At 35.2% G+C, this 65,178-nt stretch overlaps 2 protein-coding genes across 2 annotated transcripts; one reads left to right on the top strand and one right to left on the bottom strand.

Moving 5' to 3' along the window:
* The first annotated feature begins 1,767 nt into the window (after positions 1–1,767).
* On the top strand, positions 1,768–6,142 carry LOC149796964 (monocarboxylate transporter 2-like). The gene is made up of 4 exons (XM_089960672.1): positions 1,768–1,966; positions 3,136–3,279; positions 4,716–5,002; positions 6,086–6,142. The coding sequence occupies exons 1-4, from the start codon at positions 1,768–1,770 to the stop codon at positions 6,140–6,142; spliced, it is 687 nt and encodes a 228-aa protein (XP_089816798.1).
* An 8,990-nt stretch (positions 6,143–15,132) lies between these two features.
* LOC149796963 (large neutral amino acids transporter small subunit 1-like) lies at positions 15,133–48,486 on the bottom strand. The gene is made up of 10 exons (XM_089960313.1): positions 48,024–48,486; positions 30,825–30,950; positions 28,702–28,804; positions 27,605–27,649; positions 26,837–26,960; positions 24,811–24,914; positions 23,800–23,896; positions 22,208–22,357; positions 19,680–19,857; positions 15,133–15,327 (listed from the first exon to the last, which is right to left on the bottom strand). Exons 1-10 carry the CDS (start codon positions 48,472–48,474, stop codon positions 15,257–15,259), a joined length of 1,449 nt encoding a protein of 482 aa, XP_089816439.1. The 5' UTR covers positions 48,475–48,486; the 3' UTR covers positions 15,133–15,256.
* Between the last annotated feature and the right edge of the window lie 16,692 nt (positions 48,487–65,178).

The following is a 65,178-nucleotide window of genomic DNA, read 5'->3' as shown; positions in this document are numbered from 1 at the left end:
TTTGCCACTACTATCAAATTTATTTTTAATTTTGCTCTTCCTTATAAATATAATGCATGAATTCAATTCAGATGGCATGTGTCTTGTAAGCTCTTTAAGGACTCGAGCTGGAACAAAGAATGTTAATGACGAAATCAGAGACTAAGATTATCAAAATTGATATCAAACGATGCATGGAACTACACAATTTCTACTCCGTTTACGATGGACTGTGTTTTGTTTTTCCGTCAAGTTGTGAACCACGTTAGAAAGTAGGCCGTTAGTGTACAATGTGTCATCATCGTGGCCTCTCTGTGTGTGTGTGTGTGTGTGTGTGTGTGTGTGTGTGGTTCCTATATTAGGGTCTTCCATCTAGGTTATAGCTTTGATATTGTTAAGACTTCAACCTTATAATCAGGTATACATTTATCTTTCATGAGATCAGTTCACACGTACATCCAACACAGTTATTGGGTCATATCGCGGTGATAGGTAAAATTTGTCCCGGGGTCAAAACTTCGACACTATTCAGATGCATACCAATTAAGCATAGATTGGTCTGAAGGGCACAATGTAGACCCGGCCCTAGGATGTAAGGAGCCCAAGGCAGCACCCGGGGTTCAAGGCAGCAAAAGCGATGAACAGGGCCCCAAGCAAAACAAAACTGCATTGCGGAGTTGATTTCCTGAAAACGTGGGGCCCAAGGGGGTTGCCTAGTTTGCCTTGCCCTAGGGCCGGGCCTGGCACGATGAGACGAAACCAGACATATCAGTTACAAACCCTGGGTCATCCCCTAGCGTAGGGATCATTACCCTTTATTATAATTTGGATATTTGTCCGCTATCTATCAATTAACCATTTAACCATTGTTTCACAAGGTTATTATATATGTATCAAACACAGGTTCTGGTCAAGCTCCTAGTGTAATTACCTGGGAACAATGTTAACCTGACCGTACTGATTCTACGTTAACATCTTCATTTTCCAAACAGTCAAGCACTTATTGAACGCACATGTATTGGCTTCGTGTTTTTTATTAATTTTTACTGTTGCTGCCATTTGGTTTGGTCTTTTATGCTTCATTTGTTTCGTTTTGTTTTATTGTTGGGGTTTTTCTATGTATAGTCTTCAATATTAAAGTAGTTTGCTTGAAATTTTTTCCATTTGAAAGTAAATGTATATTTTCAAAAAATATGTAATAAGTTTGTGCCACGCACTAATGACTGTTGTTTAATGCAATCATTCATTTGCACATATATCTGAGAAGTTATTCTGGTGATTTGTTCACTTATTTTGTAAATGTAATGTATGATACATATGGTCAACACATTTTACATGATAGGAATTTATGTAAGGCCAATATGATGAAATCTCATTCGTGAATTGGTTACCATGTCAGGTTTTCCGAAACATACATACATACATACATACATACATACATACATACATACATACATACATACATACATACATACATACATACATACATGATTTTTTCCAAAGTAAAGAAGTTGTATTTACGGATTTGAACTTTATTTTTCTTAATAATTTAAATGTTTTGTTTTGTTCTCACAGTTGGGAGCCGAATCACATTTGCCTACGAACACGTATTTAATATATATAGATTGACATACCTAAGACAGTTACAAACCAAGGAGATAACAAGCACATATTAGACAAACAACTTCTAACTTATCCTCAAATAGTTATGTTGTGAGTAAAGCGAAACGCTATCAGGTTTTGCATTTTAAAATCTGATCGTGCAAAACCAGTACACCATAACGCAAAATGATCGCACAGGAGCACTTCTCGAGATCGTGCCACCGCTGGATAGTATTCGGAAGCAGCTATATTTCAGTTTTAGTGGTTCTTGGACTTCTTTTTGGGTTTCCGCGGTTGTTTTCCATACTTTTAGATGTGTTCAGAGAGAGTCGAGCCAGTACAGGGGCTGTACATTCAATTATGATTGGAGTCTTCTATTGCACTGGTAAAGTTTTTCTGCATGTCTGCATGTTTATGTACATTATTGGCTATATATGTAAATGAAAATTTATATATTAAGAGTTAAATAGCGTTAAATATCTCATACAATTGATGTATAAGGTAACAAAATAGTTTTCAAGAATGCATCTATGTAACAACCTTTGTAACTGCATACACAGTGTACTAAGGTACTAGGACAATTTAAAAGCACCGTTGCAAAATGGGTTTGGATGTCACTTTTAACACGCTATCATTTGTATGATACTTAAGAATTAAAAGCTAAGTGCCTATCCCAAAGAAACACCGAAGCAACCAACTGTGGTTGGTCTGGATGTGTATCGAACCCGCAACCCTTTGATTACGAATCCGCTGCTCTACGAAGAGAGCCAAATAGGTTCCCCAATCTAACAATAAAACTTAAGTTAATAAAAACGTGAAAAAAATATAGTTAATAACAGATTTCAAGTTCTGCTACGAATTTCATCAGGTATTAGTATGAAGTATTTATTAGCTCGTGCCCTTCAGGAAAATTATAAAGTGAAAATAAGTTAAATTAAAGTGCTTTGTATAGGTGGCTGTCATGGGTAAAGACATTTAACTTACAACTGTTCGTCGTGTGTCAAACGAAATAATTATTGAGTGCATGGGATTTTCTGAAATGACTTCATTAGCATAATATTTCACAATAAAGGCTATGACAGTATGAAGCAAGCTATTCTGTCAGAGACATCCTGGTAATCGTGAATAGCAAATATTCGTCCAATGCAATCCATAGACTTACTTTAACATGTGCACTTTTAACAAATATATTGCGAATGGTCATGTATGTATGTCAGTCAATTCATCTATATGCCTTCGAATTATAATCTTAGTCCACAGCACTGGATCGAATTTTAGTATAGTAGGTATTTTATATCAAAAGGATGAGTAAAACACAACAAAGATTTCAATTCCAGCCCCGGGACAAAGATTTTGAGTCGGAGATCACATTTTCATAGTAATATGGGCTTTTCCTCGTAATTTCAAATTCATCTACACCAAATTAGAACGGCTGATAACATTTGATTTGATATTCTTTTAGATCACAGAGAAGCCATGGGGGTAGAGGAGTGAAAGATTTGTCGAAAAAGTACGAATATATCAGATGGCGTTCTTCACTGTATTCTTTTGTAGGTATTATAAATGGCCCCGTGACGACAAAAATCGGTCCACACAAGGCAGGATGTCTAGGAGGAGCTTTGGCGGGTCTGGGATGGATCATTTCTTTCTTCTCTACATCAATCCTATATTTGGATTTCTCCATTGGCGTATTTACAGGTGGGATTCATTCGGTATTTCAGAAAATATCAATACACACATAGCTCCAATATTAAAATAAGTTTAGTTCCAACAAAATTTTGTGTAAATATATTTTAATAATATCTGTATCAACTTTAGAGACGGCCTTAAAACATGTTATCAGTTTTAAAAATATATTCAACACTATAGCAAGAATAATGGAAGCGGTTTAGTATGGTCCTAAACACGTTTTGCTCTATTTTGTTCCAAATGAGGTAAACTGCAATTTGTCTGTCACAATATTAGCCAAAGGTTAAAACCAGAACTCCACTATGCTGCTAATATTTAAAATCCTTTAAGTTCCAACAAAGTTTAATGTAAATATATTTTTAACAGTATCTGTATCAACTATGGAGACAGCCTTTGAACCTACTACCGACTGAAAGATATATTAGGAAGAATGGAAGAGAGTTTTATGGTCCTTAACGCTTTTCGCTGTATTTTTATCAAATGAGGTCAACTGCATTTCTCTATCACCTTATTAGCCGAAGGTTACAAACAGAATTCCATTGGGCTGCTTCTTATGTCACTATCTGGAATTGGCGATTTTGTGCACGTGATAGTATTTACAGTGTGTGTCTGGTCCTTCGTGGATACGCCGAGGTGGTTAAGGTATGTTGTGTGGTCTTTCGTGGGCACGTGATAAGATTTACGATGAGGGTATAGTCCTTCGTGAACACGTGGTAGGATTCCCCACAATGTGCGTATCGTCCTTTGTGGGAAAATGATAGGTGCAACATGTTCCAAGTAAACCATTTCATTTTTTCCCAAATTAATCGTCTTTGTTTTATAAAATATATTTTGGTCCAAAACCACAGAAAACAAATAAGCGTGCTTAGCACATCTATACCTGTTGAAGACAAAGACCACGTGTTTCATTTGCACGAGATTTTCAACCACGTTTGTGCATACAGTAACTCACACATCGTTTTCCTCAACAACTGACAAGGAACGCAATGTTTCTGTCACAGGATTGCAATGTCTTACTGGGCCAACAGTAGGTAATTAAATGTATATTTCTTTGCAAGTTTTCGAAAACATTTTATCAAGGTGTTTTTGTCACAATAACCACAAACCTAATTCGTAGAAATATAAAAAGTATACTACAAATACATTTCCTTGAGGAGAGGCAAATGTAAGTAAATGCATAATGTGTTTTGTGGCAATAGTTTAAATTATTTCGGATAAGACAAGATACGAAAGGAAAAAATGTCGATATTCAAAATCACCCAACATAAGACGAAATGTTATAGCTGTTATTAGTATTATTAGTATGGTTGCTCTCCGTATTTGAGTCGTGTACGTAAAGTTAAGACGTACGTACAATCAATATCATTTATTGTTCATGATACACTAAGTAAGAAACGTTTGACGTTTATGTCTTATCAATAAACATTTGTTTTCTTTACTGACAGGTTTGGGTTTATCCTTTGTCTACATCAGTAGCGTATTGGTGGTGAATCATCATTTTCAGAACAAATCTGGACTTGTCGTCCTCTCTATTCTAGCCACATCCAATGGAATCGGGGCTCTTATTTACCCGTACATCTTTACCTACTGTGTTGACCAATTTGGAATACGGGGAACATTTCTACTGATAGGGGGAGTTCTCCTCAACAGTATTCCGATGTCGTTTCTCTGGCAAATACCAAAGAATCGAGAGAAAAAGGACTCATCTAGTTACGATGTTGGAAAAACAGACGTACGGAAAGGAAGGAAACATATTTTTGCTCAAATATCTATATTGTGGACAAATAAGATATTTCTAATGTACACTTTAGGATTCGTGTGCCTCGTAGCGCCCAGCTTCGGTTTTATTGGTGTATTTTCTGACATAATTATAAGCAAAGGATTCTCAAACGACCAAGTCAACACAGCCTTTTTAATATTCAATATTTCCAATATTTTTGGAAGACTTTTGCCAGGTATCCTAAAGCTGTTTCCTTTTATAAGTGCCTTGTCAATTATGTGCTTCGTCGCCTTGGTTGCATCCACTGCCTTTACTGTTCTAAGTTTGGTAGATGGTTTTGTTATCTATATGACCTTATGTTCGTTAATAGGATTAACGGTTGGAGCTACGGTGGCGTCCGTGTCTGTAATCACGCTTAGAATTGTGGGATCAGAAAATTTAACATCTGGAATAGGAATTCAGTTGACAATTAGTGGAGTGGGACTCTTCTTGACAGGGCCAGTGAATGGTATGTCCATCAAAAGTGTTCAAATAGTTATTCAATTATCTTCATTTCTTATAAAAAAAAGAAACTTAAAGGTATAGTTCTAGACTTTCCTATTAATTTAAATTTTAAGTTTGCAATGTTAGTTATTGTACATTTTGAACCTTTAATGAAAAGAAAAATAGTAGCTAAGATAGTTGGCTACAGTGTACAGTCATCTTGCTTGTTAGTGTGGCAGTTAGTGAGTTATAGAGTAATTTCCCTTTGCCAAGCGCCACATCAAATAGGCACTTGCGACATCGAAACCGTCACCGAAACGACAGTGTTTAATATTTTATGTTCAGATTCAGATTTAAATATTCAATGTATTCAATGAAGCTAACGGCCATGTGTATCAGGCGACATTTACAGAATGAAAACAAAACATAAAAGATTTTGAAACGTAAATCATCAGGTGATGGTAATGTACAATGAGATATGGAAGTTCTCCATCCATACATTGTAGATCGATTATCCGAACAACTCTGAAAAATATTATTAGATCGTGGAACCCGAATAAAGTGTATTTGCTTTCCATGATAAAGTTTTGAAAATTTTGCTTTTCTCTGAAGCATTCTAAAGATGTAATTAGCACTAACGTTGTCAAGTTGCAGGTTGCCGCAGATTAAATAAGCACTCACAACGTTATTACTTTTAATTCCGTAAGGAAAAATTACTACTATAGTATAGTCTACAATGATACATAGTTTCTCTCTATGTATGATATATACATGCCATGGACATATGATAGTTCTTTAGCTCTATTTTATTTTCCCTTGCTTTATGTACCACAGCCAACCATTGTTCTGTGAGAACATAGGTGTTGCGATGGCGTTACACTTTATATACAGAATGTGATATGTTCCAGTGTCATCTAGTTTTGTATCGTTAAGCAAACAGACCGCCTCTGAAATAAAAATCAATTCTATTTTATATCATGGTAAACTCTTTCAATTTAACAATGGATTAATAAACCCAGACATTCCCCTTCAAGTACATGAACTATTAAGTCAGAACTTTTGCTTGCTACTAAATGTATCTCAACGTTTATCAGCAGGTTCCATTCCATTCACTAGTCTTTCTACTCTGTTAATAATAATTAGTCGACGATATTAATGCTCCCATTATTAAACTGGTTGTCGCTCATTGTCATTGTTTTGTTTCTTACCAGGTTTTATCAAGGACATGACGGGGTCGTACAGATTTGCGATTTGGTGTTCGGCTGGCAGTCTTGCTGCCTCCACTCTGTTGTTTTTGTTTGCACTGGTCTGGAAATGGAGGTCAGGACATGAAAAGAGAGAGGATCGAAAATATACAACAGAAAATACTGATGCTGAAACTTTGGAATTCATACAAAAACGATGAAAGTCAGCTCCTATTTTCCATGTAAGAACTCTGTGTGTGTGTGTGTGCGTGCGTGCGTGCGTGCGTGCCTGACTGCCTGCGTGTGTGTGTGTGTGTGTGTGTGATGTCTGCAGTGACAGTTAATAGTGACATCATTCCGCAGAGACGTAGAATTATGTCCCACCCAGTTGCATTATTCTTACACCAGGTCGGCCAGTCCTAGCACTAACCTCTTAATGCTGACCGCCAAGCGAGGCAGCAACTAGTACCATTTTTATAAGTCTGTGGTATGATTCGTCCGGGGTTCTAACCCACGACCTCGCCGCATCAGAGGTGGATTCTCTAACAACTAGGCCACCGAAGCGGCCCAAAGAACTGCTTAAAAGAAGATATCAGAACAAAAATAAATTAGTAAGCATATCTGTATTCAAAGTTTTCTTGTGTGCATATTAAGCTTTTGAAATGTCATCATTTTTTAAATGTTGATTAAATTTGTTGCTTCTGCTAAATGGGCATGTCACAGTTACAACACCTAGATCTTCTATAATATTTAAATCCATTCGTCTCTTAAAGTTGCCCTTGTTCATGCTCTACAATCAGGAAAGAAACGACAAAACCAAAAGTGTGTCCAGTTGTCAGGAATACCCTTTCGTGCATATCAGAAATTAAATTCATCAAAATATATTAACAAAGCCGTGGACAAGTGAGAATAAAAAACGGTCTTAGTGTCATATTGCGTTACTTACTTAAGGAGACGCAACTGCTGATGAAATTTCATAATTAGCAAAAGCGGTAATTGAGGTATACGAACCTACTTGACTGAAAATTCAATCCTTATTTTAAAAGTAGCCACTAGGCAGCTACACGCGGTCGAAAAATGTTTTTCATGCCCAAATGGTAGAAGTTAGCTGTTAATAGGGAAATAAAAATGAGGTGTATTTTTTCAAATCATGCTCACGGGACAACTCTCTCTCTCTCTCTCTCTCTCTCTCTCTCTCTCTCTCTCTCTGGTTCTAGAAGCACACAAACATTTGTTCTGCTCTAACCGTCTTTATTCATGTCCTTAAACATGTATCTGCGATTTTTTTGAAACACCTCACTAGCCAAATTTAAGAGAAAAGGCAAATCAGTGAGTTCTAGGAAAAGAAGACTGAAGCAAATTAATACAATTTTACGACCCAAACAAAATTTTAAATAATGTTTATCCAATTCATTCTTTTAAAAGGTTTACTTAGTTTTCTTCTAAGACTACTATGCGTTTATGCTTTCTATTAGTAACTTTAAATTTTCCCTATTTTGTACCGTTGAAGCGATACTTTTCCATGACCTGTTAATTCAGTTTACCGTAAACTTCACAGAATATCATTTGTAATATGATAATCAATTTTAATTCCTCTCTGTGCATACTTCTTTTCTCATTACAACTTTTTTATCATAGACCAATTAGTGGATAAATAAAAGAATGAATGAATATTTGAAAGAATGGGTAAATAAATGATCCACTTAAAAATGAAGAACGAATGAATTAATTAAATGTATTGATGGGTTCGTCCTTAAATTAATGAATGCATAACTAATAGGAAACAAGATGTTAACCAAATGAACAAATCAATTCAGCCGATTTTTTCGGTCATTAAATGAATGGAAGGAAACGGAAAAAACTAATCAACAAATCATGACGGTATCACAATACTACATATTTTGTAATATGAAAAATATACAAAATTTTAGCCAGAATCTCCAGATAATCCCCAAAAGTATAATATGGTATTACTGATCTTTTAATCAATGTTTCTGGACAAAGTGTAACATGGTATTACTGATCCTTTAATCAATGTTTCTAGACAAAGTGTAACATGGTATTAGTGATCTTTTAATCAATGTTTCTGGACAAAGTGTAACATGGTATTACTGATCTTTTAATCAATGTTTCTGGACAAAGTGTAACATGGTATTACTGATCCTTTAATCAATATTTCTAGACAAAATGTAACATGGTATTACTGATCTTTTAATCAATGTTTCTGGACAAAGTGTAACATGGTATTACTGATATTTTAATCATTGTTTCTGGACAAAGTGTCCATGTATTTTGTCTGAACCTAAAGGGAAGTATGAAATGTTTTGAGGCCCATTAACCATTTCCTATATACAAAACTGCTGATAACTGTTCTCCCATAACAATAGTATACATAATTTGAAAGCAAACAGAATAGAATTTCCTTATTTATATGTAGATGTAACTAGCTGCATGTGCATCGCAATCGACGAAGATCTAAATGTATTGCTTAAGTCACTGTAATGCTTGCACAATGCAGCGCGCATAGGGCGCAAATCTGTTATTCGCTTAGAGGGAATGTTGATTACATGCCACATTTTTTTCATGTGATCAGATAAATAACATTTGATGTTGCCCATTTAGTATCTGCTACGCATATTTGATTTAATTTAATTGTTTTTTAAGTTTAAAATCTTTTTATTTTTAATTTCATTACATGTCAAAATAATGTAGTTTTGTTTACTAGGAACTAGATATTTTTCAGAAAATAGTTTGACCTTGACTCTTCAGTTGTAAACACCTAAAGCTGAACTAGTTCCCGACCTTGATTTAGAAATCAGTGAGGGAAGTAAACAACTTTTTATTTCTTTATTCTCGAAGTAAAATGATTAGTTTTTATCAAGGTCATAATGGGGCTACCTGATTTTTGATACGTAAACAGCCTCCATTTTGCAATTCTGGGCTTTCCGAAATTACGCATTAGTTATTTTTAATACTGAGGCTTAAAGAAAGATCTCTCACTTGGGCTTCTAAACAATGGGAAGTAAAGTTGTTTCTTTTGTTGTGTCATTTTGGAGTTATAGTTTAATTTTTATTCAAATTATTTGGATTCAAAAGGATTAATTTATTTTCCTGGAAATGTTTTGAGTGCTTATACAGAATTCGTGGGAAAAGACATTTATTTAAATTGAATTCGGAAATTCAAACACCGGAATATTATTTTGTGTGGTTCACAAAGACCTGTAAACAGCAGCACTATACTGATTAGAGTATACGTCATCGTTTTCCATTTTGGATTTTTCGACGGGACTAAAACTTGAATTCATAAGAACATTTCATTACTAGGATTTCTAAAATTTAATTCGTGGATTATTCTTGGATTATTTTTGGATTTGATTCTTAAAACCGTAAGTTCTTAATTTTTCATACTTACATTGTTTTTTTTTCCAGGGAAATAAATTACTTGTTAACTTTTTCAAAGCATCTTGTTTTCACTCTTTCTTTTGTTGCTGTTTATTCGAACCTAAACAAGTGACCTAAAAGTATCAGAATGCATATTAAAAGTTTATTTCGTATTATTACTGTTGAAAGAAGTATTTTCATTAATAAAAGGACAGTGCGAACATCTATGTCTATTACATTTAGTTGATGATTCCCTTTTATATGATGATTTTCTAGTTTAAAATTAATTTGGAAATCTTTACGATTTTTTAGTCCTTTTATAAGCAAGTGTGGGTTTGCTTTCGTGTAGCGATTTAACACTTACTTTACATGATAATTTTAATAAATCCCAATATTTCTCAATAAATAATAAAGTCAAGATTTCACTTGTTCCTTAAAAGGTGCCAAACGTAATTAAAAGTTATTAAAGAATTAATATGTTTTATTGTTCTTCAAACAAAACTATTTATGATCAATTACTGTCAACAAAAGTTATAATACGGGGGAAGGTTTTGTTTATTTTAATATGGTTGATATTTCATAGTATAACAAAAATATTCATTCATCTAAATTTTCAGTTGTACGTTACAATGAATATGCTCTCTTTCAAGTTTAGGCACCATTGATTTAATGCGATTGAACATTATACAAAAATATCCTAAATCTAACCATCTCATAGAATATGTTGATCAATAAAAAATTAATATTTTTATAAGATTCCATTACAGATTAAGAAATATCGGCAAGGATAATCTTATTTCAATTTATGGTAATATTTCTGTAGCTTACTTCTAAATCCAATATGTGTTTCAACACAAATCTCACCACAAGAAAGTTGCTGGTCTTTTAACATACCACGTTTTCTTTATGACGAGATTTCAATTTCGGCTTTGACTTTACATGTACAGTAGAACAAAATCACTTTATTGAGGAATATGAGACATTTAAATTACAATTAAATGGTTATAGATTTCCAGTTCAGTGATCTCGACTTCCTACAGAAATTTAGGATTATTTCTGGTTCGGAAATTAAAAAGTTGACTAGTTTCCGAGTAATAATATCCTACTAGCTAATGCTAGTGACAGAGAGCGTGATAGTTAATTAATAAATTAAATATTCTCATCATAAATACAAACGTTTAAGCTAAACATTTTTTACATCACACGATCAAGACTTCCAACTATGAGATATTTCTAACAATGTTTCGTTCTTTATAAATGTTAACTATATAACAAAGAACTGTGTAAGCCATTGACTTTCTTTCTTGTCATCTTCTCCTTGTGGATTCCGATCTGAAACATGTAAGCACTGAAGGTTTCAGTCGTTAGAAGTTAGTAAACAATTGATGGATATTACATCATTGCTATTTTCATCAATACCTAACAGCCTGTTAAAATAATGATGTTATTTCATCTACATGAATAATAACATTATACGATTTTAGACCTCTGTTTAAGTGAAAATAGCGTTTTATGAACCAGTAAATGTTGTATCGACTGAACCGAAAGCAATGACTGTGACCACAGTCCGACTGTCGCGATAATATTTTCTTTTATTCTACCTAAGACTAAATTATATAAACGAAAATACACTATAAGAAGCAATGTGACTGAATTTATGCTGTATTCCAAACTAAATACACAAGTGCACATTCATCAGTACACAACAGCAACATTATTAATGAGCACATAACTCCACCCAGATAAATTTGAACTTACTCGCTAGACATCACTTTGGAAAGAAAATGGCGTTTTGGTCTTCTTAAAAATTGAAATTTAGAATCATATTGTGAATGAATGAGCATTGCAACAACTTTTCCATTATGTCTAGAATGAATAAAGTTTCATATAGATCATTGCAACAACTTTTCCATTTAGTCTAGAATGGATAGATTTTGGTATTTTTGTCGATTCTGGTAAATTTTGAATTAATCTCTGGATTGATCTGTGTCAGATTTCGTGATTAAGGACTGAACTCATACGTGCAGATTATACATGAAATGCATCGCTTTTAAGTAGCCAAGGAGAAGCGTGTTGATATCTGCAAGTGTGTTTCTGTTCTGTCATTGAATATTTGAAATCATAATGTGGGGGAAAATATGAAGTCTTTCAATTGCAAATATCAAAAGGACGCTGTGGAATATAATGTTAATTTCATTTTGAGTGCAGTCCGGTGGATGTGATTGCACTTGGAATATAGTCCAAATTACAGTACAATTTCGAAATGTGTAATCAAGCTTTAGAACCCATGACATGGCTCATGTAATTCGGATTTGCAGAACTAAGAAAGAACATTATGATGAGATTCAGCATGTAAAACTGTAGGTATATTTTTTCATTCTTATTACCAACTAAAGAAGACACGTTTATGCCTTGTCACTTGCATGTTATTTGTAGGGACCCAACAATTTTATGACCTGTCTTGCCTCTATCGCTAGCCTAAATCCGGAATATTGTATCAAAAACATTAACGCGGAATATTGCAAAGCAGCTGGTATATGGCAGTCCATGAAACATCTGCTTTAGTTCATTCAGAAACAAATTTAATCAACCAAACCGTAAAGCGTCTACAACATGAGTGTACATGATTTGTTTACAAAGTAGTTCCAAATACACTATTGGGTACACGTGTCGTGCACGTAAGTGCAATATGAAGATGTGCAGTATCGTAAAATATTGCACGATTCTGATAATGTAAAGTTAAAATAAACAAATATGAGCATATAATAATATATAGAAAAGCAGTCCAGTCAATAATGTGAAGAAAAAACTAAAGGATAGAAAGTGAAAACAATATGTAAACGTGAACGTGTCTATAATATGGGTGGAGAACCATTCGGGCTTTATTGTGTTTATATGTGTCTTCTTTTGGAGGCACCGAAACCCTGATTGCTGTATCTTAAAGTTTGAAAATCTCTTTAATGTTGGCTTGTCCCAAAAATAATGCTTCATCGTCTCTATCTTTCAGGCACTTGAGTGACTCTACTTTCGGTCATTGAGCTGCGTGGAGATGCAAATAATTATCTTCTGATATATTAAGCATCTATTTTACACATATATCACAAATAAAAATTCCATTTCATGAACAGAGTAGAACCTTAAAATTATAAGTATATTTTAAACAGTAACTGTTTAAGATTTTGCTACATGTCTTTAATCATATTGCCTCTATAATAAAAAGTATACGATTGTAAGGTTAAATAGGTACGTTATTTACACAGGTTCTTTTATGTCCTACATCGTGTGCCATGTATTGCAGTTTTGTTTAAAATAGTAGAGTAAGGATGCGTTGGGGAGAGATGATTTTACTGTGTGGTCAATCTTTAACTGGGTTGTGGTCCCTCCAGACGGAGATAGCGATGTTATTCGGGAATTGACAATTTACATTCTTCATTAGGCACCCCTGTAATAATACGACCCTTACAATGTATTTTTATATCCATGTATTTATCAAGCAAAACAAAATACGGCATTCCTTCGAGTGCAGACAAACTCACATTTCCGGCAAAATACATCAAATACAAGTTACACATGGAACGTATGGTGTCATACGGTATTTCAGTTACAGAGCAGACATAATGTCACACTACTAAAACATACGTTTTAAAATGGCGACCTACTGCTAAACTCCCCTTTTGGCCTGTAAATCTTTGATCCAATTTAACAAACGATTCCCGGATAGAAGTGTTTCTTGACGTATTTAAAGAGATTCTATTAACCTGTATAGTAATTGCCATGTTCCTATTTGTAACAACTTATTATCAGTTAAAGACATCGGCATACATCAAGTATGCTATAGTTTGAATATACCTCCCCATTTGTTTGTAAACCCACCCCCTACCGATTTCAATCACATAAATCTTTAATGTGATAAAATGTGCACAGAACTTCATTCAGTTCTATCATTCATTGATATTTCTAACCTGACTGTGACTAGATGGCCCTAATAATATCATCCTCTGTGCTTTTCATGATTAACTGACTTTCGATACGAACACGGTGCCAAATGGTACACTATGTGCAATTCACCGCTTGTTTAATCCACGGGAAAGGCAAATTTGTAGTGATCATTCTTTTCCTTTGTTTGATTCGACATTGTAAATATCGGAAGCAGACGACATAGTATTTTCCTTTAATAAGGATGCATGTTTAGTCGTGCAGTTACCGCTTTGCAGAAAATGGACTTGCCCAGGAACTGAAAATGACTTGCGAGAATAGTCGTTTTTTTTAACACTTGCAAACTTCCGTTTAGAGTGAAACGCCCAGACGCTAACAGTGTTAGCCCCCAAACCCCACCCAACCACCCCCTAGACATAATCAGGTTTGAAATTATAGATCAATAAATGAACTGATTAAGTTATGTGCGTCTTTTATCTCATTTTTGCTTTTGTCTTTTAAATCGGAAGGGGGTACAAACAAACGGGGAAGTATATTCAGACTAAAGTGTCTTTATCACATGCTCACGGAATTTGTATTCATTGATGACTAAAATATGAAGAGACCAAATAATCTGCATGACGTTGAACACGGCTCATATAAGAAAATTGGACACTTTTTGTTTAAAAACTGTTGCTTAGTCGTTTTGTTGAATTAGATTATGTTTTTAATTTCTCCATCTAGATTGTATTTTCTCTTACCCAGAGCAAGAATTGTCATAAATATTTCTCTGAATTTTTTAATGTTGCATGTAAATATTATAATGTATGTTAGAGAATTTTAATACGTACTTAAAGGAGATTCGAACTCAGATCCGGTGTTAATGACACCCATTTTACTAGTCCTCCGTACTCGCGAATACTCCAAAGCTTTGCAGAAAAACATTATTAAAATTTAGGTGGAGGTGATGGTGTAATTTGTAAATTGATTGAACGAAGACAAGGCTCAAGAGGGGATTAAATCATTTTATTCGTCTATTTCATTCCTGTATTGTGGGGGATGAACGTATCCTAGAGATCAGAATAACATGTTGTTCCCATCACGTTATCTCATAACAGTCTTTTAATAATAGTCTTCATATTTGATTGAAAAATGATTTGACACAGCTTGGTCCTTCATCCGACTCAAAATCTGGCACGATGAAGTTGAACAAAGTATGTCTTCGAATGGAGAGTCCGCAGAAGTATTATAGCAGTATAAACACTATTTGACGTTGCTAATGCAACTGTATCAGACCAGACACTCATATCCACGCTTTCCCATCTTCTTGCGGGCATGCATATAGAATTTTCTGGACAAGTCTTGTAAATCTACCTGCAAATAAAACAGTGATTGAATTCAAATATTTGCAGCAACTGTTTATAAAATACGTAAATAAAGAATATACATCTCTTTTCGTCAAATGTGAAATTTATGAAACAATATAAAACATATAACATCCTATGTAATATCCTATAGTATATTGATAACTTAATTAATTTCATAATTCTAATATCTAATATACCCGAGATTTAATGTCAGCGTATGCGCTTACGGTTTACCACAGCTGCTGTATGTGAAATATTTATAATACACCATGTTACTTCACTAATTTGTAAGACCTTAGTGACCTATAATGCATAAATCGCGTACATGGAACTCAAATTTATACGGACGGGCCATGGCTAAATAATGATATAAAGTTGTAGATACGTGTATTATTTGTTTCTAAATATTCCTCAGATTAGCTTCATATTAAAATTAGGTATATTGGAAAACATAAAAATATGTACCTAGTCGCAATGTTTAAAGAAAGCTTACTAACTTTTAACTTTTAATGATAAAATAAAGAATAAATACTATATCATCATATGCTTTGCTTAATATTTATTTATATTTTTACATCAACTATAATATAAGTAATGCAAACCTTTAATATAACGTAGTTCTTATATAAAAATAATATATACTCACAAAAACTATCGAACTCTGCTAGCTGAAATAACTTGTGTTTTGAGTCTAGAATTTCATATTCAAATTATCTGGATTACTTCGGTCAAATAATCTATTCCAAACATTTTTTTAAAAAGAGGCAGACGAACTTCCTTCACACTGAAGGCACTTTCAGCCTTTATAGTTATGACCATGCAATGTACGTCAGTTTTGTTAATTTACCAGTTTGTACAGAATGTTATTTCCAGTCTATAGTTGACTATATACAACTATTTAACTTCGCGAAAGTGCTGCCATTTTTAAATTATTTTTTCTCCTAAACAATCTACAATGAAAACGTCATGTTTACATTCCGTAAACGAATGCTTGGAGATGCCATGTTAATGTCTTACACTCTGCGCTGAAATGTGTTAGTCCATATTTAAGTCTGAACATGACTCTCCAACAAAAAAAGCATTAGAAGTTTTCGTCTTTATACGTCAATCATATGGAGAATAAAGTATTTTCATGTGCGCTGGATCCAGCAATTATCACATGCATCCGGTATTGATTCAGCAGATCAACCTCAGTGTGCCTAAGATTCCACGATGGCCCAGTGTTTCTGGATGATTTGACCTACTTATGGTTTGTCTCGATGGTAGGTCAGCATAAATGTTCCTGGATGAACCTTATACTTTTATTTATAATTTTAGGATGTCAATGTGGTTTTTGTGTGTTAGGCCATCTGAGCTGATTCCGTTATCAGCATTTTGTCGTAGACACAGATTATCAAATGTTCAGACAACTCTTTAGACATTATTGGAACGTTTTATCGTCGACGCAAATTCAGTGTATCCTTAGTACCTGGCTATACGGGATGTTCCGAACCCAATGTTTTGGGTGATTACTGGATAAGAGAATATACTGGTAGTTTTTAGCTGTTTTGTGTAGCTCTCCATGTGGAGTTTGTTTTCTACCAAATGGATTGTTGTTCTATAAAAATTGGTCTGAGGTGGAAACTTCTGCAGGGAATTTGTTATTATTTCTTGTTTTCTTTTCTATTTGTTGTTTATTATTGACATAAGATAGGTAATACGTATTGGTATAATAGTTATAGTTTTCGTCACTGTAAGATGAAAGAAAACACAGACAACACGGAGACAGAATTTTCAGATCAAATCAGTTGATCAAACATGAAGTGACATTACAAGCACATTATACATTACAATGTACAGCATACTATAAAACGAGCATTTGAATTATGGCACAAATTTTTCTTAGTTACCAGTGGAATAATGGCTTCCTCTGCTCCCAAATCAATATTAATGTTTCTTTCTTTTCGTTTTTTATTGCCATATATTTTTCAAAATTATACTTGCTTTTAAGAAAAACGTTCAACCTCTTTAATCCAGGCATATCCGTTTTCAATTTACATACATAGATGTAATATTTGGATAGAAGAAAACACCAATACAATGGTTGCTCATATGTTCCATCTGCATTTGTATCTTACAATAGAATAGTATTGCACTTAGCACCATATCTATGTTCACTTATCCCGAATCCATTATAATACATCAATCCACAGCTTATTTATCACAGTGTATTGCCAAAACAAATGTAGAATTCTTTCCGGTAAATATTGACCAAAAGTACATTTCGGTACCATACAAAAAAAAATTTATTGGTAAAATTCTTGAGTAACACGAATTTTAAACTATTGTAATTTTGAACTTGTGTAATTGTAAAAAGTTTGGCGCATGTATATATGTTAAGCACTCGTCAATATTCAAATCGCAAGTTTCATTCCATTTCCTTTCCCTTGTTGGTTTGATAACAGTTTTCAAAGGGAAATTTTACTGAAGGAAGGAAAATGTTTGCTTTGAGTATAAAGTCATACAGAGTTTCTCTTCTATGTTGCTATTTCACACCTCTGTCGTCGATAGTGCATACCCACTGGTATAATGCAAGTCTAAACGATGCTAAAGGTTAATACATCAGGCTTCACATACAAATATTAGCATATATAGTTTTACTCATTGGGGTTCTATTGGGTTTTACGACTAGTTCCAGAAGTTAACGCAGGAAATGAGTCGGCGGATCTTCTGCAGTTTTTTGCTTCCCATGCTATGTTATACATCTGAATATTTTCACTATGAGGGCGTGTTTATATACATGCATGAGACGTCTAAGGAAACGAGCGTTGCATCTGGAGATGAAGGTTCACTTGCTTTACTTTTTGTGAGCTAATCTGTCGTGTTTTGAATACAAGATGATAATTTGTGGACATGTCTTGAAAATGTTCCACGTATTCTTGTATCATTTCTGTGAAATGCCAAGTACATGAAAAATAATAGGTTTACTCGTGTTTTCTTCTTTGTGTATTTTTGGCTCAAGCTAATAACTTCCCGCTCTGATCTTTATAGTCTTTAGTTTGGTAGTATAGGTGTCGCAACCTTCATTATTAATATATGTAGCAATTTATGTATAGTCCAAAGTTGGATCTTGATCTAGTTCATAATCGAACCTAGCGTCGTTTCATTGTCTATTGCCTTCGTTCATGTAGTCTTATCTATTCATAACAGATACAATGAAGAACATATCTGCTTGCTTGAGTATGATGTCGGTTCTATTTCACGAGTATAGGGACTCATTCTCTTCTTTGCTCACTTTAGAATATTTTCTAGCAATAATGACATCGTCTGAAGTTTTGTTTTCAAATGAGGCGAAGAATGTCTATAGATTTGCAATTGAGCTTTTTGATGTGGTCCAAATACGTTTCTCTAAGAAGGTTAATCCTCCGAACAAAGAAGCAATAGCCTACCGCAGATACAAAATCCTCAGTAATTGAATGAAGCTAACGCCAATCCCAGTCCAAAACCATACTGTCATAAACTGGTCAATATTGGCTAGCACAGTGACTGGTAAAAAATTTAATATATTGGTCCCAACAAATTGAGTAAAACGGAGAATGAAATTTGTAGGATCTGTATGTCGGATGAATAGAAAAGCTACACAAAAGGATAAATCTTAACAGGTCTGGTTAATGTTAAAGAGGCTGGATAGAAATCTAGTTGCTGAACACCTCTTCTATTGATTATACTTGCAGTCTTAATGCTAACTGTAGTTGACCACAACTTTAACAATAGTTCCGAAGCCAGGATAGAAAAGGAATTTCACTGAATGCAACGTGTGCATCACTGAAACCAATTTACATCAACCAAGAAGAATCCTAAAGGTCGTCTAGACACAAAACAATCATTTCTCTGGAGCCTTTATATTTTTTATTTTTTATTTTTTTTTTTGTTTCTTTTTTTTTTTTTGTTCATTATTTCGTCACCTATATTTGCTTCTGGTTTTCTGTTGGTTTCTCTTGGGTCGTTCTTGCTTATTGTCCGAGATATAATTTATTGATACATCAATTTACATAAGGCAAAAAGATGGCGACATTGTTTTACCATCTGTAGGTCAATGACAACTAGGTTGCGGTTTTATCATTAAGAGTTCCAACTAAGTAGACACGACATCTAAACTTTTAAAACGATACTTTCATTACAGATAAACTTTTGTAAATTCAGCGCTTTCTTTTGTGGTTATTGCTTATTTTATTTGTCTCAGTTTTGTAATTTCTTTCGGGGGAAATCCAGGAAAGTCAAAAGCGCCTTGACTAGTTCAACAAATTGTGTTACAATATTATGTAAAGATCTAATCTACCTAATACATCCAAACGCGGACAAAACATGTCACCTCCTTACCGAGATATTTTCTGAATACGGCAGGTTTCCTCTCCCAGTAGACGCCTAACACGTAAAGCGGGGCGCCGGAGGCCATCATCAGGAGTCCTAGTCCACTCTCCTTGGGTTTCTGGTATACAGTAAGAGCCAAGATGGCAAGACTTACTATTAACAGCACAATGGGAAGTACAAAAGGTAACTGAGGAAAGAAAGAAACACGCATTTTACGGTTTATTACGCGTTCCGCTTCTGAACCACTTTAATCGACTTTCAGTCGTTACAGAATATGATGTCAGACTTTCATCTGGCATGCGTCAGAAAATAATGCAGCACATTATATTTTCGGACAAATACTTGATTTTGTATGGAACTTTACAGCTAGAAGGTGCATGATTTATCTTGTAGCAGGAACATTACACATGCAGTGGTTAAAAAGCGGTAACGTCTACAAATCATTATAAATATAGAGCACATTATGGCAACAAAAGGATAAAACTGTTATCAATATGATAGCTAAACCCTGACATAAACAGACTGCTCCGATGTCCTAATGGTTAGAGCGTCCAATCTGGATGTGGGAAGTCGGGGTTCGAACCTCTGCCCAGTCATACCAAAGACTTATTAAAATGGTACTAACAGCTGCCTCGCTAGGCACTCAGCATTAACAGGTTAGTGTTAGGACTGGTCGGCCTGGTGTCATGTATAATGTGACTTGGTGGGACATCATGCTACATGTCTACGGCACGATGCTCCAATGCTAGATATCACTATAAACTGCCGCACTGCATACATTGTAGCGATATGAATGACAAATTGTTAAAACTACAATAAAAATCCAAATTACACACATATAGACACACACACACACACACACACACACTGATAAACAATAAAAATATAATGCTTACAAACTTATATAACGTCTGGTACAGCATTAATGTTGAAATAGAGAGACAAGCAGTTTACATATGGTAACTGTTGTTATCAAAAGGAATATATTTTGGACTTTTATTCTCTTTGATTTTGGTTTGATGTCTTTTTGGAGGGGTGAAAGAGTGGTTGTGGTTGTTTTTGTTTTAAACGATTGCGAAAATTCTGATTTAATTCAGACGTATATATATATATATATATAAGGAAGAGTGGGAGGGAGAGTAAAGTGGCGTATCCTAAATGAGAGAAAGATATCTTTATACGATTACAAACCTAGTCGATATGAATTGTTTCCTTTTTATGAGCTGAACTGATATGAATTCTTTTGTCCTATTACGAGGCGAGGCGATAGACATGTCTTAGTCCAATTACGAGGTGATTCGATAGAAATATATTTGTCCTGCAACGAACTGAGTATATGATTGTCATTGTTCTATTACGAGGTGATTGTCTTTTTGTCCTATTACGAGGTGATTTAATATAAATGTCTTTGTAAAATTTCGAGCCGAGTCCATATCACTGTTTTGTCCTATAATCGACATGAATGTCTTTGTTCTATTACGAAGTGAGTCGATATAAATGGCTTTATCCTATTAAAGATGCGAGTAGGTATGTATGTCTTTTTCATATCACAAGCTGAATCGGTACGAATGCTTTTGACAGAAATATGGTTTGGGAAAATAAACAACAAAAGACAAATATGGTTGGGGCCAATAAACAGGTAACAAAAGACAGAAATATGGTTTGGGTCAAGAAACAGGTAACAAAAGACAGAAATATGGTTTGGGCCAATAAACAACTAACAAAAGACAGAAATATGGTTGGAGCCAATAAATAGATAACAAAAGACAGAAATATGGTTTGGGCCAATAAACAGGTAACAAAAGACAGAAATATGGTTTGGGCAAATAAATAGGCAATGAAAGACAAAACCGTGTAACTATGCCGAACCTAAACAAGAAGGAGGACAAGAAGTTACATGCAAGCTGTCAGAAAGTGTCCTAATGCAGGGGATAATTATTTGCGTTGGTTGTTACCCGTATATGCTAGTGCTTACTGACTTGGAAACTGTGTAAAGGAGGACAAAGGAAACCCAGTACTGTATTATATTGATCGAATATTAATTCACTCGAGCAAGAGGAAGAGAAAAAATGTAACAATAGTTCTCATGGTAACAGAATCTGCAGTGACAGGGATTTTATAAAATTAAACAAAACGTGAAGAACATATGCCGATATATTTCTTGCGACCCCGTGTAGCGAAGTAGAAAATGTTAGGCAAAAGAAGTTTCTACACAAAAATAAAAAAGAACATAAAGGTGTATTGCTTTTTTAAGATAAAGCTTAGACTGAATAGAAAGAAAATTCATGTCATTATCGTAACAATATGAACTCGATACGTATGCAGATCGGTAGATGTTTACTTGGTCTCCACTCCTTTTATGTAAGATAGACAACTCGAGCGAGCACCACACTATTATATGAATTGCCCTTTCTTTATTCTTGACTTGAACATAATAATAATAATAACAATAATTATAATAATAATAATGAAATAGTGTTGCAACTTTGATCATTGTTTAAAATTTAAATTTGTCACAATTATATGAGTGTATTTGCCTTGATTGGTCTTGGTAGATCTGGTTCTCTGTATCTCAGGTAAACCTGTCCAGCTAGTACACAGGTAAGAACTGTGGCAAATCCAAATCCCATTAGCTCTATGAGGTAAAATATTTCCTCAAAACTCTGCATGATCAGGCATATAATCAACTGGAAAAAAATACAAATAAATTCTACCAGAATGTCGAGCAAATAAGTCATATTTCCTTCGTAATATTTCATTCTTTATTGTCTGTATTCCTAAAGTGAAACTTGAACCAAGAGCCACTCTTACAATAATCAGTACTCTTTGACTTTCTGTTTTTAAGTCGACCAAGATTCACTCTTATAAATGGCCTAACCTGTGTTATTTTATTATTTTTCATTATTCTCGTGTTCTTTTTTCTTTCGGCACTTTTGTTGGTCTTGTTTGTCGGGGGGGAGGGGTTGTTTTGTTTCTCTTGGCGTGGAGGGTTTTTAAAAGAAAAAGAAAATCACATGCTTAGAACTTAACATAAAGTGCATCTTCGTTGAATATCCATATCCAGCTTTTTTTTTCGTAATATTTAGAGTCTTTCAAATTACGCCTCTTGATAAATGTCAGTATAACATCGCCACAGAAAAATAAAACGAATACACCAGATCACATAATTCTGAAAGAGTTCCAAGAGTAAGCGTTGAAGTGATTTGATGCAGAATTGTTGAGTGGTTATTTTTCTGTAGTCTGTCTATACTATGGTAGTTTAATAAGAGTTGCAAATTATGTGCACTCCATATCCTTTACAATTCCTTTTGCTTTTGTATAGTCATGTGATGCTCAAACCAAGACTCACTGAAGCAAAATATTGCATCGATGTTTGCATACAAAATAATATCAGTGAGAAATAATATAAGGACGTTTTCTGTTAATATTACCATAATAAGGCCACATCAATATGTTATATTCGAATTACTTGCTGTTGCTCAAAAGCACGTTTTTATTACACAAGTTATTAATCTTACGGCAATAAACTGAAACATCGTCTTTTTTCTAAATACGCACGCCGCCCCCCCCCCCCCCTTCACTAGTGGCGCGATTGGGGATTGGGGGACGTGGGTACCGTCATTGTTTTGTTTTGTTTTCGTTTGTTCGCTTTTCTTTTGTTTTGTTCTTTTATTGCAGCTTAACTTTTCATATTATTTCACATTCGAAATAGTGAAAAGGGGACAGGTCTTCACAGATCTTCACAAAACCTATATTTAAAACGGGAGTTGGTGAGGTTTGTGGTATTAGAGAGATTGGTAGCCGACATATAATATATACTCTGTAGCAAGGGGGGTGGGGGCTAAAAATCACTACATCCAGACTGAGGTATATCACAAGCTTAATGGATATATGAACATATAACAAGAAAACTGGGCTTTCTTACTGGTATAATGCCACAAACTGTTTCTCATCACGTTAGAATTGAAATCAAGTGAAATAACGTAATAATAAACAGAAAGAATAAATAGAAGAAAAAAATTATAGTATGCTTGTTTATACCCGCGTTATATCAGGAATCCGAGTTATACTGGTGGTCTTTGTGCTAAGGAACCAATGTAGTTCAAACCACGTCAAAATGTGTACTTACTATCGTAATAAGAGATGGTGCCGGTGTTAGAAAACGAATATTTATCATAGATATATACGATGGCAAATGGTTATTTTCGGCTCCAACAAAGAACAATCTGAAAAAGATAATGCAAAATTTTCCTTAGATGCGGCACTGAAATGCGATGTATATTTTAAATTATATATATATATATATATATATATATATATATATATATATATATATATATATATATATATATATATATATATATATATATATATATATATATATATATATATATATATATATATATATATATATATATGTGTGTGTGTGTGTGTGTGTGTGTGTGTGTGTGTGTGTGTGTGTTTCGGAGTGCAAATTGTTAAATCTACCAGTAATATGTTCGATAATTTTTTCACTTGGTGGCAGCTAATCTATACTGTAAAACTCTGGCTGTGATAAATGTACATTATTTATTCTAGTCCAGTAGACGTAGACGCATTTGATTGACGAAGACATTTCTCAGTAGTGGACTACATACTAAATCCTGTTTTGGGAGTAACTTTAAATTTGCTGAATATATGAGAGCCTTTTTACAGGTTAATCGTACATTACATATTGGATGTTACCCTTACCCTGCATCCGTTTCAATTTGAAGGTTGGTGCTGTTTTATGCTTTGGTGAAATGAGAATTGGCACCAGTCTGAAATCTGACTAAATAGCAGACCCGGACGCTACGTCGATCTAATGTGTAAGGATCAGAAGGCTATGTTTAAATGACTATCGATTAACCAATCAGAACGTCGTTGTCAAATTTCCGACAGCTAATCGATTTCATTCGGTCTCGTTTAAGAAATCCGAGGCGTACTGAACAAACAAAAGATGCACACAAAAAACTCATTTTATTGTGTTTGATAAATTTTGCATATTAATTTTGCACCGTCGTAGTTATTCAGACGCGAACTCTAACGCTACTATTTCAGATTTTTACAGCGTAGATCCGACAATAAGTCGGACTGACTCGTCTGAGATATTAATTCATACCTGGACATAGACAGACTTGTGCCGTTGATGGATCCCATGACAGATATAGCTATTAAAATAGGTACAATCCATGCAGCCATTGGTATGGTCTGGTCCACAAAGGTCTGCAACACATCATGAGAATTTATTTTTTAAATTTGATAACCAGTAAAACGTGGTAAGACTGACTTCAAAACTGAACGATAATGAATATTACCGAAATATTTTCATCTACGAGACAAATCAAATGGGTCCAGTATCAATGATTAATAATATAAATGTTTCCTACATGATAACCTGTAAAGTTAGGCATAATGTTTGTGGTGAAAACAATTGCGATATACTGCTAACAAAACAGACATATATCATGGGCTATGTTATGCGTCAGAAATCCACATCAACCGTTTGCTCACACGGTCACGAAATTTAGTTTATAAAAATAATAAATAAATAAATAAATAAAACAAATCGAATAAGGGGCGTCAAATAGATGTCAACTAATCTGTGTTTTAGGTATCCGGTATTCTTCTTTAAGTTCAACTACTTTTAATCTGATACAATAATATCTTCCATAGAAACATTACTATTTTAGTAAGACAGCGAACGGTCGGATGCTTATGCATATGCCAATAAATTATAAGATCTCTTTCGATGGGTTTTAAAATGACTTTTAAGTCTTCATTATGAAAACTTTTAATAGAAGGAAAATAATACTTTTAAAAGTGTGTCATAATTACTTCATCAAGTGGGTATTGTCTGCGATTAACGGAAAACTTTAAACCTTAGGTAAGTGTGTGAAACGGGAAATGGTTTTATTTTTGACAATCTAGGACTTTGAAATATTCTTTATTGGATTAGACAAAACAGTCTGTCATTATAATCTTGAGAATAATATCGCATCAAAATGTAAATATATGGTGTAATAATCACATAGTTGTAAAAGGGGCTGAAATAATTTCATAGTTAAAAGACAAGCTTTATTATTTTAGAGTTAAAAATAGGCTATATTATTCTCCTAGTTAGAAGACATGCTGTAATAATCACATAATTAAATAATGCGCTATATTAATTTCATTGTTACAGGCTCTGCTAATCACATAGTTAAAAGATGGTCTATATTACTCACACAATTAAAAGACGGTATCCATTAATGGCATGGTTAAAAGACGGTATATATATTGATGGCATAGTTAAAAGACGGTATATATTGATGGCATAGTTAAAACACGGTATCTATTACTGGCATAGTTAAAAGACGATATATATTACTGGCATAGTTAAAAGATGGTATATATTGACGGCATAGTTAAAAGGCGGTATCGTCTGCGTGGGTTCGAGTCTCGGATTCAGCCTATGTGGGTATGTGAGAAAGCCTGCCAGTAGCTTCTCGTGGGTCGGTGGTTCTTTCCGAGGTTTTCCCGGGTTCTTCCTCCACCAATGATACTGGCCGCCATGTATAGCCTATCGTGTGCTGAAAAATGGCGTTAAACCCTAAAACAACAACAAATACGGTATATATTAATGGCATAGTTAAAAGACGGTATCTATTAATGGCATAGTTAAAAGACGGTATATATTAATGGCATAGTTAAAAGACGGTATCTATTAATGGCATAGTTAAAAGACGGTATATATTAATGGCATAGTTAAAAGACGGTATCTATTAATGGCATAGTTAAAAGACGGTATCTATTATTGGCATAGTTTAAAGACGGTATATATTAATGGCATAGTTAAAAGACAGACTCTATTACATACTGGAAAGGCTCGATGCCCACCAAAACGTTTGTCAAGAGAAAATTGAGCACATATCAGATTATATGGTGCAGACAGATGACGAACAATTTAGTTTTGGCCTGCAAGTGTTATATTAACAAAGTTCAGTGTTCCTTGCTTTCTTATATTGCGAATAGTACGGACTATTAAAAGCCAGTCTTCGCCTATTTATAAACCAGGTGTTCAAACATGTGTCGTTAACTGCGTTAGTTAGAGTCAAAAACAGAGAAGAAGGAAAAGAGACTGTATGAAACTTTTGGTGATCCCTGACCACAGCAACTGCAGAGGAGGCTAGCATTTCCGTCGGCGTGAGGACAGAGAAATAAGCGATGTTGGCCACTAAATACACACAGGTTACAATGGTCATGGAGATGATTATTGCACGTGGCAAGTTTCTGCAAAGTAAACGATATAACTGGCATACCAAAAGAAGAGCTAGTAATATATATGTCGCTGGAAAGAATTACAGCACAGTTATTCTCTTCTACTGAAATAAATATCTTTCAATTGACAAACTCTGTCCCTTCCTATCCTAGAGTCTAAATTAAACTGAACAATTGCAGAAAATGAAGTGACATGAAAATAATATTTGTCCAGAGATATTTATATTTATTTCAACTAAGCAAACCAGAAACGATTTTTTTTTCTCATATTAATAAGAGAATCTCAGATCATGTTATGTCCAGGTTGCAAAGCTAAAGCAAAAACTTTACACTCATCGCTGGATCATGAAATGTAGATCTCAAAGACTTAGGTTTCTCAAAAGAGTATAGTACTCCTCATAACGCATTACCTTATTGAAATACATGTATGCATGCAATGCTATCTGAGAACCTGAGCTTAACAAAGACATTAACGTTGACGTACGGGAGACAGAAAATCATCATCAATTCCTAGACCGAATTGCTTGAAATCCAGTCATAAAACCGTTTACCCTATACGTTTGTCCTCTTGAGAATTTTTATATATTTTTGAATAATAAAGATTTTTAAGCAATTTGCGTGACAAGGAATAGTCAGAATGGTAATAATTCACTTACTTATGGGGTTCGATCAGCTCATCTGTTAAAAAATTCAGGTAACTCCTGAAAATTTGAAAACAATTCTATGTTAGAGAGATTTAATTCATTTCTTTGACAAGAGGATTATTTTAACGTCATCATACTGCAAAGTTAACGATGTTTGAACACAAACATACCATTCGGAATGCTATATGACGTCTTTCATGTAATAAAAGGAAAACATCTTGATAAAACATTTCATAAGTCATACAAATATGAAAGCTGGGTTAAATTTTAACACAAATACTCTGGGTACAGCATCGTGTATATGCAGGAACAACGACAGTTTGTATACTAAAACTAACTTGTATCAGATACATGCGAGAAATGTACGCTGTTCATGTGTCCAAATAGGACACATTATTTCGCTCAGAATCAACTTAATTAGAGGACCACATGGCAGATGGGTCAGCCATGACCAAATGTGGTATCCTCGTTAAAGATAGTTGTTTATTATTATTATTATTATTATTATTATTATTATTATTCAATAAACTGGATAAGTATCATGCATTTATTCATCAACTGTGATCGAGCAGGAGATAATGGCATGGCACTAAATGCCACACTGAAGAGTAATTGACAGACTGGTCAATCATTCACTAGCTGTTGATCATTTTGGGACTTAGACTGGATCTGGTAGTGAATAATGACTTTCCAAAGACTCTTGTGAAAATATACACTTGGCAAAGAAATTTATAACTTAACCTTTTTTTAAATCATTATTTATATTGTCAAAAAGTAAAAAGACCGCACATATATGCTTATATACTTTAAACCAATGGATAACGCAAAAGAAATGAAAGTTGGACTGACATTTTAAACATGAAAATTTTACTTTACTCATATCCATTAACGGGGTATATGTCTTTACATATATATATCTAAGTGACGAAGAGGTTTCATCGAATGCAATGGAAAATGACAATGTTTTAAAGGTAACTGGTTATTCATGCATAATGCAATATTTTTGAGGGGTGGGGGTGAGAAGGAGGGAGAATTTTAGGGGCTCTGTGTGTGTGTGGGGGTGTGTGTGTGTGTGTGTGTGTAAAAGCATATATCTCTAATTGATATACCATCCTCCATATGCCCAGAAACCAGAGTAAAATGATATAGCTATGGCACCAGCGCTGTAGTCACTTCCGGAAAATGTTCCTTTGAAGTTTTCCGAATTTCCTGCTAAAAGAAAACTAGAAACACGTTGAACATATCGATATTCAAAGAAATAAATATTGAACCAGATTCCTTAAGATAATATGCAAAAATGATAGCATCGATAAAATTAGTGGATACTTGCAAATATCTTTAAATACAAGCATGTGATAGATCGAACTGACTGAGTTAATGAATTTGTTTATTTCTACTATAATCTTTCAATTAGTCACTTCATTAAAAACAAATCAGATTTCACGAAAACAATACTTAAACTATTAGTATACCTTAAACATTTGTAATCTTAAAATTATCCTACTTTTCAATTTGTATTAAAAACATTGACCTTTGACACTAAATCAAACGATATTAACTATTAAGCTATTTAGTGTTCATAGTATTTCTAAATTGTTTGCATGTAGCGTCTCTAGAATGTCAAAACAATTACAGTCCTCTTGAGAAACTAAGGAATCTTTATTCCCGGATTGAAAGGTAATAAAAGAACGATTAATTAGGTAGAGACAGCTAATACGTAGAATCCCTTATCTTCAATTTTCAGATGCTTTCTTCGCAAACACTTGAGCAGACTGTCAGCTGCGTGCCGTATGTCCTGTTGCAAGGTAAACAAGTCGTTAACAGTTTCAAAAACTCTACCTTGTCAATTAGAGAATAAAAGCAAAAGTACACAAATAAGCAAACACAAAAGCAAGCAAGCAAGCTCGGTCAATAAGACCTGACAGAAACATAAATGTTATCACACCACAATCAAGAACATAGTTGCAGTATTGAAAGGAAAAGGGAGGTATAAGAACCAAATCAAAGCTCGTGCTCTCAAACGATGATAGCGAGCACTGTCGACATTTCTAAATACAGAATGATATCAATCAATCTGGTTCTAATGAGAGAATGAATGGATTTTTTCTAAACTTCGCTCTCTCGCCAATCCTCTGGTGGATTTATGTCCCATCGTGTTGATAGACTACGTAAGCTAACGATCTCTTGAAATTGAGTATGATTGAATTATTTATAACCGGGATCCGCTTTAATTGGAAATAGAAACGATAACTACGCTTCATCAATGACATGTTACTCCAAGTGAGACTCAAAAAGGACGTCTGAATGTTAGAGAACTGGCCTGTTAATCAGCTGGGTCCATCAAAACCATAACAACAAATAATCAAGCAAACTGTCCTGCACACGGTCAGCCCAATGCGCTGTTGGTAGAATGGGATTTCAGTACAAGGAAGAAACATAAATATATCAAAATGTACAAAATTATGGAGAGAGAGAGAGAGAGAGAGAACACAAAACAGCGAGATGGCATGATCAAACTTTAATCAAAATACAAAACTGTCATCCAATATTTTTTAAGAGTATTTGAAGAAGTGAAACGTAGGGAAAGAGAAAAAATGGAGTCTATCAGGAAGATTTACAAAAAAAGGAGGGACGGGAGCAGACTTAATCTGTATTTTGAACTACATATTTCAAGTCAAATTATGATTGCATGTAGATTCAAGTGAGAACTGTTTGCACGTCATCTTAGCTAACCTAGGGTCCTCGATTCCAATTTGATTCACATGGACCCTTGCCATATTTAACTGAAACGGTATGTAACTGGTTGAATCTGAAATAGACTCATCAAGTCTGAATGTCTGCTACATTTAACTTAGGAAGTTAGTTTAGAGAAAATCATCTGACCTCTGTAGACAACAGTACACTTCGCATGCATGTTCCTTTCATATAAATCTTCTATACACAAGAGGTATTTTGTTGTTGGTGGTGATGTTTGTTTGTTTCTTTTTTTTGTGCTGTTTTTTTAAATCAGTGTAGTCTGACATTACTGAAGTCCCCATATTGACTACCTAACGGGTCATGTTATGTGTCTTCTGATTAAGATATTGAGTTTGCCTTCTTCCGGCCGTAACTCTTTCATCTGCTAGAGGTCACTTATTTAACACTATGTTTCGCCTAGATACATATGCTAAGATTCGATGTGGAACAAAGTAGCTATGGGTAGTGAAGATGTTTGAACATATGCATCATTTACCTCTTCCCTGGAAAACAAACCCAATGACAATGATCATTAACAAGGCAGACAGTTTGCAGATGGTGATGACAACCTGAACCTTGGCCGACCATTCTACGTTGATGCAGTTCAAAGAGACCAGTAAACCTGAAAAGGGAATCAATAAACGAATTGAATCAATGGTACATTGAATAAATAAGATACATGAAAGAACGAGTACCAATGTGGCATTTTAGCTTCGTTTTAACTAATATTTAATTGAAGCAAACCTCCTAACCGGTATGCTAAAGTACCATTATAAAAATTGTAATAGTAGTTTTCTATACCACTGCCTATTGGTGGTAGTCATTTGGTTGGACTTTTCCCTCAGAAATATGGACACGGCACGTGGTCTTAGATCTATCTAATGGATATTTCGCAATATCCTTGTCGTTCCAGGACTTCCCCATCCCCTATACGTATATAAGTCCTACTCTTATTTATGGTCTTTTTGTGTGGCATTACTCCTACCGCTCCCATCACGAATGGCAAGATCATCTAGTTTTATTATTATTATTATTATTATTATTATTACTGCTACTACTACTACTATTACTACTACTACTACTGCTGCTGCTGCTACACTTCGTCTGTTAAAATGAATTAAGCAGCAATCAACATGCCTCAATAGAAAGCTATCGGCTGTGAGTTGTTGTTGTGGGGTTTAACGCCATTTTTCAGCACACGATAGGCTATGTATGGCGGCCAGTATTAATGGTGGAGGAAGAACCCGGGAAAACCCCGGGAAGAACCACCGACCCACGAGAAGCTACTGGCAAGCTTTCTCACATATCCACATTGGTCGAATCCTAGACTCGAACCCACGCAGACAGAGGTGAGATGGCAATGATCCGTACATGAGAGCGTTTTAGACCACTCGGCCACTCGGGGCCCCCCTATCGTCTGTGAGACAATTTGGCAATAAAGTATCCTAATCAAGAGCTTACATGTATACCATTTGATTTATCAATTTGGTAATACATTATCTTTTTTAATAGCTTTCATGTATACCATATGAATTATTAATTTGTCATTAAATTATCTTTGCTGAGAGCTTCACGTATACAGTATTATTAATCGATTTGGCAATAAATTATCTTCATTTAGAGTCTCATGTATACAGTATGATTTATAAATTTGGCAATAAATTACCTTCATTTAAAGCCTAATGTATACGGCATAATTTCTCAGTTTGGCAATAAATTATCTTCATTATGGGCTTTCATATTTCCCATTCAATGTATTGTTAATTCAGGTGCATCAAGCCTATATAGAAATAAATATGAATTGTGAAACTTCAAACAAGGCTTGACGAAAGGATAATAAGATTAGTAAATATGCATTGCAAAATGAAATTGCTGTTTTAATTCGTATTTATCAGTGGTATTCTATATAAAATCTTCGTATGAGACATTTCTCTCATACTATAATGTTTAAACTGATTACCGAGTTTCCATAGACTTTGCACCATGTATAAACTAACACGTGAATATCAGGCATTGGGAGAGGGGGTGTAGATCAACCCATTCTATCAATCTTTTATGTGAAGTTACGTTTCCTTGCTACAGCGTGAAACTATTAAGTTCAGGTGTGATGAAACTTAACATCGAAACTTTCAAACCCGAGCCACCTAAGCATATTGCCGCTGTGTGAAGCTACTGGACTTCTACATTTTACGACTCCTCTGGCCTAGCCACTGGTCTTCAAAAACCTGCATCACAGGCCATTGGCATTTTGATTAGTTTAACTACCATCAGTGGCATCGGCCCATGGCCACGTACATACCACACCGATCATGGATAAAAATGCCAGCTTATAGTCACCAAATGTTAAATAAATCAAAGAGTCCAAATTTTAATGTATAAAACAACAAGTAGCACGTTCTAGTCATGTCCTGCAACCATATTTTACAACACCTGCGTATAAAGGAATGCCAGAGCTATTTATGGAATAAATATATTTTATTAATCAGAAGATCATTTTTATATATATAGGCCGAAACAATTTTTGACAGGTGCACTTTAAAGGTTGATAGTTATGGTTCACTGAACAGATGTACGGCACAGTGTGATACGACATTTCTAGAAAATCAACTAAACTGGGCAGCATGGAGTGTGGAGTGTTTTAGGAGTTTATATTTTTGCAGTATTACGAATCTGAGGCTTTTAAGTAATAGAAAAGTGGGAAAACAACACGTTTCGTACAATTCAACAATTAATTTATTGAATGCATAATGAAAATTTAAAAAGAACGTAATGTGTTGCGAATTTTAATACCAAATAGTCCAAAAAGATTTATTATGAGTCCTAAGGAATACAGTTCAAATAAAATTTCAGTGGTGTTCGAAATAAGATCTGACCTGTAGTCTCAAATGTAGGACTGTAGCAATGGCCTCAATGGTGACGATGCGCCAACAGTCTTTTGATAAATCGCAATAATATAATGAAAAATAGCCTTGTCTGAATTCACTGTACTTCCAAGTTAATATTTCTGTTCAAGAATATTATTCATGAGCACTGTGAATTTGCAGCGAATAGTAATTTGATTAAATAAGTTAATTCAAATGAAATACTGAACACGACAATAAGACTGATTTTAGCTTCAAATGTTATTGAAGGAATAAATCTTTTTCCCCTCAAACAACAACACCCTCGACTTGCCCTAGCTCACAATTAGCAGTTTCTTTTTTTTAAAAAAAAAAAAAAAAACAATTACTTAAATGCAACTTCCATTCTAGAAGATTCTCTCAATAAAATTATGATATAGAATGTAGTAAACATCAGACAGGTACATCTATGGGGTAATTCCAATAACCATGACCTGGACCACAATAAATGTTTACTTCAATTGATAATGATCCTAACATAAACCCATACACTTTAGCTATGTATTATTTGTTTACCAAAACAAAAACATCATAAGTGTTCCTAGTCATGAACACAGTGAGCTTAATTTAGGACAAGCTCAAGTACAAAATACAATTATCCATAGCATGTATTTAAATTAAAAAATAGCACACATTGCAAATAAAATATACATGATACCTGTCCTGATAACGAAGAAAGATATTTGCATGCTATACATTAATATACTTGTACTAAAAATTACATAAGAAGAAGTTTTATTTATGACAAAAATATGCATGAAGCAATATAATACTTCGATACGCGTGAAATTGCATCTGCAATTAGATTGTCTTTTCCTTTGATGTGTCTGATGTCAATATTGTATTTTTGCAACATCAAATTAAGCTTTCTCTAACTTTTGTTCTTCGTCCGGCCAATAAAAGTAATGGGGTTGTTATCACTGAATACAATAATCGAAGAAGGAGCTCAACTATTCGTTAAAGCAGTCTTCGATTATTTGCAATGGAAATGAATCTGTTTAGTCATACTATTTACTTTCCTATAGTCGGTGTACATGCGGAAATTATTATCTGGTTCGGTAGAAGAATACAATGTGAACTCCAGTCATTTTTACTCGGTTCTATGAAATTATTCTCCAGCAACACTGAATTTCTGTTTTCAGGGATTCCGTTTTGAGAAGATTAAACCTGTACGGATGCTGTGTCACAGGTGTGGAATCTACAATTTAAGAGTCACTGTAGATTGCATTTGTTCGTGTAGGAACATCTGGAAACAGTGCTCGTATCCAAATAATAGCTGTTTAACTTCACACTTTTTTGTGACTGTAGATGAGAAAGCTTCTGGTCCAAATTACTCATTAATTATGTATTCCAGATACTGGTTACACCAAAGTCCGATTGCATTCCATCGTTTAAATCTTCATTGTGTGGAGCAGGCACAACTAAACTAGCTTACATAATTAGCATGGCCATCTCTCTCAACGTACTCCTTTAACATACGGACATGGCAAAGTTGTTTTTGTTTTTGCCTCCCATGAGCATTAATGATATTATGTAAATCACTCACCTTTTCAATTCTTCAAGAACCATAGTGTTTAGCCTGAAGAGGAACTGAACTGAGATACTGATAAGAGCGTTGGAACTCTATAAGCTGGCTAAAAATTCATTTTCTTTGTATTTTATCATACTTAGTTTCATTTTTGATTCAGTAGAGTGCAAATTAGTTTTAAAACATCACAAGCCTTTGACAACTTAAAACTAATTTATGTATATCTACATTGGAAATAAGTTTCTGTTTGAATAATTTCAAATGTCCACGGACAGTGTGTCAATCTAGCCAAAAGATTATTGAACTAATTCCCTAACAGAAACAATAGTCCCAATCTTTTCCAGTATCAAAACGATGTGACCGAATCATATCTCTTGTTTGATGAAATCATTCTAAAGCCCCTTGGCTTTCAAGGTGATATGCACAATTCATGTATAACTTGCTAGAAAATCCCAGACATAAATCATTACCCCTGGTCAGATTGGACAGTTTTGGGAAGGCCAAAAATCTTTATTAAAGCTTTTACTATGGTTTCAGGATTTGCCTCTGGGAAATATTGTGATGCACACATCATGGTCAACAAGTATATGTATTGCTCGTTTCAGACTGAAATGGCTTTCTACCAATCAGCTGCTGAGTGAAAGATTTACTGACAAAAGAAACTTTGTGAGTCAAGGAATAAGCATTAGATTCGCGAGCAGCATTTTCTAAAGTTTAGACCTTTCGCTTATCAAGATAGTTCTTAAATTCTACGTGGACGCAATTCATAAACTCTTAAACTAACTTGGGTTTTGTATGCCATTACAGTCTTGACCTACTTTCTTGGCTGAGTACCACCACCTTTTTTTCTCTTTCAAAGTCAGCTTACGTGTTAAATATATGAACACAGTAACTATATAGTTAATACATTTGTTACTCTCTCGTCTTGAATTATTTTAATTACTACGCGCAAATATGTTAGCACAATTGCAAATAATCTAAATGACGCAAGAATAAACAAAATCGTGTCATCAGCTATTTAAAGTTAATTTTCCGTCCTATTTTTAAAACAAGCTTATTACACGACCAATGGTACAAGGCGGGTCAAGTTATTACACTACTACCAATGATATCAAAGTTATTATGCTATCAATGATAACGGTCAATTCCGTTGTTATTACACTGCCAATGATAACAGGACATGCCGCTGTTGCTTTTGTTACCTATGTAAAGCGAATATTCAGCATTATTTCTCGTATCATTGGTGTCACCACCACAACCAACTACCACAATCTCGATCCACCAACGCTATCCCTTCCACCAGGCTTCATGGAACCTCCTATTAATCCTTTTATAAAATTTATTTTGGTTAGACAAACTTCGATAAAAGTACGAGTAATTAATTACACCATTATTAAGCAACCGCTTAAATCTTTTCACCTAATGGTATCTCTTTTATGGTTTATTCCGTCGATGTTTTAAAGTTTTTTTCCAATCTCTGATATTAGCCTATCTACTTCTGCTCTCCCGTTTTAATTTTTTAAGTTCTTCCAATTTATTTTTTAAATCTGGATCTTTTTCTTTAGTAATATCCTTTTATTTTATATCTATCAGGCAATTCAATGTCCCTTGCCATTAATTTCAATTTTCAATTAAGTGCTTCCACTTCAAATACACAACCTCATCGTTCTTTTTCTTCTTGCATATTGAATATTCTGGACAGATATTAACAAACAATGTTTAAAACATTTCATCTGTCAACGTTTCGGCTGTATTAACATGCTTGTCAATTGGTTGATTTTTGTTTCCAGCAATTATAGTTCCCCATTAACTGCAACTTATAGGCCCAGGCTGCGTTGTGAAACTGTTGGACTATCTTTGATGTGGAAAACGTCATGTTTATTTTCTTTTCCAACCTTGTGCATTCGAAACATCAGTTCCACCTACTTTACTACAATCTACAAAGCTAATTGAACGTTTGATGTTGTTCTTATGAAACAATCTATCACAGGTTGCACGAGCTTAACTGTAATGCATTGTTTTATTTTTAATATCTAAATTAGCTTCAAGCATGTTTTATTCTGTTTCTTTCAAACAAATTACGAATTCTTGTATTTATCAGCTACTCGTGTGCTTTACTGGTTGATATATTCAAAGCCCATCGCTGGTTGATATGTTCAAAGCCCATCCGTCACTGCTTGATATGGTCAAAGCCCATCACTACTTGATATGTTCAAAGCCCATCCTTTGCTAACATTTCCAGAGCATCAACAGCCTCGTTAACCTGATCTACAAAAACATGTTCCTTGCGAAACCATGTACTCTTCAAAAATATTCAACAAGCTCTTGTTCATAAGCAGCGTTTATGATATCTTTAACAGAGCCACCTTTAGCCATTTCCTACTATTCAAAATAATGAAAATCAACATTAAAACAATATTTGATTTTCTAGAATATAGACAAGAACAAACGGGGCTGAACGACTGCTTCGCCAGTCAACAAATAAGAAAGCCTACAAGCAGGAATTAAACATTACTATAGTAAATGGAACAAAGAAAAGAACTGATGGAAAGAAACGTTTTGTAAATGTAAGATCCGCTAAAATATCAATGCAATAATTGTAAGAATAGAGCCATTAAAGACTAAATTTGTTCTAACAAACTTAAACGAATTACAGAAAGAATAAAGACAAATATTTAACAAGAAAGGAAATTAGATAATCTAGGGCATTTCATCTTTAGGTCTGGATTACCAGTTTCATTTGTAACTTTTAACTGATATCGAAAAAAGAAACACGTCAAAGTTGTAGAGAAGCAGGAGCTAGTTACGTTCGAAAGGCAATAACCTGAAGATAACTTGGATTAAATCTATAACTTATTTCAAGGTAGCGGTAAAGTTTTATTATAATGAATACAACACATCCAAGGAAGAACGGGACGTGACGTCAGGACTGAGGATTTGAACTTTGAGAACCTCACTTTGCTTGGACTGCTTTGTATGATCCTTGAGGGCTATTGGTAATACACAATTTAATACAAGTGGGTGTGCGATGGTAACCTGACTGTGAAGAAATACTAGAACTTATGTAATAGTGATATCCCATCTCCTTCAATTAAGTATTCTGCAACATTTAGCAGGGAGTGTTTGAAAGAACAACTTGTAATCATACGTTACTCCATTTGTACGGGAAAATATGAACGAGCTTTTCACGTGTATACTGCATGAACATGTGGAGTACAGCATCCATCGGACAAAATTGTTCATATTTCCACATACAAATGCAGTAACCTTTTTCTTATATACTCATTTTCTTATCACACCTAAGGCTTAATAATATAAAACATACGCAACAAGGAATAAAGTAATTGAATTTAGGCTGTATTCCAAAACAAACAAAAAACAACAACAGCGGATTCATCGATACACAACAACAATATTAATGCGCACATAACTCCGCCCAGAGAAATGTGAACTTAGTCCAGCGCTCGACAACATGTTCAAAAGGAATTGTCGTTTTGGCCTACTTAAAATTGAAATTTAGAGTCCTATTGTGAATGAATGCGCTCCGCAACAACTTTTCCATTTGGTCTGGAATGAATTGAATTTGCTATTTTTGTCGATTCTACTAACTTTTGTGATTATGGACTGAATTTATTTGTGTCACTTCTGAATGGAATGAATATGATTTGAACAGCGAAAACGGTGTCTTGGCTCATCAGCATGTGTGTTTCTGTCCTGTCATTGAATGTTTGGAATATAATGTGGGGAAAATATGAACTTTTTTTAATTATAACTATCAAAAAGACGATATGTGATATAATGTTAATTTCATCATGAGTGCAGTAAGGAGGATGTTATTGCACTTGGAATGCATTCAAAATTACACTACAACTTCAAAATGTGTAATCAAGCTTTATAACCCATCAAATGGCCCATACAATTCGGATTTTCAGAACTAAGAAAGTACATTTTGAGGAAAGTCAAGATGCAAAAATTTTAGGTATATGTTTTAACATTCTTATTTCCAGCCAAAGAAGACATTGTTATGGCAGGTCTCTTACATGCTTCCCTAGCTACCTGACCTGTATTAGATATGGCGTATATCGCTAGCCTAAATCCGAAACATTGTATCAACAAAGTTAACGCCCAAAATTGCAAAGCAGATGGTTTGTGACAATCCATTAAGCTGCCGGAAATAAAAATTCTTCATCGTCTTCGCCTTTTGGCTCTAAGACCCTTACTTTTCTACGAAAACCTTTAGTTGTGTATGCATGTGTGTGTGTGTGTGTGTGTGTGTGTGTGTGTGTGTGTGTGTGTAATTTCGCATGCAGGAACATTGTCCAGTCAGTGTATCAAGATTAGTTAATGTTAAATGTAACTAAAGAAACATACAGTATCAGGGTTACCTCAAGTTTGGAAGCATAAAATGCCCTGTTCTGGTTATTAAGACCTTAATCAGATAGGTTGCAGAACTCAACCCTGCAATTGCAGGTAATAAGTTCACTTGGAACAACAGTCGTCGGCAGATTAAACTATTGTCATGATTCAATGGTCTTCAACTAAGTAACACAAAAAGCAAAACCAACAAGTTTAGTCAAATCAGTTTTCTAACCTAAAAAGTGAAAAGTGTTGTGAATTAAATCCCGAATAATCCTACATGTCTTTGCATTAGTCCAAAAGTATAAAATGTTCCGAATGAATTCCAATTGTTTTGGATGCTTTGATGTATCACAATGATATAATAAATTAATCCTCAATTCTCCCAAAGTAATGTTTTAGTTTTAAAACTTTAATGAGCACTTTGAAATTCCAATGAATAATTTAAATAAATGATTCCTTGGAAATTATAATGGATTACATCAATAAATACTTCCATAGAATGAAATTCAATAGGAATCAATAATTCTTTGATTTGCCTTTATATGCAGACTGTAACCTGACACTCTCTGTCTTATCAGATTTAATGTAATTTCTTCATAAGCGTACTAGAAATAACGTAAGATTAAATATTTTTCCAATCAAAATATGTACTGCCTTCTCCAAGACATTATGTGGTATACTTACGAAATAAAATCTAGCAATGTTGAGTATCTTCTGATGCGACAATGCGTTCTATTTTTTTTTTTTTTTTTTTTTTTTTTTTTTGGTCTCGAATGCTAGCTTTCGCACTTAAATGTCAATTTCAAGATTTAACAGAATAAGATCTCAACACAAGATTTAACACTCAGTGGCTCAAATAGAAGATGTAACACCAAATATCTCAAACAAAAGATTTAGCATCGGATATCTCCAACACAGGATTTAACACCAAATATCGCAACACAAAATCGAACACAGACTATGTCAAATACACGATTTCGTACCATAATATATTAAATACAAGATTAACACCAAATATCTCAAATACAAGATTTAGCCCAAAATATCACAAACACGAGATTTCTCATTGAATTTCTCAATCACAACATTTATTACCGAAAATCTCAAATACTAGATTTAACAAAGCTATTCCAAATGCATGATTTTACACCGATATTTATGAAATGCGCTATTTAATATCAGATATACAAACTACAAGATTGAACACTAAATATCCCTAACACTTAAAACCCTTAAAGCTCCTTAAGTTGCCTATCGAGTCAAACAAAAGATTTAACACGGAATGTCTCGAAGATTTAACACGGAATATCTCGAAGATTTAACACGGAATATCTCGAAGATTTAACAAAGAATATCTCAAATACAAGGTTTAACACCAAATATCTTAAATGCAAAAAATTAACATCCAATATCTCAAACACAAAGTTAGGCAACAAATATCTGAAACACAGGATTTATCACCAAATAACTCAGTACAAGATTTAACACCGAATATCTCAAATATATGATCTAAAACCAAATATCTCAAATACGACATTTAATACAAATTATGCCAAATAAATGATAACACCAACTGCATCAATTACAAAATTTAACACCAAATATCTCAAATATAAGATTTCGCAAAGAATATCTCAAACACAAGATTTAACACCAAATAACTCAATACAAGATTTAACACCAGATATCTCAAACTATAGAATGATTGTTTTTCTTCAACGGATACAAAAGCAATCTATAAATAACGTGTACTCGAAGTTTAAAGTGCATGTATGAATGCTCAGTTACCTACACCAAATCAGATAATTGCTTTGCTATGGACAATCATTCGATATTAAACAGAAAATCTACATTTAAACGTTAAACTACATGAGACGATTTGTATTGTTAAACTAAATTATGTAATTGTTGAAACCGAGATAAGAGATCAAGAGAGCTACTCTCTAGTAATGTTTATTTTACCTTTGATTGTTTAGAAAAGTACAGTGTTGAGTAAAGCAAGAAAACTTACATATAAACCGGTAAAAATTATAAACTTGCAATATCCTCATGGTCTCGATATGCGATATCTATACAATTCATGCGGGACCTAATTTAGCAGTACAGAATATGGCAATGTCCACTTTGATACAAGTCCACACTGTCAGCTAATCAAAGTGACTTTAAAAAATGTAAAGTTTCCTATTATTGGTTGTTTAGTCCACACTGTCAGCTAATCAAAGTGACTAAAAAAATGTAAAGTTTCCTATTATTGGTTGTTTAGTCCACACTGTCAGCTAATCAAAGTGACTAAAAAAATGTAAAGTTTCCTATTGTTGGTTGTTTAGTCCACACTGTCAGCCAATGAAAAGGATACCTTATTATTAGTTGAAATAATATGACGATTAAAATCAAGATTAATAATGTATGATCTCTTGTATCTAGCTCCACAACACTTGGAACACAAACTGATACACATACTCGAAGTTCGAGAATTGAATAACCTTTTAAAACATTCATGCTAAAGTTATGCCACGTCTGGAATATATTATTATTATTATTATTATTATTATAATCTGATTGATAGTGAAAATTGTCTAAAGATTTTCAAACCATAAGCTTCATGACCAAGTTATCATACCTCATCGGGTGTAATATTTCCAAGATGGCATATAAGTGACGTTGATGTTAATTTGTATATTTTATGCCGGTACATGCGTGTGCGATATTGTTAAGCATGTGCAGTAGCGTTTTAAAAAATATTCAATAAACGTCCAGGATTTCTTAAAATGTCATTTTCAGGTATGTAAAAGAAAGCACCCGTAAACACTGAAACGAAACCGACATTCCAACAGAAATTAACCGTAACAATTTAAGACTCAACTGTATTCAAATTAGCAAATTGCATTTGTTAACTAAAATTGAAATCAGGTTTTATGATTTAATCAAAGCTGATGGACAGAAGTTTAATCATTGATACATGATTTCCTTTGATCAACGTCCGTTTTCTGCTCCTTAAGTTGCCTATCGAGTTAAAAAAAAAAAACGAGTTTCAATCAATGTATGTTTTACATTAATGTTCTGTGTATTTAATTTATATTTTGTACCAGACTTTTAGCATGATCGTAACTGAGGGTGTGTGTAGCAAAAGCGTACCCGACTCTAGCCATAATTTTAAGTAAACAAGATGCTTGTGCAGCAAGAGTTCAAGGTCAGTCTTGTTTGCAGTAACACTAGGCCCACTAATTTTCCATCAAAATGACTGGTTTTCCAGAACACCCTATTGCGTCATAGGTCATGTGAAACATGTATGTAACGGATATTTGGTCACGTTTCGTGTCAGCCTTTGGGAATCTATTATCAGAGCTTGCAATTGTGTTCCAAAAAAATTTGAGAGGAATTATTTATTTAGATAACATATTGCATTTACAAAGTGCTCATTCACTTTTTAATACTACTTTGTGAATATTTTGAAAACTCGTTCATTGTGATAGATTAGGACATTCAAGACTGTTGGAAGTCGTTCGGAACTTTTTATACATTTGAACTTGTGCAAAGACATTTAGAATTGTAAGAATTATAAGTGAAACCTGCATTGAACGTCACCTCTTTATAACAGACTCCTTCCAAGAAAGAACAATAATATGAATCCCCAAAAATGGCATATTTTATATACAGCGTGTGTGTGTGTGTGTGTGTTGTATTTTTTACGAGAATTTAATGATGTCTGCAGTGTAGCAGTTTATAGTGATGACTGAAAAATGGTTAATGCTACGTTAAAAATACAAATCACACACACACACACACACACACACACACACACACACACCCCTGTTTACTTTCTTGTCTTATGTAATTCGTCCGAATGACAAATAATTAGGATATCCTCCATACTATTTTCGTTAACAACTAATCTGTTTTGGGATGAATTTGATAGTTCGCATACTGGACGATATATTCGGATGGATAATTAATCTTCATTTTTATCGCCAAATTTAAATTATGATGGACAGTATTGAAAAATTTCATAATAAAATTAGTTTTAGGAAAAATTTAAGAAATTATTGATAACAAGCAAAAGAATTACGGACACGTGTAAAAAGCCAAGTTTACATGTAGGCCAGTCTTGTATTTCGACGCATAAATTTTCGGTTCTCGAGGCAGCGCATCTTTCAATGGTGCCATGACAGCATTTGTCTACATTTCCAAAACTGATCTAGGTGGACAGGAAATTCTGTATAAAGTTCGACCGGTAATATTTGTTAGAGAGACAAGATACCTATCATGAAAACATCTGCATTTGACAAATTAACTTTATTCTATTCAGTAAATCCCCATAAAAGCCCTTAATCTGAAATAGGTGTAAAACAGCGTAAAATAGTGATGACTTAGTGGCTTAAGTGCTTGTGACTATCTCTAGTTTGTTTAATAAATGTTCGATTTTTACGTTAAAAAAATATTTTTTATTTTAAAATCTTTACTGGTTTAAAACTAGGCGGATGGTTTTGTTCCTTTGAAAAAGATAAATCGGGACACAGGCCTTTGAAATTAATTTCAGCAAGAAATGTCAAAATAAATGGGGAAAAGGAAACGTTCCTTGGGGTGTAATATAAATATTTGTCAATTTTTCGATACCATTCAAAATATTTTTACAAATCATAAGGTGCCTAAGAGAACGAATGCTACTCATCCATCCGACATGGTATCATGACTGTAAGGACCGTAAATCTAAAGTAATACAGAAGAAACCTTTGTAAATTAAATATCAGAAAATCAGTGTGACACCAAAGTCAAGATCGCGTGGCTTACGAAGCTGCATTATCCTCTAGTATTTAAATTCGGAAAAAAATATTAAAAAACTATGAAAAATGCAGTCTTTATTTATAGACTATAAATTTAATACTGAAAAATAAAATAAGAACATTTTTAATTTATATTTGAAGTATTGCTGTTTATTTGGTCATATGTAAATAGCTATGGAAGACTATCTCGCAGTATTAGTGAGTCCTATAGTGGAGCTCCTAGCAGAGTACAGCAAGGAACCAGACTAGTGTACACAGTACAAAAAACGTAGAGATTATATACCCAGTGGCGTCTCGGGAAGGAGGGGGGGCGGACCGCACCGGGTGACACCATTAGAGGGGGTGACACTAAAATGACTGTCTATAAAAATTTAGAATTTAGAATCGGGGTGACACCATGAGTTACCGCACTGGGTGACACAAACCCTAGTGACACCACTGTCTATGCATTCACTACAGTGGAGGATACTGGTTAACTGCAGTCTCAGCATCATCAGAAATGTGACACTTAAGAGTCCTTGTGCTGCGATTTACGTGAATATTCCCTGCTCAACAAATCACAGCAAGTACGAGTACGAATTTCTCGCCTATGTGACCCAATACGACCTTTCTCACTGTTAGAATAAACCAATCAAATTTTCTCTTTGTTACGTTTGTTACGGATGACGTATTTATAGATTACTGCATTTGTATGGGAAAATATGAACGAGTTTTTTGGATGGAATACTGCATGACCTTGGGAGTGCAGTATATCCATCCGACAAAACGAGTTCATATTTTCCCATACAAATGCAGTAACCTTTTTATTATATGCGATTCTACCTAAGGCTTAATTATATAAACAAAATCCACTACAAGAAACAACGTAAATGAATGCATGCCGTATTCCAAACTAAATACACAGGGGCCCCGAGTGGCCGAGTGGTCTAAAACGCTCTCCGTTACGGATCACTGCCATCGCACCTCTGTCTGCGTTAAAACTAGAGATGGAAATCAGAAAACAAATCGACGATCGTCTGCTTTGTATACTATTAACTCTGTTCAGGTTTCTCCATAAACTAACAGTTGATGAAACCTTTTCAAAGCATTCGCATTAGAAATTTCATATCTTATTCACGACCTTAGGCGCCGCCCTCCCTATTCTTACTACAAACTCCATTGACGGTGAGAATCAACTTCCGCTCTCCCTGACGGTGGGAATCAACTTCCGCTCTCCCTGACGGTGGGAATCAACTTCCGCCATAAAAGATATTCAGTCAGCTACTATGCATATGACTACAACTTGTCACAGTGAACAACCATATCATCATCAATATTTAGAATTTGTACTGCATCGTAGATTTCCAAACTGAGCTGTCGTGGCTATTAATGGATTTTTAATATTTGTGCATATTTTTACAATATTGTTCACAGTTAATTCAACGTCATCTAATATCTTTTCTTAAAACTGTCAAGGCATTTTGTGGGTTTCTATCTGATCGTAAATTATAAACTTTACTGTATTGTTTATTTCAATTCTGATTTATTTAATACATAACATTTTTTTATACTTACTTTGACCTAATTTCCCTTCTTAAACAGTCTCGTTTATACTGACAATAGTAAGAATGATAAGAAATTGAAAATAGTCTTTCTTCTGTGACTTCCCATTTCGATGTCTGGGTTTTGTCCTTTGGCTGTATCTGATTTTCGATTGGTTTAGCGTTTAGTTTGGCGCTTTTGAAAATGACTTCCTTCCTTCAGTCTTCACTCTCGTGATCAAACTCTTCTCTCCTGCTCAGCATACTTTTGTACACGATGAAGTGTGTATGATCCATATATTGTAATTTATGAATACTGCGGAGTAAGCGTCACCTTACAAGAGTGATGTCCAACGCATTAGGCTCGATTTGGTCGCTTAACTTTTTTAACCAAAATAAACTGTTCTCAAGAAGAATTCTATTTTTTCTAATTTGAGAACAATACATTTCAATAAAAATTTTATTTTTAAGAAATAGGGGTATATAAAAAAAGAGAAATTTTACTGTTTATGAAGTTGGACATTGAGGTCTCAACCAGTGTCTATGGGACTCGCAAAATGGTTCCATTGTGCACTTGATCTCATCAACAATATTCAACGGTACAAGCTCTATAAAATCCAGAAATATTGCACGATATATTGCAATATCATGATGTGGAGGGGGGGGGGGAATACGTAACAGTCCCTATGTGTATGTTCCGAGTATGTGAAAATAACGAACTTAATAAAACCTATGGATAGGTCAATGCCGTCAGACGGAAACGCATTTATATCCCTCCATTGGGAGGAAAACACAAATGCGGTTGTGCATTTTTGTAATACATGATAATGTAAGTTAACTTGTTAGTTATGATAAAGCATCCTATTCATCATGTAAAGCAACGAAAAGAAATATATATATATATATATATATATATATATATATATATATATATATATATATATATATATATATATATTTGCGTGCACTTTTATAAGACGAGTCCAACTGCAAAATTCAAAGAGCCAGGTCTACCGTCGCATCATTCGCCGACATATCCAGTTTCTTTGGAGTATTCAGTAAAATAAGGAACAGAGCCTGATCTTCAGGCGCATCATACTACGGCAGATAGGATCTTTGTTGTTAGCAGTCTCACTTACCTTATAAGCGAGTATATACGGGATATGTACTATTGCAAACAAAAATATGTTGCAACTTTTTAAACTAGAATAATGTAAATAAAGAATCCTAGGCCATTCTTACATGGATTTGAATTTTCAGAACCAGGAAACGCTTCATTTTGGTCACACTTTAATAAATATACGGTCTACTGACTCTGACATAAAACTTTATATTCGCCTCAACAAGGGCTTTGATTGTATGTTATATGAACTTAACTTTTGAAATAGTTTAGCATCGTTGATCATGTGAGTATCAGATAATATTGGTCTTATCCTTGCTTCTAGTTTCTTAATTTCCACAACCGTTTGAAAATGTTTTTAAACATTCTCGGCAAAGTCATGTTCGCTACCCAAGGTTCGGATATGTTAGCCCATTCTACACATATCTGTAGACAGGGTTAACATATCGAAACATTGGATAGCGAAGATGCGACAAAGTTCTATCATACCACTTCATCAGTATTACGGCTGTTACCTTTAGCTGTTGACCATTCAATTAATAATAACTGAAGCTTCGAAGTTTAAATCAATATATATTCTTCAATCCATTGGATTTTTAGATTGGAAAATCTATATCTTATTGAGTCAATAAGACTTTCTTTCAATTCATGGTTCTTCGTCAGAGCTATCATAGGGCAACAGGACGAATAAAGTGACGTCGAGTGATGCAGTTCGCCCTCACTCAAATGAAAATGTATATCATTGCTATCTGCTAAGGTCTCATAAAAAGAGGCATTTTGAATACTGAATGGAGCATCATATTTGTACCACCTTTAAACTAACCCTCAAACATCAATTTAAAAGCTCGTTCAAAAGTATGCATTTAAAAGTGTATTGACCTTCTTTATGATTATTATATATAATGTTTAAAAAATGATTTTTTTTAAATAAAGTCCCGAAATTGATTTGTGCAATCTATCTGAGCTGGTTTAGACCAGTAATTGAAGTGTTTAGTACATTATTTATATTAATCAGTGGCGTCACTAGGATTGGTGTCACCCAGTGCGGTAAATCATGGTGTCACCCCCATGGACCTCCTTCTGCACAAAAATAAAAAAATTGTATAAACAGTAATGTGCGGTAAATCATGGTGTCACCGCGATGGACGTCCTTCTGCACAAAAATAAAAAAAATTGTATAGATAGTCATGTGCGGTAAATCATGGTGTCACCGCCATGGAGCTCCTTCCTGCACAATAATTTCAAAAAAATTATCGACAGTAATTTTGATGTCAACCCTTCTGACGGTGTCACCCGGTGCGGTCCGCACCCCCAGTACACCCCCCAGTGACGCCAATGATATTAATCATTATAATAGTTATAATGTCCAAAAATACCTACCTACCCTAATGTTAAAACCAGTGCAATGTGAAACATATTTTTGGCCTTATCCACCATGTTCCATAAAACAACGATAAATTTAGGATACCTTAATCTAATTTACTTACTGATCACTAATGCAGCGATCAGCCTAGTTGCAACTTGAGGTGTTTCGCAGTCTGGAAAGACGGGCTGCAAAACATATGTGGCGAAAATCATACAAGATGCGGCCAAGCCTACGGGACAAATGATGATAAAGTTTATCCAGAGACAGATGAAAGCTGGAAAGTCACCAAAAGCTCTCCTGATGTAAGTGTACTCGCCTCCTGATTCGGGGATACTGGCCCCTAATTCAGCATAGCATAGTGCACATAGACCGGAAAAGACTCCGCACACAGCCCACATAATGCAAGACATTCCCACGGAACGTACATTTTGGAGAATTCCTACTGGAGACACAAAAATTCCTGATCCAATTATAATTCCGACAATGATGGCCACAGATTGATAGAGATTAATTTGTTTCTTTAGCTCCACTACTGTCTCTTTCCGGGCTGATTTCGAAGCCTGTACATCCATTTCTTTCTTATCCACCCCATTAAATACGGACTTGGAAGGATCGATTCCACTCATGTCTGAGGCGTTATTTGTCATCTATTCGGTCTTTAAACAACATTACTCAGTTTATTTAACCAACAAAGACCGTAACAAGTCCATGTAATCAAACGAAAATGCGCACAACTATGGAGCGTTTAGCAAAGACAAGATGATGTTCGTTCAGCTCATTAGGACATGAAGTGAAGCTGGCGGGAAGTCAGTAACAGTCTTTTATGATACTTGTGATTTCTTTATCGTTAATAATTTATATCGAGCCGTATTGCATCATTAGCTCTCACATCGAATCCACTCTCAAAGTCCAAAGTGACTGTGTTCATGCGTTGCAACTTGCACGGAGTAAGACAAGTTTGTGACAGTGCTCTCGTGCATGTGGTAATATAGTGAGCTGGATTGTGTGCGTGTCTCTGATTATAGCCACCACGTGTTCATTGGGTGATAGAGCTCAGCGTCTAGGCCCTTCGTAGAATGTATTCATGCATTAATATGACCCTCAGTGATTAGGTCGATAGCGAGGCTAATCTAGCACACGCAGTATCAACTGCATCGTCGATGCGGGGTGGGTGGGGTGGTTGTAGGTACCGTACAGTAAAAATATGGAAAGCATAGGGACACACAAATAAAAGAATTACACTATATATTTCGCAGGGGCCCATCAGTAAGCTTTGCATAGGGGCCAAATATTCTAGCTACGCCACTGCACAATCTGATTAAAATTATATCTCAACGAATGGCCATTGGTGTAATTGACAAACCGTGAATAAGCCGCTCCGGTGGCCTAGTGGTTAGAGCGTCCGCCTCAAATGCGTGAGGTCGTGGGTTCGATCCCCGGTTGAGTCATACCAAAGACTTACAAAATTGGTACTTACAGCTACCTCGCTTGGCTCTCAGCATTAAGAGGTTAGTGTTAGGCCTGGTGTCAGAATAATGTGACATGCTACGTGTCTGCGGCATCATGCCCCAGTGCTAGACATCACTATAAACTGCCACATTACAGACGTCGTAGCCATATGACTGAAACATTGCTAAAGCTACGTTAAAAATCCAAATCACCACCACAACAACAACAACACCAACAAACCGTGAAAGAATAGTGTTGTTTTCCCTTTAGTAGGAATGCTAGAATCCATAGAGAATTCCAGAATATTTCATGTTTGGAGAAGAAGGCGTTATGAAATAAATGGATTTTTGCTGTATGTAAAGTTGGCTACCGCACATCAAGATAAGGAAAAGAATTTTATTTGCCGACCAAGCAGCCATTTGCTGTAAAACGTTAAACATTAAACTTTATTTGAGGTAATTTTTGTGTTTAGTTTATTTCAAACATAATTTATTTGCTAACTTATGCAAAAGCGGTCGGATTACTAATTCTCACAACATTAGATAATGCCTTCCCAGTACAAACACAGTGGTGCAATGTAATGAAGCATGACAAGCGGCAGTATAACAAAAAGAAAAATAAGTGTTCATAAATAAAGGATAACCGTTCGAAATCTTTCATTTAACAACAAACAGTAAGTCCAAGAACAACTACTCTGATTTTCTTATTCCAACTGGCAATTTGTGTTTATTCTTATCATGGTGAAGCTAATAACACACACACACACACACACACACACACACACACGCACCTTGAAAACAGCATCTTGATTACCAACAGTACGGATAGATTTGAATTTATATTGTTTAGCGTGTATCTTTTCGTAATGGCTTTTTGTTGAAGTTGTTGTCCACACCATAACAAGTTTTAGAAAATAATAATAATAATAATTATAATTATAATAATGATAATAATAATAACAATGATCACCATCGTCGTCATTTCAGAATTACTAAAGTGAGATATTAATTTATGTTCATCTTTATGAATTCATGGGATAATTTAAGAAATATTCAGTTAAAGATTAAAGGAATGCAAATAATACTAGTGTCTTTGATGTAAGAGGCCAGATAAATATATACATTGCATAATTAAATGATTAAAATCAGTATTAGTAGTAGTTATGTATGCTATTTCAGCGCTATGTTTATTGTTTAATTTTTCAATCCTTTTTTATGCTAGTGTGAGTGTGGTGGTACCAATACCATCTCATTGTATTGACATTGAATGAATGATGTCGTGTGTTGTTTATTTTTGTATTTATAGGACCCAAGGTCATTAGGTCGATAACGAGGCTAGTCCTTGCGGATGCAATAATAATATATTTACCAGTTCACACTACGCGTTTCGGACGAGTTGCCGTTCCTGATATCGATCACTAATGTTCGAACTGAGGCTACGACTGCTGGGTGAATTTTCATTATATTGAATTGGTGGAGACGGCGTTAGAAAGTCTGAATAATATATTTACATCACGTACATATACTTATAATACTTGAATTCAGACCTATATGACCTGTGACAAATTTTTTGCTTATTGCATATTTTAAATCTATACGTGTGCATTTTGTCGATTGAATTACTTGTATTGTAGATTCAAAGCACGTGATGAGATTCGCGGGTTACATAAGACACTATATATATATATGCCTTCTCTGTTTTCACTACAGGTGTATTTTCTTCAGCTAACTGACCTGGTTGCTTGTAACACGGTTCGGTCTATAAAACATATATATATATATATATATATATATATATATATATATATATATATATATATATATATATATATATATATATATATATATATATATATATATATATATATATGTATATATATATAGATAGATAGATACATAGGTAGATAATGTTCAAGTCTCGCAAAAGCTGGACATTATTCAACGAGTTTCGTAAATTATTATTAAATCATTACACATTTGATAGTCTTTTTATCACATACTGTTTATTTCAGTGGAAATTATTTAGATGGGGAAAAAAACGAATAATTTCGTTCATCCTAAGAGACGTACCTTTTATTCATTGTGCGTAAGAAAATAGTCCCAAAGAAAGTTGAACTAGTGTTGACTTTTAAAAGTAGATTATACTTTTCTTACAAACTATAAATCAACGAACAAGCGTCCTTCGGAGTAAACAGAAGAACACTTTACACAGACAAAATCATTTTTCAAACAGAATATCCAATGTGTCTTATGTCGCATTTTGTTTGCACTACCCGTACAGTTGACGATCAATGTTTACCTAACTATAAGTGTTACTTTAACAACTAAACATTACATTCATCATCAGCATCCATCCGTCTTCGAGAGACGATGGTGTAGATTCTAGTTGGGTGTCCTATCTGTACCTTCGCGAGTGGCTAAAGAGTCTGGCCCTAGAGTGACAGTCTCTGTTGCACTTGCTGCAGGTGAACGTCGATGCTTGTTGAGGCTGTTCTTGCTTTCCCTTCCTGCTGGTTCTCCTTGCAGCGAGGTTTGTGTTTCTCGCTTCCTAGGTTTTCTAAACGCCCTGTCTGAGAGCAAGACGGCAAGCGGAACGGTCAACAGCACAGCTCACCCAGTCTTTGACGTTTATGTTGGCCGTCTTTGTGTCCTTGTAACGCAGAGGTGGCCGTCCAGTCAGTCGTGCACCTTCTGTTAGCTCGCCGTATAGCAGGTCCTTGGCCTGGGTCCATTCTTCTGACCTGGTCGAGCCAGCAAAGAAGCCTCTCGCAGAGAATGGAGAACATGCTTTTCATGCTGGCGCGTTCAAGAACCTCTGTGTTGGGTACTTTGTCCTGCCAATGGATGCGTATAATGTGACTCAGGCATCTCAGGTGGAAGTTGTTGAGTTTCTTCTCGTGGCTCTCGTAGGTGGTATATTCATCGCTGATGTAGAGGGGTGTGCTGGGAACGCAGGTCTGGTAGACGCGCACTTTGGTCTTCTCAGTAAGATTGGGATGTTCCAGACCCTCTGGTTTAGTCTGGTCATTGCTGCTGCCTTAGCAATCCTGCCATTCACCTCAGCTTCAATTGAGAGCGAGCTCGAGTTGGTGGACCCAAGGTATGTGAAGTTCGCAACAACTTTCAGATGTACCCATCGACGGTAATGGGGGGAGGGAAGTCTGCGTCCTGTGCCATGACTATCGTCTTCTACTGATTGATGGTCAGTCCAAACTCTTTGCATGTGTGGGAGAAGCGACATAACAGCTTGTGCAGTATTTCATTCGTATGTGCTGTCAAGGCTACATCGTCGTAGAAGAGTTATTCACGGATGAGAACCTCTGTGACTTTAGTTTTAGTACAGAGACGGGCGATGTTGAACGGCTTGCCGTCAGCCCTGGTGTGAATGTACATTCCCTCGCTGAAATCCATGAAGGCGTACAGGAGGAGCATGGAGAAAAAGATGGCAAAGAGCGTAGACGCAATAACGCATCCTTGCTTCGCTCCGCTGATTACTGGGAAGGCCTCCATTGTTGCGCAGTTGTAGCACACTGTGCTGTACATGTTCTCGTAGGACGACGTGACTACAGCGAGCAGTCGTGGGGGGGGGGCCAGCCGATCATCTGTAGGAGCCTGAAGAGTCCACTCCGGCTGACCAGGTCAAACTCGTTCGTCAGGTATATGAAGGCGATGTAGAAGGGCATCTTCTGCTCACGACATTTCTCCTGCAGCTGGTCTAGTGACAAGATCATGTCTACACTTAACCGGCTGGCTCGGAAGCCACACTGGGACTCTGGATAGACTCGGCAGGATAGGGACTGAAATCGCGCCAGTGCCTTTCCGACGATGCTGTGGAGGAGGATTCCCCTGTATTGTTGCAATCGTTACGGTCTCCTTTCCTCTTGTGCAAGGTGACAATGTTGGCGTCTTGCATGTCCTGAGGGTTGTCTAAATGTCCCCACAGAGGCAGAGGAGTTCGTGCAGGTGCTGTAGCAGTGATGATGTCCCGCTCTTGAGGGCTTCAAGTGGTATGCCATCTCTCCCATGGGCCTTCCCACAAGCTAGGCAGTCGATAGCTTTTCTGAGCTTTCCAGGGTGGGCGGTGTGTCTAGTTCCTCCATGATTGGCAGGTCTGGGATGGCGTTCAGGGCGGTGTCGGTAACGACGTTTTGTGTTGCGTACGCTCGAGATAGTGATCAACCCAACGCTACAGCTGATTCCCCTGGTCTGTGATGACTTCGCCAGGCTTGGACTTTCGGGGGGGGGTGGTCTTGGAGGTGGGGAGGCTGTCGCCTTCTTGATACCCTCGTACATGCCTCTTTCATCCTCGGTGTCGGCAGCTATCTGTATACTGGTACAGAGGTTCAGCCAGTAGGTGTTGGAGCAGAGGCGGGTGGTCCGCTGAGCGTTGTTCCTGGCATTCTTGAGGGCTTGTGGTGTACTAGGGCTAGGCTCAGCCTTGTAAGTCAGGAGGACTTTCCTCTTCGCCTCAGTCACGAGCTCCATCTTCTCCCAGTTGGCATCATACCAGTCGGTGTTTTTACGCCCCTTCTTCTCGTAGGCAGTAATGGCTGGATTGTACACAGCGTCTCGGAGGTAGGACCACTTGGAGTCGATGGTGTCATTATGTAACTCTTTGGTGAAAGCCTCCTGCAGATTACTGATGAACTGCTGTGTCTTCTCTTGGTTGCTTGCACAGCAGGTATTGATGCGTGGTCAACCCTTCTTCTTGGTGTGGTGCAGCTTCTTGGGTATTATTCGCACCTTGCTGGCTACGAGGGAGTGGTCCGTGTCGCAGTCGGCATTGTGGTAGCTACAAGTGAGGAAGACACTGGCCAGTTCGCACGCCTGATGATGACGAGGTCTAGCTGGTGCCAGTGGCGGGAATGTGTGTGTCTCCATGACACCTGCTGGATCTCCTTGCATTTGAAGATGTTTGTCACACATAGGTTGTTGGAGCAGCATATCTCCTTCAGTCACTGACCGTTCTCGTTAAACTTAGTCCCTTCCGTGAGAGCCGAGACAGGTGGGCCAGGCCCGTAGTCATGTGCGATATTCATTCGAAAGAAGGTTTACTGGATACATAAATTTCCATATTTACTGTAATGTATTTGTGACCGGATAATTGCGGTGTTTGATTTGAAACAGTACATTTCATAATATGCAAACAAATTTCATTTTGACTCGGAACTGCATCACATATTTACCGCGTAAATATGAAGTGTGTGTACAAACCACGTCATTTTGGAGACCGGTTTATGTCAACAGTCTTCTGTAAAGAGAGGTGAGTTTATTTACTTCTGTAAGTTAATAGTTAAGCCCAGATTATATATAGGGTGGATTCCACGCTACAGATATACCGACTCACTCAACTCCCACCCCACACAAGCTATATCCATAGCTTTGCTTGTTGTTATTGTGTGTGTTGTGTGGTTTTAGCCATTTTTCATACATGACATGACAAACGCATGCGGAGGGCAAATTAACCACATTGAAGCAGATGAGACCATTTTTCACTATTCCTTTTCGCGAGTCGATTCGAATAATGGCGGCAAAAATGTTCATTGAAAACAAAAACTCCAGAAGGTAAGGTTAACAAATTATTCCAACTATCTCAGCCAATTAATGAAGAGAACACTGCGCATTAATTTCATAGACTTATTTACGCCAATTATAATCACATAAAGTAATATTTTAATATGTGGTACTATAACAAATATGAAACTGCAAATACTATAGGAAAACTATACCTACTATGTGATATATATACACAAAATTTAATGTTTAGTGTTTGATATATAATGAAGGTACATCAATGCATTGATACAATGTAAAATTTGATTCATACAAGTTACAACCATTGGAAAGTTATGAAGTCATTATGAAAATGTTTAGTGTATTGATACAATGTACCCGTGATCACGTTTTACTTTTTATAAAGAATTATCTTGAGTTAGTAAGGTCTGTGTGTACAGTACCTATGGAATAGGGTTCCTATTCTTCAATTAAAGATTCGTTAATACTTTAGATAACGGAAAGACTTTATAGTTTCCACCTGAACAGTTATGTGTATGTTTATTGATTTTTAATAACCCGAGTTCTTCTGTTTTTTGTTTGCTATGTGCTGTCATTCTCTTCCGTGGTTCATTTTTCGTTTGACCTTTGTACAAGGTTTCAAACTTCAAACATATCAATGCATAAATCAAATTTCTTGAATTGCAATTCATGTCATGTTTAACTTTAAATAGTTTAACATTTTTTAATTTTATTGAGTTTCGTTCTATTATATTTGAACATGTTTTAAATCTACTCTTACCACATTTGGTTACTAGGGCCTGTCTTTCAATGAGGTTAAATTTAAATCTAGTTAGAATTTGTTTCAAATGTTTGGGTTGTCTCTTAATATTAATAATTTTCCTTTCTTCCAAGACATTTTTCTTTTTTTCTCACTACGTTTGAGTAATTTTGTTCACATGTTCGTACCATCTGTATGATATTTGTATTACGTGGATTATAGTTTGTAATTAAAGGAATTCCATTGGATGATGAATTTCTGGTTTCACGGTTCTTTCCCTTGATCGGTCTTTTCTTTTCGCTTTGAGCATTCCTTGGTTGAGGATTTCCTCTGGGTCATTTTGCTTCCGAAGATGTTGTTGTAACTCTGCCAGTCTTCGTTCCTGTGTATGTTTGTTCTTTACAATTGTTATCACTTTTGATGCAAGGTTAAAAAGAATGTTCACTTTTATGTTTTGCATGACAGGGTTTGAAATTGAGAAAATTATGTGTATAAGTTGGTTTAGTATAAATATCAGTAGCATTATGCATTCCAGATAGTTGGACGAGAATGAACAGGAACGGAATGCTTCTTTCACTTTCATTTATTGTAAATGTTATAGCTGGATGCAGGTTATTAACTTCCTGGAAGAATTCTTCTATTGGTATATGTTTATTCCATATGATGAAGCAGTCGTCTAAAGAGCTCTTCCAGTTCTTTCCCAACTAATCCCCAAATTCTTCTCCGGGTATATTAATCATTCTGTTAAACAATGTTTCTTCCAAGTATACAAGCACTAATGTAGCATATGTTGGTGCTACCTTGATGTCCATAGCTGTACCTTTTCTTTATGAATGTAGTAATATATATATATATATATATATATATATATATATATATATATATATATATATATATATATATATATATATATATATATATATATATTCCACAAAACATATTTCTTCTTCTGGTATGTGCGCCTTCGATAATCTTCATGTTTACATGGAATCACGTGCTTTAACGGTAACAGTCACAGTTGTTTGACTATGTAAACATTATTTCTGCGCGCAATTAACAGATCTCACAACAGACGCAGCCGTTTTTGAAGTCGGGAAGTGTTACTTAAATTATATATGCTGGTCCAATGTTTGACGTACTTTTTGGTGGGTATAAAGTTGTGCTTTTAAAAGACAACACTCCTTTTGATTTTCCTGAAGTTTCATATTTTTTCTTAGTATGCAGTACTGCTCCTTTAAAAATTGATCGTACACGACATGTATATCATAACGCAAAATGATCACACAGGAACACATCTCCAAATGTGGCACCACTGGACAGTACTCCGAAGCAGCTATATTGCAACTTCGTTGGTTCCTAGACAGTTATCTGGGTTTCCGTGGTTATTTTGCATATTTTGATGTGTTCCGAGAGTCGATCCACTAAAGGGACAGTATATTCAATTTTGATTGGAATCTTCAATTGCGTTGGTACAGTTTTTGTTCATGTCTGCATGTTTACGTACATTCAGGGTTATATAATTTCAAATTCATGCTTAGTTGAATTATGGATATTTGTTAATGTGTATGTAAATGAAAATGTATATATAGAGATTTCAATGGCGTTAAGTGTGTCATTCAGTTAATGGGTTTGTTGTGGAGTATAACTGTTAGGAAAGGAAATAATGTTCAAGAACGCATCTGTGACAACCATTGATATTGCATAACACAGTGCACTAGGGAAACTTATTATTATATGTGAAACAATGAGTGTGGCTTGTGTTAGAATGCCATATTTAGCACATTCTTCGTTGTATCATGCTGAAGAAATTGAAGCTAAATGCCTTTCCCAAACACACACTGGGGCAGCCAACCGTAACTGGCCTGGACGGGTATCGAACCAGCAACCCTTGAATTACGAATCTTCTGCTCTACCAATAGACCTATCAATGAAAACAAAAACAATGGCATTCTGTAAAATAAATAAGCAGTACAGATACTAACAGATCTAAGGGTCTGCTTCAAGTTCACCAAGTTTTATTACTATGAAGTATTTATCAGCTCGAGCCTTTTAATGGGGATATAAAGTGAAAATAAGTCAAATCAAATTGCTTTTTTGTCGATTGCTATCATGGATTAAGACATATTTAACTTACAACCTGTTCGTCGTGTGTCAAACGAAATATTATCGAGTGCATGGAATATTGTCAACTGTCATTATTAGCATAATATTTAACCATAAAAGCGCATGACAATATGAAGTAAACTATTCTGTCAGATATCCAGGTACTTGTAAATAGCAAACATTCGTCCAATGCTACCCGTAGACTTAATTTAACATGTCCGCACTTAACGGATACATTGCAATTGAATATGTCCGTGTTTCAATCCGTTCGCCTGTCGGCCGTTCCGAATTGTAATGTCAAACCAATCTACATCGATGGATAGAGTTTTATTATTGTGGGTGAATTATTTTAAAACGACGAGTACATCACAACAAAGATTTTCAAATCCAGAAAGCAGCCGCAGGGAGGAATGGTTCGGGTCACAGATCACATTTTCACAGTAATATTGGATTTTCCTCTTAACCTCAACTCCATCTACACCAATTTAGGACGGGTGGTCATATTTAATTTGATTTTTAAGTATCATGTTTAGATGACAATGAAGCTATGAGAGTGGGGTAGTGAGGGAGAGGTCGAAAAAATGTAGATATTTCAGGTGGCGCCGATTTATATATTCTTTTGTAGGTACAATAAATCCCTCGTGACATAAAAAAATCGGTCCGCACAAGGCTGGTTGTCTAGGAGGAGCTTTGACCGGTCTAGACTAGGATGGATCATGTCTTTCTCCCATACATCGATCGTGCATTTGGATTTCTCGCTTCGCGTATTAATAGGTGGCAATTACATCGTACCTCATTATTAATGGAGGTTAACATGTTTACTTTGATTTGAGTGTGGGACATTAGTTTCACTTGGAAATTCCTGATCATCTTAACAACTTAGAGTGTTTACAGAAAGGAAATTGACATACATCCTGGCTCTGTTATCGTGTCCTGTTGTTTTTATATTAATATTGCTTACGTCAAAATTACTCATTTCTGTCTTACGATCCGAAGTTGAATCAGCGTATTATTTGTTCACTTTTTAATCTGGTAGATTTATTTATTTAAGTTATTCAATGGAATTACAAGGAGCTCATTAATACTTATTGAACTAAATAGTTATTTTGGAATTATTATGAATCTTAATTCAAGGGCATTTTCGATTATATTATTGTTATATGTCAAAAGGTTGTTGACACATTAGCATATTCGAGACTACCGGCACATCAACACATTCAGTATTACGATTCATTTGGAACACCACTAGACTTCATTTGTAACTTTGAGGACTATTTGGGATTTAAGTCAGAATACTGTAAGTTCTTTTTAATTTTTCACCTTGTAGTCAATGAAAATAAACTATTTGCTAAATGTTCCAAAACATTTGGTTTTCGCTCATTTTGGTTTCTCAGTTTAAGACCTTATACTCGTAACAATATTGTCAATGTTTCCACGAATGTCTTATGGTAACAGTTTAAATTATTTTGGATACAGACAATATATGTAAGAGTAAATAAAATGTCGATATTCAAAGAACACCCTACATAAAGTCGAAATGTTATGGTTGTTTTTAGTATTAGTATTATGGTTATCTGAGCCGCGATCGTAAAGGAAAGACGTACATACAATCAATATCTTCGATTATCATGATGCACCACGTACTTCACAAAGCAAATATTTGTAACAAATGGGATTTTAAACAGAGCTTCGGGTGTTACACGAAGTGAGAAAATATGTGTCGTTGAACTAAGCAAGAAATAAATGAGACTTATATCTTATACATTGCTATTTGCTTTCTTTTACTGACAGGTTTGGGTTTATCCTATGTCTGCATCAGTGATGAATCATCGTCTTCAGAAAAAAAGCTGGATTTGTCGTCCTCTCTATTCTAGCCTCATCCACTGGAATCGGCACTCCACTAGATACGATCTTGGACAAACAGACGTACGGAAAAGATGGAAAACTCTGATTTTTCAAATATCCCTAATTTGGACAAAACATCTTTCTAATATACACATTGGGATGCGTGTGCCTCGTAACGTCTAACTTCGGTTTTATTAGTGTATTATCTGACATAATAATAAGCAAAGGATTCTCAAACGACAAAGAGAACACAACCTTTTTAATATTCAATATTTCCAACATTTTTGGAAGACTTTTACATGTTGTTCTAAAGCAGTTTCCTTTTATAAGTGCCTTGTCAATTATGTCTTTTGTCGCTTTGGTTGCATCCCATGTCTTTGCTGTTCAAGTATGGTATATGGTTTTGTGACCTATATGGAGTTATGTTCGTTAATATGATTAATGGTTGGCGCTACAATGGTGTTTATGTCTGTGGTCACATAAGAATTATAGGATCAGAAAATTTTACATCTTAAATGGGGATTCAATTAATATTTAGTGGTGTATGAATCTTTTTGAATGGTGTGTATGTCCATCAAAAGCGTTATAATATTTTTCAGGTATTTAAATTTTTTTTAAAAGGAAACTTAAAGGTGAAGTTAGAGACCTAACGATGCCGATACATTCTGAATTAGCGATGTTACTTGTAATTTTGGAAACTTCAGTAAAAGAAAGATAGCGGCCAAACTAATTTGCACAGTGAATGGCCATCTTGCTTGTCAGTGGGGTTGTTAATGAAGGTAAGAGTGAACTCCCTTGCAATGCACGACATTAAAATATGCACATGCGATGTCCAAACCGTTACTGATACGACAAAGAAAGTGAGGCCCTTTAATAGTTTAAGTTCTGGTTCAGATTTAAATAATCCCTGTTTGAAATCAGTGAAGCTGAGGTCCATGTATATGAGGTGGGATATACAGAATTGAAAACATAACTTAAGAGATTTTGGAACGTAAATGGTCGACTGATGGTCAAGTAGAGTAGGAATTGGAAGTTCCCTATCCTTATATTGCAGATTTATTATCTGAACAGATCTGAAAGGATTATTAAATCAAAGCGATCGCGAAAATTTTAATTGTGATGAACCGTGGTAAGGTTTTAGTGTATCATGATATATTGTTTCTCTCTATGTATGCTAAATGCACACCTTGGACATATGATGGTACTGTATCTCTATTATTATTTTACTTTATAAAAGTGGTCATGGTAAACCTATTTTCTGTCAGTGTAGAAGTGCTGCGATGACGTTACACTCTCTATACAAAATGTGATATGTCCCAGTGCATGCTAGTGGCGCATCTTTATGTCAAAATGTCTTTTACACCAGACTGCAGACTGAAGAAGATCAGCACTATTTTTTCTCAAGATAATATCTTTCCATTTAACTATTTATGAGTAAACCCAGAACATCCTTTCAAGTACTTAAAATTTCAAGTCAAACCTTTAACTAACTACAAAATATATTTCGGTGCATATCATGAGAGTCCATTCACTTTACCGGTCTTTCTACCTGACGTCAAAAATTGGTCGGCCATATTAATACTCCCATTATTAAAATGGCTATCGCTCATTGTTTTGAGGTTTTTTTTCCAGTATCTTTTTTTTCTTGTATCAAAATAACTGCTACCAATTGTATTGTTTAAATTCAATAATGAAATAATATGACCATTTCCCTCTGTCCATACCACTTTTCTCATTCCAGCATGTTTTCATGGACTAATGAAGGAATGAATAACAATATTAACGAATGAATAACTGAATGAATGGAAAATAAATGAATCACTAAATAATTAACAACGAATGAAATAATTAAGTGTATAAATGGATTTATTGTCAAGCAAATGAACAGATTACTTTGATCAATGAAACTGTAACAAGCGAATGGAAGGAAATGTAAATAACTGAATCAACATAACAATAAGGTATCACTATGATGACAATATTTAAAAACTATGAAACATTTTATTATTTTAGCCACAATCTCCAGATGCCCCCAACCAAGGTGTAAAATGGTACTTCTAATCTCTCAATATTTCTGGACAAAGTGCTTTTTTTTTTTTTGTCTGAACCTAAAAGGAAGTATGAAAAGTTTTGGGAATCATGGTCCATTTCCGGGATGCAAAACTGCTGATATATTTCCTGCCTTAACATTGACATACACAGTTCGAACTCACACAGAATGACCTTTCCTCAGTTGTACGTAGATTTGCAATCCAACAGAATGGCATTTTCTCATTAGTATGTAGATTTATAATATATCGACTTACCATAGGTCTCTGTGATATCTTGAATAAACAAAGTAAGTTGCTGTCAAGCACATCTGAGTTCGTATGTCTTATACATACAGGCTAGGTACTTGTCCATGTTACCATGGTCTGAAAAAAGTACCATGGCCCGATCAAAGTCAAGGTCGCGAACTAGTTGCACGTGTCCTGTTTCACAGAGCAGTGGTAGTCTAATGGAGAAGTAAACACAGAGTGGCGATATGCGGTCAAGTTTTATTTGCATTCAAGTGATTTTTTTTTAAAAGATTAAAGCCATGCATCAATGGCAAATTAATATGTATAGTAGATACATGAATAAGAAAGAAATGTTTATTATATATGATGATTCTTGCCATTTAACAGAGGAATGCTATATCTTTAGCAGCAGAGGGGGCGAACAGACCACTTGTCTGAAACCTCATTTGCTTAAAATATAAGCTTCTTCCGAAATATAAAAATAAGGTCACTGCTAACCTGACCGAGAGTTGTGTTTACATACCAGAGGTCCCGCCCCCTCTGCTGCTATCAATTAAAAATTATCATATTAATAATGCCACCAGTTAAGGAACCTCACACTGCTAGATTAGCTCGAGAGAGACTAAAAGCAATCAAAACATTTCTTCCTGTTCGCGATTCCGTTAGACAAAAAGGGCAAGAACGTCAAGAAGCCCAAGTTGAATTTACAGAGGGCACAGAACAGTTATTTAAACCCATTACAACAACTACTAAAAAGCTGTATGGAGAGATTTTAAGGATGACGAGGAAGAGGAGAAGAAAAAGAAGAAGAAGGGTATTCTTCAAGTATTAAAACAAACCGCTGCGCAGACTAAAAAAATAGCAGAAAGAACCAAGAAAACAAAAAAGATTTTACGAGATCTTCCAACTGAAATAGCTGCAGGTCAACCTCTACCTGATGAAGAAATACTTGAAGGTATTGGTAAAGTTCGTACTGAAATCGCCGACGTGAAAAAAGAACTTGCATCTAAACCAATAAAAGAAAACATTAAAATAATCAAAAAATTTAATGAAAAATTTATCAGAGAAATTAGAAATACCGAAGAAGATGATTTACCTGAAAAAATAGTCATTGGCATATCTAATAAACATAGAATTTTAAAACCCGGTCATGAAAAAGTAAACGATGATACTCTTATTAAGTGGATATATCGCATATATAAAAACAAAAAGCAAGTCAGAAATGATGATTTGGAATGTATAGATCTTTTTGACAAAGTACAAAGGCTTTATAGAGAGACACTGAAACAAGCAGAACAACAACAATCTTCTCCACCGCAATCCCACCAGCAAGAGCCTTCCTATCAGCTTCCTCCACCTCTGCAACAAATAGAACAACAACAATATTCTTCACCGCAGAAAACGATGTTGAAACCATCTAGAGAGAAAAGGAAACAGATGGCAGAAGAAATAGAGCAAAAAGTAGAGGAAGAAGGGAAACGAAGAGAAGAAATATTTAGAGATGTGGAAACTAAACAGCAGGAGAAAAGATATCCTGGCGATGACGCTACTGGAAGTGGCTTAGGAGGTGGTCTAATTGCCTGTCCTAACAATGTTCTTTCTGACGTAGAACGACTAGAAATACTGATTGAAGGAAAACGAGCTGGAAACAATTCTTCAGAAATTGTTAATGAAATATCTGATATTTGTCGAAGATTATTTCAAGGCGGTATTATGGATCGCAGCATTTATCGTTCCCTTATTGATGAAACTGCTGATGATTATCACAGCGACTAAACAATTAATTAATCAGTATATAAAAATGATTGTACACACTGCTCAACGTGAACCGATCATGGTCAGGGTAGTAAACTCACGACTGCCAAATTACAAAACAATTTACGGAGATGGGCTTGATGATGTTGTTCAGGGTCTATTTAGAAGGATGGCTCCAAAAGCAATACCGATTGCAAAACAATTAGGGATGAAGGCTATTGAGGCTGTTCGTGATAAAATTCCTGGCGCTATTGGTAATCTTGCTAGTAAAGCGTTCTCGACAGTCAAGGACAGACTAGCTCGATTAGTCCGAAGAAAACAGCAGCAACCAATGAAACTGGCCAGCGCTGAAGTTATGCCCGCAAATGTCAGTAAAATAATAAATCAAGCCGCAAATCAAAAACTAGCGGAATTATCTGAAGAAGCAGAAAAAAATGTAGCTTCAAGTTTAATAGCAGGAAGCGGTCTTCATGTCAGACAAAGATAATTTAGATCACCATTTGGAAAAATGGGCAATTATAATAAAATGTTCAAGCGAATATCCGACCCAGCATTTGACATGGATGCACCGGTCCTCAAAGACGAATCAGTACGTGATTATCAATTTTATTCCTATGACGCAAAAACACCAGAATAGCGGGCAAGAATCGAACTTCAAGTTCATGATACAAATAGATATTTCTTACCCGCTGAGGCATTTATTGAAGTAGAAGGTGAGCTTGTAAAGGCGGATGATACTAACTACGGAGTCAATGACCGAGTTGGTTTTGTCAACAACGGGATTATGGCACTGTTTAGTAGCGCCACATACATGATTGATTGAAAAAATATTGAATCAATTCAGAATGATGTTGATGTTGCTACAACAATAATTGGTCTAGCGAGATATTCTGATGATTACACAAGATCAGCCGGTCCAACAATGATGTTTGCTAAGGATACTACTAACCACGCCGATCATGTTCAATATACTAAAATACGGACCCCACAAAATACTGCATCTGATCCACAACCAGTTGCTGATGGTCCTGAATATGCAGCCAGACCAGGTGCTGCTTTTGATATTATAAAAGGTATTAGTGAAAATTACAACTTAGGATTTTTAACACGCAGAGCAATGTTAAAAGGTAATCGTAAAAATGTTTCATGTGCAATTCCACTGTCTCACATCTTTGGATTTTGCAGAAATGTTAGAAAGGTCATCTTTGGAGCTAAACACACAGTTGTGCTCGTAAGAAAAGGTGATGATAATGATGCAGTCTGGCGAGGTGTTGGTGTTGCTGATGCTGGTAAAGTAAATATAAAGAAACTTTCATTGCGGATGCCTGTAATGATTCCATCTATTGCTGAAGAACAAAAATTACTCTCTTTTACGGATCAACGCGGTAAATCATTACTATCATCGTTAACAGTAACCACAGATACTGCTCAAAGTAATGTTAATGGTTTAATCACATGGCATATAGCTTCACAGCAGGGTGTTTCTGCGCCACGACATATTTTTATTGCGCTGCAAAATAGTGATCGGATGAATAATCAGGAACGTTCACATATGATATTTGACAAACTAAA

This window comes from Sinohyriopsis cumingii, chromosome 6 (genome assembly GCF_028554795.1).
Source record: "Sinohyriopsis cumingii isolate HCF-2022 chromosome 6, ASM2855479v2, whole genome shotgun sequence".
NCBI classification, from domain to species: domain Eukaryota; kingdom Metazoa; phylum Mollusca; class Bivalvia; order Unionida; family Unionidae; genus Sinohyriopsis; species Sinohyriopsis cumingii.
This window is presented reverse-complemented; position numbering and strand designations above follow the sequence as displayed.

Excerpts from the sequence above, each read along its gene's own strand:
- LOC149796963 (XM_089960313.1), bottom strand. The coding sequence starts at position 48,474 with ATGGATGTACAGGCTTCGAAATCAGCCCGGAAAGAGACAGTAGTGGAG. Across the intron at positions 24,915-26,836 it reads CCTCCTCTGCAGTTGCTGTG|ACCTTTGTGGACCAGACCAT; the intron begins GTCAGGGATCAC and ends GATGTGTTGCAG. Across the intron at positions 19,858-22,207 it reads ATCTACCAAGACCAATCAAG|TTACCTTTTGTACTTCCCAT; the intron begins GCAAATACACTC and ends TTCTTTCCTCAG.
- LOC149796964 (XM_089960672.1), top strand. The coding sequence starts at position 1,768 with ATGATCGCACAGGAGCACTTCTCGAGATCGTGCCACCGCTGGATAGTA. Across the intron at positions 3,280-4,715 it reads CTCCATTGGCGTATTTACAG|GTTTGGGTTTATCCTTTGTC; the intron begins GTGGGATTCATT and ends CTTTACTGACAG. Across the intron at positions 5,003-6,085 it reads ACGATGTTGGAAAAACAGAC|CATTCTAAAGATGTAATTAG; the intron begins GTACGGAAAGGA and ends TTTTCTCTGAAG.